At 37.2% G+C, this 72,089-nt stretch overlaps 1 protein-coding gene across 1 annotated transcript; it reads left to right on the forward strand.

Annotated features, from left to right (window-relative positions):
• Positions 1-34,733: 34,733 nt before the first annotated feature.
• LOC149838007 (cellulose synthase-like protein H1) lies at positions 34,734-45,696 on the forward strand. The gene is made up of 9 exons (XM_090006312.1): positions 34,734-35,133; positions 37,375-37,711; positions 38,727-38,840; positions 39,582-39,698; positions 39,781-39,993; positions 40,413-40,554; positions 41,046-41,254; positions 43,352-43,702; positions 44,887-45,696. The coding sequence occupies exons 1-9, from the start codon at positions 34,871-34,873 to the stop codon at positions 45,421-45,423; spliced, it is 2,283 nt and encodes a 760-aa protein (XP_089862438.1). The 5' UTR covers positions 34,734-34,870; the 3' UTR covers positions 45,424-45,696.
• Positions 45,697-72,089: the final 26,393 nt, after the last annotated feature.

Here is a 72,089-nt window from a genome sequence, read left to right on the forward strand (position 1 = left end):
AAGTGTTCCTTCAAATTTGGCTATTTGAATATGATTCTTTGAAGGCTGACTGTGCAAACACCCTTGCATGCAGGCGTCTCCACGTTCTCATGACCATGACGCCTTTTGTTTCTTGCTAGTCATATCAAGCCCCATATATATGATCAGGAAGAAACATCCCCAAGCAAACAATAGAAATTTACTTTTCCTTTTAGATAAAACTTGCAATACCTAAGATTCCACACATCACAGCAAAAGCTATTTGAGACCCGCCAAACTGCAGCGAAGCATTCCATGGAAAACTAGAATTCCCAAAAAAAGATGGAAAGTGGATTTCTCTTCAAATTTGCATCACACACATTTACTAGGGAAGCTGAAACCTCATTTCTTCATCACTTAACTAACCAAGCAGTGAAGAACTACGAATAAGAAAGTCAGGATCACAAAGTGCTTTTTTCCGGCAACCATTGAGCCAAGGAAGTGCCAACATTCTATAGCAAGAGCTAACCGAAATATCACCATTAAAAGAATGAAGCCAAAGCAAGGCACATGATGAGGGCCTCCAATGAAACATGGCACATGCTGAGGGCCTTATGTGTGCCCTGCCCTGCCTCACCAATGCTGTCAGTATTATTGCAAATCGGCCAAAATCGACCTACTCGTATTATATCAGCCCAAAATCGATACGAAACCAGGTTGATTCAGCTTATTTTTCAAAATTATTTAAAAATCATTAAAATGATTTTTAATATAATTTCAATATTTTACTGAAATGTGTCATCCCTTGGCTGAAAACTGTCCAATTTAGATGATTCAGTTCAGAATTCCCTGAATCTTTTTTAAAACCGATTCTGGGTTGATACCAACACCACATTGCACCACCAACCCCAATCCCCCAAGCAAATTCATACCAGGGATCCCAGATTGTGTGGTTCTCTGAAAATCTCAAATATAAAGATCAGAGATCTTATCTGGCATAGGATCCAAGCGTTTGTCCGCACGACTGCTAATCTGTGGATGAGATCTAAGACATTCAAAGACACCCTTGTGTTATGAGTGGTACTCATGACATGAAAGACATTGATGTAAGACGTGTCAATATGGTAGAAAGAGGCGGAGCTTGGCTGGAGTATTATGTTTAAATTCTTTCTTATCTTCGGGTCCAATTCAATTATATGGGAAACCACGTTTGTTTTCTAGAATAGTATTAAAAATATATTAAAATAATATCCGTAGGTGTCAATGTCTGCATCAGCATGGCTAATTGATAAAGAAGTTCTTACCGATTCATGCCTAATGAAAAAAAAAAACACAAAAAAACCCTAAATTCAATAAACATAAAAAAATATATTTATGTTAATTAAAAAAAAACTTTAATGTTATTAGCAAAATCAAATCACACAATATTCATCGATTCATGCTTAATGATAATTAAAAAATACACAAAAAAACCTTTAGAACCATAAGCTAACAATTTATGTCATTCTAAAAATACCACATCAAAACCCTAAATCCTAACATACATCATTCATAAATATACTAATTTAAAAAAATAAAACTCCAAATTAAATATTTATGTAACCAAAATAAAAACTTAAATTATAACATAAATCAAAGATTTAGGAGTTTGATAACCAAAACTAAGCATTCATTAATAGAATCATGCTTAATGATAATTAAAATTAAATAGCATAAAAAGACCCTAAAACCCTACTTACATGCATATTCATGTCATTTAGAAAAACCCAAATCAACACCCAAAGTCCTAAAAAAATCATAGATTTAAGCTAATTGAAAAAAAAATCTATTATTTTAACTAAAATCAAGCATTCATTACTCATGCCTAATGTTAATTGAAAAAAACACAAAAAGCTAAAACTCGGCACTTTTAATGAAAAAACTACATAAAAAACCTAAACTCCAACAACACATTAAGTTAATTTAAAAAAGAAAAAAGAAAACCATGAAATTAAAACCCTTTCAATCATTTTAAAAATAAAAGTTTGAAAAGAAGAAAGAGAACCAAAGCCTTAGCCACCAGGGCTAGGGCAGTGCAAAAAAAGCTCATCGAACAGTGGATGATCAAACCCAATCCAGCAAAGTTGAGAGAGAAAGAGAAGGGTGAGTCAAGGTTGGGAATATGAAGGGAGAGGAGCGTGAGTCTATGTAAACACCCCAAATTTTCCTCATATATTTTCAGACACCCCCTTTAGAATATGCCAACCCACTATAGGTCAGTGTAGGAGTTTAGCCCTAAGTCGATTCCAGTTTAGGTGTTATTTCATCCTTTTTTATTAGGAAAATTACCATTTTACCCCTAGGTCACCTTGAATTTATGTGAGTTAGAGTCAGCCAAGCTTATTTTAAGTTTAGAACAGTTAGAATCTCAGTCATTTCTAGCTCACCTGAGCTTACAATGAGTGAACCCTATTCATTTCTGACCATTTCAGCTAAAATTGGTTTATTTTCTAAGAAATGAGTTTATTTCTGAGAAATGGGTCTGTCAATTCTAGCTAGTCGACCTTATTCCCTTGAGTCTAACCTGAGCTCACAAGGAGTTCAAGTGACTCGGATCCAGTTCAATTCTATTTTCCACAGTCTAGGAGTCCATTTTAGCCCAATTCAGCACATTTCAGCTGAAATTGAGTTGAGCTCAGTTAGTTGAGCTAGTGTTTGAGCTTCAGAATTAGTTTATCTCAGTATTACTGATCTTTATTCCAGCTTAAACCTAGTGCGGTCTCATTACCCATTTCATTCTAGTGGTCATTTCTCACCATTTCTCTAAGAATTGTACAATTTCTCGATCAATCAGTCTAGGAATTTGTTTCAATCAATATCTTTTTAGTTCATCTGAGTTCAGAAACCCTAGAATTCAGTTTGAACCAGTCAAAACCAATTCAAACGTTAGTCCTGCTCTATGCCCTGCAGGGGCAAAATCATTTCTCGGATTAATTTGTCTGAAATATCATTTTGTCATTTTTCAAGCTGGTATAATTGCTAATATGGACTCAGATGAGTTCCTTTTTTGAAAATTTTAGATATATCCGAGACCCATTTCATATTTGGATCGGATTCAGTGTTGGATCTGAATCCAATTATCAATTTTCATCCTTGAACGAAAATGTTTAATTCTTTGTCTCTGCCAGGGGTCCAGGACTTCAAATCCTTCATCCAGGGTTTGTATTTTGTAATCATTTTGTAATATTTCATATCATTTTTTGTCATTTCGTATCATTTCATGGCATTTCATGGCATTTCATGTCATTGCATGTCATTCTCGAGATCCAGTACTCTGGTTTTTCAAAATATCAAATCAAGATTCGATTTTAAGACTTTTCTTTCAAAATCAATTTCAAAAACCTGTGTTTTAAATCAACATTTGTCATTTGTCAACCCTCAAGGTTTTATATTTCTGTATTTCAAAACATTTTCCTTAGAAAATGATCTAGATTCATTTTAAACCCAATTTTTAACTTGTCTCAATTCTCGGACGGGACCCATCTAGGTGGCATTGCTTCTGAATCACTTCTTGCATTTAGATTTCTCAAAATTTTAGTTATTTCAGAGTTTTTGTTGATCCAGAACTCTATCTTTTATTTCTACTTTTACCTGTTTTCAAGAAAACCTTACAAAATCTTTCAAAAGAAACCAAAATTTTAGAGTTTTAATCGGATTAGGACTCTGTTTCACAATTTAAGTTGGTTCAGGACTCTAACCCTGACTTCATTTTTGAGAAAATCTTTCAAAAACCTCTTCATTTGTCTTTAAAAAAACCAAATTTCAAAGTTTTAGGACTTTATCCCAGAGTTTCAGTCGGTTTAGGACTCTAGTCTAGAGTTTTAGTTAGTTTAGGACTCTATTTAAACTTTTGATTTTTATCTAGTGATTTTTAACCTTGTTTTAAAAAACCTTTTCAATCTTTATTTTAACCTTTTCAAAACTTGAATGTGGGGCCCACACAACTGGCGCCATATTTGAGAAAATTTCAATTGACTTAGGACTCTAGTTGATTTAAAACTTTGGTTCTTATCTTTTGTTTCAAACCCCTTTTGAAAACCTTATTTTTAAACCCTTTATTTTCAGGTTTTAAAATCATTTTCTGAAAAACCAAATGGGGCCCACAGTAGGTGGCACCACATTTGAGGATATTTAGGTTAGTTTAGGGTTTAATAGTGTCCAAGTTAGATTAGGAGTTTGAAAAAGCCAAAATTGATTTTAAAATTTTAACCTTTGTTTTGACATTTTAAAACTTCATTTTTAAATCATATAATTAGGGTTTTAAAAACCAAATGTGGGGCCCACGGGGGTGGCGCCACATTTGAGATTGTTTTAAGTGATTTAGGACTCAATTAGGTTTAATTAGTAAGGTTGAAAAGTCAAACCAAGCTAGAGAAATCCCCCCTCCCTCCCCCCCCCATTTGGTCTATCCTAATTAATTAAGAAGAATCTCAAAAAAATCAAACTCTTTAATTAAGTGTTGGAAAAAAGTATAAAAAGGGGCTATGGGGGTTGACCAAGGCATGCTCTCTCTCTCTCTCTCTCTCTCTCCTCTCTATCAACCCTCCTCCTCCTCCATTGGTGCAAGTAAGGGACATCCAAGATTGTATTTTCTTTTATTTCTGTGATGAGACCTGTCTTCGCATAATCAATCTAGTGCTTTGCTCTATTCAACTTGTCAAAATCGTGTTCTATCAATGTCAGCTCTATTTCATGTGAACCTAGGAGCCTAGAATCAAACCCAACTGACATAAAAGCATGTAGACTTAGGCATGGTTTGGTAGGACCGATTGAGGAGGCATTATTCATGTTCACATAGACTTAGGTCTCATACAATTCTCCTCAATCTAGGAATTGATTGAAAACATTGTTTTCTTCTCAAAAAATTTCAAAATTCTACTTCTTTAGGACATTAGAGCCTTTTGTTTTCTTGCATGTTGATTATATTTCAAAAACAACTCCACCTGCTTTTACCTGGCCACCACGTTGCTGGGCTTTATTCCAGAACCATAGTTCGGGACAAAGCCTCACAACTGGGCCACCTATTTGGATTGATCCCTCCCCCCCCCCCCATGCCACATACCGAGGGCCATAGTCTAAAGTATATCGGTAGGCGCTCAAGGATGTTGTAAAACATGAGCCTAGAATCAGAGAAATTCTTTTATGCCACATACATCGAGCCTTAGCTCGAGTATATCGATGTAGCATGATTGGACACAGATGATCTGAGTTTTAGAGTTAGGGTTAGGGTCCTACAGCTATTTCAAACTTATGCATTTAGAGTCAGCCTTTTAGGGAATGTTGTATGCACATACTTGTTTGTGCAGGATGTAATTGAATATATCTTAGTTATTTTCTTTTATTCCTTTTATTTATTTTATTCCTTCAATAACTTTTTTTGAAAATCCTGGATAATTTTTAAAACCCCTTATTTTTTATGTATTTTCTTACATTCCCTTTACAAGGATTTCACAAAACCGAGGATGATTTTTTTAAATCCTCTATTTTCTTCAAAACTCCAGGCAATTTTCATCCTTCCGTTCCTCTGGATCTCGAATTTCTAGCTTTATTTTGATCCTGCCTACTATTTTTCTCAAGAAAAATCATGTGTTTTTTTCATGGATTTCAATCCTGTTTTTAAAATCTCTTTACCTTATTTTCCAATGAATTCTATGATCATGGCAGTGGAAAATTATCTGTCCACCTTCCCTTTTGGTTTACCTTAGTTGTGTACTTCCTTCATCGAAGTAACAATGCAATTGTCCCAATTCCAGCGATGACTCAATCCCTAATAATGGGATATCCTCTCAAAATTGTCAACCTGATCTCGTTAGATTTTTCTCTTATCCTTTTTCATTCAAATTGCTGTCCTCAAGAATTTTTCCTTATTCTAATCATCCCCTTTGTCCTACAGAGAGTATCGATATTATTGAATGGTTTAGACCAAATCTAGCAAGAAGGTTGCACCATATCAGCACGTCAGCGATATTAGCAGTGAGCAAGAAATGATGAGTTTCCCAAGTTCGGCCAAAGGACAAGGTCAACAAGGTAATGATGACATCAATCCCGCCATGCATACCTTATACCAGAAAATGATGGCCAAGATACAATCAGAGCAAGCTGAGGCTAGCTCAGAAAATGTGTCATCCAGGAAGAAAACGAAGGGCAAAACCATCAGGAAACACATCAAAATTGCCCAAAAGAAGGTTCAGCAGGACAACGAGTTTGAAGGGGCAAATTCTCTGGAAGAAACCTCAGATAAAGAGAAAGAGGCAGAGCTTGAGTCTTCCAAACAAACCAATCAACGGTCAACAGTCAATGATTTGATCCAGCTTCAGTTGAAGGAGATGACCCGTATGGTCAAAGATTTGTAGTCTTATGACAAGGGTAAGAAGGTTTATGCAAGTGAAGACCTTTACGATGGCCTTGAAGGGGATGATAGTCCGGAAGGTCTCTCCCATAAATTTGTTAAATTTGATGGGACTGGCGATCCCAAGGCTCATCTGGCCATGTTCTTCGCAGAATGTGATTGATTCAAGAGGGACAATTATGCCTTATTCAGATATTTTCCACGCAGCTTAGAAGGCACCACAGCTAAGTGGTACTCTAAGCACATCAATCCAATCGAGATGCGAGAGTTCGATAAGGTGGTTAACCTGTTCATCGAACGATTCTTTTTCAATACAGAAGCCTTACCAACCCTCAACCATCTCTGCAACCTCAAGCAGAAGGAAGACAAAAAGGCCAGGGACTTCATCCATAGGTGGAGATCCACCTGCAACAAAATGAGGAGTCCAATATCAAAGGAGCATGCATTATCAATCATTCTCAATAATTTTTCTCAACCTCTGAGGGGCCTCATTTCTACCTCCCCATCACGATCTTTCATTGAATTAACAGAACAAGCAAAATGACTCAAAATGGGGATGGAGAAATGGTGTATATGAGAGCCTTGTATTCTCAAAGAGTTGTCAATACACCAAGAAAAAGGAATCTGTCACCATGAATACCACTAGAAGCGACAAGGAAAGCAGAATTTATGATATCTTTAAGCATAACGACGGGCCTCTCCAGCCAAGCTCTCATCAGAAATCAAAAACTCAAGGAAAGCTGAAGCATGACAATTGGAGTTTTAACCGTGACTTCACTCCCTTGGATCAACCACGTGAAGAAATCCTTGAGTATATGCTGGCCAAGGAGATGATCAAGCTCCCAAAAGTCGATGATCCTCTTGTTATTAGAGGAAGGTTTAAAGATCAATTCTACAAGTTTCATCGGGCAATAGGGCATGATATCGAGTACTATTTCGTTCTCAGGAATATTATTCAAGACTATATTAATAGAAATGTCCTTGTGGAAGGCAAAGAATAGGACAAAGTGGCCAGCTCATCAGCACCCTAAGAGCGACAAGGCCAATACTCTCTCATTCTTACATTTTGCTTTTGTCATTTTGTAGGGACGACGTGGTCCCATTTCTTTCAACAATAAAATTATCAATCTTTTGCATAGCTTGGCGCCATATTCTTTATTTTTTTCCTTCTTTACAAAATATCCTTTTTGCGAGGAGCGACCTCTTTCGAAGTGCCTCCCAAATCAACCAAGAAGTTTGTCGCCTTGTTATCTTTATAGAGCCTTCTTCAAATATCAATTATTTATCCTTTTATTCAATGTCTTACTCCCTAGTTATACTAGGGCATTTTTTTTAAAGATTTGTCTTTACTTTAAAACGTCTTGTATGCGGGTAGGATGAAACAAAATCTTTCATCATTCATTTGCATTTGTCTGCATTCATTTGCATCTATTTACATTCATTCACATTCATTTGCATCATTTTATATAAATTCATTACCCATTTAGGATAAGAGATAATCCTGAGACTCCCAGAAGTTGTCCAAGTCATCGTGAGGGTGAATGTTGAAAATCTCCCATCATGATCATCAAGTGCTTTCAAAAGACCAGTCTTTTTTAAATTGTACTTTCGGGTCGAGTCTTTTATCAAAACCATTTTTGCCGGTCATGTCAAAATTAACCTTCAGGTTAAGCCTATTCCTAAATCCAGATTTACACTGGTTGAACTTCCAAAATCCAGTATTCACTGGTCGAACCACCCAAATCCAGTTTTACTGGTCGAACCACCCAAATCCAGTTTTACTGGTCGAACCACCTAAATTCAGTTCTTGTCAAACGCTTGAGATCCTGTTTTCACTGGTCAAACTCACCAAATCCAGTTTTCACTGGTTGAACCACCTAAATCCAGTTTTACTTGTCGATGAACCACCTAAATCCAATTTTTACTGGTCGGACTCCCTAAATTCAATTTTCACTCGTCGAACCACCTAAATCCAATTTTCACTGGTCGAACCACCTAAATTCAGTTTTCACCGACCTTTTCCTAAATCTAGTTCTTACTAGTCAAACTCTCCAAATCCAGTTTTCACTGGTCAAACTCTTCAAATCCAGTTTTCACTGGTCGAACTCACCAAATCGAGTTTTCACTGGTCGAACCACCTAAATACAATTTTTATTGGTCAAACTCCCTAAATCTAGTTTTCACTGGTCGAACCACCTAAATTCAGTTTTCACTAGTCGAACCACCTGAATTCAGTTTTCACTGGTCGAATTCTCCGAATCCAGTTTTATTGGTCGAACTAACTAAATTTAGTTTTTCACTGGTCAAACCACCTGAATCTAGTTCTTACTAGTCGAACTCTCCAAATTCGGTTTCTTACTGGTCGAACTTCCTAAATCTAGTTCTTACTGGTCGAACTATTCCAAAATCCAATTCTTATTGGTCGAACTTTCTAAATTCAGTTTTCACTTGTCGAACTTCCTAAATCTAGTTTCACACTGGTCGAATTATTCAAAACAATCTAGCTTTACACTGGTCAAACTATTCTAAATACAGTTTCACACTGGGCGAACTTCTCCAAAATCCAGTTTCATACTAGTCAAACTATTCTAGAATTCATTCTTCGCACTGATCAAGCTTTCAAAATTCAGCTTTTAAGCCAACTTTCAAATCCAACTTCTAAGTTGGTTCAGTTTTCCTTCGACGATTCGAGCCCTGTCTTGAGTTTTTGTTCAAACCCAACTTCGTAATTCATTTTTTTTTTGTAGATTCGAGTTTCGACTCGAATTTTCTTTTCTTCAATTGGTCTATTTTCTTTTGAGATTTGAATTCTAACTCAAAATTTCTTTCCTTTAAATCCTAATTGGTTTAGTTTTTCTTTCGAAATTTAAGTTTTGACTCAAAATTTCTTACCTTTAAACCCTAATTGGTTTAGTTTTTTCTTCAGAATTCGAGTTCTGACTCGAATTTTCTTTTCTTTAAATCCTAATTGGTTTAGTTTTTTCTTCAGGATTCGAGTTCTGACTCAAATTTTCTTTCCTTTAAATCCTAATTGGTTTAGTTTTTCCTTCGGGATTCGAGTTTCGAATCAAATTTTCTTTCCTTTAAATCTTAATTGGTTTAGTTTTTCCTTTGAGATTCAAGTTTTGACTTGAACTTTCCTTCCAAACCCAGTATAGCATTGGTCCTTCCAAACCCAGTTTAGCATTGGTCCTTCCAAATCCAGTTTAGCACTGGTCCAGCCGAATCCAGTTTAGCACTGGTCCTGCCAAATCTAGTTTAGCACTGGTCTTTTTACAAAATTCAGTTTCGTGGTGGTCCTTTTACCAAATCCAGCTTCACATTGGTCCTTTTATAAAATCCAACTTTGCGTTGGTCCTTTTATAAAATCCAACCTCATGTTAGTTCTTTTACCAAATCCAATATTCGTACTGTCGCTTTTTTAAAATTCAATCCTCATACTGGTCTCACATCAGGATTCAGGCTCAATGCCAATTTTCAAACCCACGGGTCAATCAATCTTTATCAGTCAGACCTCTGAGTCGACCAATTTTATCAAACCGACCTTCGGGTCACCAATTTTATCAGTCAGACCTCTGGTCACCAATTTTATCAAGCAAACCTTTAGGTTACCAATTTTATCAAAATCAATTATTTTCTGACCCACGGGTCGCATTTGCCAATCATGGTCGTCCAAGATCTGACCTTCATGTTAAACTCCACTGCCAATTGGCTCAATATCAATTATCAATCATTTTTTTTCTTGTGAGGGACCCTTTTTTTAGGGAGAGTTTGAGGGAGCTCGTTCCTTTCTCATGCAATTATTTTTCATTCGCTAAACCCCTTTTTAGGGAGAGTTTGAAGGGACTCGTGTCTTTGCGAATAATTTGTAAAACAATTTTTCTATTATCACACAAGGAACCCTATTTCCAAGAAAAGCTTTGATGGAAGATCATTCTCCTTGTGACCCCTCAATATTTTTTGTTAGGTCATCCTGTCATCGAGGACCCTCTTTCGGGGAGAGTATGATGGACTCGCTCTTCTATGACAATTCATCGACCTTATCTAATCGGTTACCTTTCTATAAGAGAAGTCTAAAGTTAGGGAGTTTTGACAAAAACTTAATTTATCTTCAAAAGTTTGTTTTGCAAATACCTACTCTTCAAGGAAGAAATGAGTATTTTTTATTACCCGTTCAGGTAAGGGTCAAGTCTGAGTCTCTCCTTTGTGGAAAGGAGAGAAGAATTTAGTCACGGATATGTCAATCAGACATCAAGTACTTTCTTTCACCAATGATTTCAAGAACATTTTACCAATTTGTTATTAAAAATGGTTATTGATCTCAAAATTTTTATAGCACAAAGATTTACCTCAAATTATCTTCAGTATTCTTTTTAAAAGGATAAGACTTTTGTGAAGAAAGAAGAAAATTTGAACTTGTTTTGTTGGTAAACCAAAAGGATGACGAAAAATCCTCGATATGACTGGTAAAAGAAAATCCAATGATGTTGAAAAGCCATAAGTGAATTGATATTGATCATAGATATGACACATTTTTAAAGACCATTCTTCTGGCAATAAAGACAACGAAAATATCCTGGGTAATAAAAAGAATTCACTCAATCTCATATCTCTTCAATCATACAAGCTACAATTAACTATCTGCAAAAGAGATTTCTCAACTATCGTCAAGTTGAAGACTGGTGGATCAGTTAGACCCCCGGGGCAAAAGAAGACTCAGATCATCTCGAAGTTGAAGGAGCATGTGACGTGTCCTTCCAAAAAAAGTTTAAATCATCGCCAAGTTGAAGGCTGATGCGATGAACCTCCCGATAATCCCTAAAAGATATTCGATTTATCATAAAAAGATTAACAATTCAAGAGACAATATAATCAATATAATTTTTGGAACTAAAGAAGACTCAAATCATCTCTGAGTTGAAGAAGCATGTGATGTGTCCTTCCAGAAAAAATCAAAACATTGCCAAGTTGAAGGTTGATGTGATGAAATTCTCACCAAATCTCAAGAGAGTTCACTTTTCATATCTCAAAAGAGTAAAAAAGATCATCAAGAGATTTCAATTAAAGAGACAACATCCCTAATATAATTCTTGGGACCAAAGAAGACTCAGAACATCTCCAAGTTGAAGGAACATGTGATGTGTCTTTCTAGAGAAAATCAGAATATCGCCGAGTTAAAAATTAATGAGATGAAATTCTTGCAAAATCCCAGAAAAAGCTCAATCTTTGTCTCAAAAGAGTGCAAAAGATTATCATGGGTAAACCCTAGATATCAAACTGACAGATCTGCCAAGAATTATCTTTATTCATATGAAATTCTTTTATCAATATATTTTCATAAGTTGTTTTTACGATACTGAGAGTAAATTCCTTTCTTTTCATATCAAGAAAATGGATAGCTTCTTTAAAGAAAATCAACAACAATAAATTTGATTTTGATTGTGAACTCTACGGTGCTAACCCAGTTGGAGGTAATACTCTAGTTAGAAGAGGGAATATTTTTCATACAAATGTGCTTAGATTTTAATCACTTTGAATCAACTATAATTTATCATTTTGGCAACATTTTCTAGCTATCCCGACATGAAGTGAGAGCTTGATATCCATTTTTGACATATCTTGGCATTGTTGTTATCCCTCTTTAGGATTTGATGACAGGAGTTTTTAAGATCCTTCCCTTTTTTTTTATCTGAGTGCATGGGCTGTCAGATTCACACATTTCCCTATGTTTCACACTGTCCCACCATAGATCGTTCATTTTTTGTTTGTTTTCGGTTCGAGGTCGAGCCAACATGTATATTTTCCAGCAAAATGTTATTTTCAAAAGCTATTTAGTCCCAGCAATGAGACGCTCAAGATCAATCCCTTTTCGAAGCTTTAAGGAACCCCATTTTTCTTTCTTTTGCAAACTCCTCTCGGATTTATTATGTAAAATCTGAAGGTTCCATCATGGTTTCTTTTTTCGAGGATTTCGTCCTCATTCAGGTTTAGGGTCAAGCCTAAACCTCATTCTTCCACAAGGTATTTTTCCGTTCAGGTTAAAGAGCAAGCCTGAACCTCGTTCTTCCATGAGGTATTTTTTCTCCCTTCAGGATAAGGGTTAAACCTGAACGGAGAAAAGTTATTTAGTCTCACTCATGAGACGCCTAAGATCAACTCCCTTTTTCAAAGCTTTTAGGGAACCCCATTTTCATTGCCTTCTTTGTAGCCCCTCATTTTATGAGGTATTTTTTATTGTTTTCTCAATCTATTCTCTCGAGGACTCCATTCAAGCCTTCCCATTCAGGTAAGGGTCAAGCCTGACACTCATTTCGATAAGGTAAATTTTCTTCTCCATTCTCCATATCATATCTATCACTATCACCCGAGCCAATTCTTTCATACCGAGTCAGATTCTTCTAACTAGGGCATTTTATAGCCCAAATTTGGTGTATTTTTCTTTGCCACTAAGCTCAGCCTTCAACCGACTTACTAGCAAAGATGGGCATCTATGAACACCCCAAATTTTTCTCATACATTTTCAGACACCCCCTTAAGTAGATGTCAACCCCCTATAGGTCAATATAGGAGTCTAGCCCTAGGTTGATTCTAGTTTAGGTGTCATTTCACCCCCTTTTTATTAAGAAAATTATCATTTTACCCCTAGGCCACCTTGGATTTCAGTCAGTTAGAGTCAGCCTATGATCTGTTCGTAATAAGCTTGAGCTTGACCCAACACATGAGAAGCCTGAAGAGGGTTCATCCCTAACCAACTAAGCCCACACAGCCAGAGCTTGGTGTTAAGCTAGTTTGCATCATTTTTGACATCACGGTCATATATAATTCATGGATATAAGTGTGTTTGACATGCAATACAAAGCTTGTGTGTTGGCTAAAGACACAGAGAGGAAATTAAAGAACCCAAAATTTCGGAGTGATCCGGAAGGCAGGTCTATGGTGATAGAAGAAATGTAAGACGTGTCAATATGGTAGAAAGAGGCGGAGCTTGGCCGGAGTATTATGTTTAGATTCTTTCTTATCTTCGTGTCCAATTCAATTATATGGAAAACCATGTTTGTTTTCTAGAATAGTATTAAAAATATATTAAAATAATATCCGTAGGTGCCAATGTCTGCTTCAGCATGGCATTGATAAAGAAGTTCTTACTGATTCATGTCTAATGAAACTAAAAAAAAACACAAAAAACCCTAAATTCAATAAACATAAAAAATATATTTATGTTAATTAAAAAAATCTTTAATGTTCTTAGCAAAATTAAATCACACAATATTCATCGATTCAGGCTTAATGATAATTAAAAAATACGCAAAAAAAACCTTTAGAACAATACGCTAACAATTTATGTCATTCTAAGAATACCACATGAAAACCCTAAATCCTAACATACATCATTCAAAAATATACTAATTAAAAAAAATAAAACTCCAAATTAAATATTTATGTAACCAAAATAAAAACTTAAGTTATAACATAAATCAAAGATTTAGGAGTTTGATAACCAAAACTAAGCATTCATTAATAGAATCATGCTTAATGATAATTAAAATTAAATAGCATAAAAAGATCGTAAAACCCTACTTACATGCATATTCATGTCATTTAGAAAAACCCAAATCAACACCCAAAGTCCTAAAAAAAACATAGATTTAAGCTAATTAAAAAAAAATCTATTATTTTAACTAAAATCAAGCATTCATTACTCATGCCTAATGTTAATTGAAAAAAACACAAAAAGCTAAAACCCAACACTTTTAATGAAAAAATTACATAAAAAACCTAAACTCCAACAACACATTAAGTTAATTTGAAAAAGAAAAAAGAAAACCATGAAATTAAAACCCTTTTAAGCATTTTAAAAATAAAAGTTTGAAAAGAAGAAAGAGAATCAAAGCCTTAGCCACCAGGGCTAGGGCAGTGCGACAAAAAGCTCGTCGAACAGTGGATGATCAAACCCAATCTAGCAAAGTTAAGAGAGAAAGCGAAGGGTGAGTCAAGGTTGGGAATGTGAAGGGAGAGGAGCGTGAGTCTCTGTGAACACCCCAAATTTTCCTCATACATTTTCAGACACCCCCTTGCAAATGCCAACACCCTATAGGTTAGTGTAGGAGTCTAGCCCTAGGTTAATTCCAGTTTAGGTGTCATTTCATCCCTTTTTATTAGGAAAATTATCATTTTACACCTCGGTCACCTTATGATTTCAGTTAGTTAGAGTCAACCATGTTCATTTTAAGTTTAGAACAGTTAGAATGTTAGTCATTTCTAACTCATCTAAGCTTACGATAAGTGAACCCTATTCATTTTTTACCATTTTAGCTAAAATTGGTTCATTTCTTGAGAAATGAGCTATTTCTAGCCTGAATCCTAGCCAATTGTTCCTGAGTCTGTCAATTCTAGTTGACCTTATTCTCCTGAGTCTAACCTGAGCTCACCAAGAGTTCAAGTAACTCAGATCCAGTTCAATTCCATTTTCCACAGTCTAGGAGTCCATTTTAACCCATTTCAGTTGAAATTGAGCTGAGTCCAGTCAGTTGAGCTAGTGTTTGAGCTTCAAAATTAGTTCATCTCAGTATTACTGATCTTTATTCCAGATCAAACCCAGTGCAGTCTCGTTACCCATTTCATTCCAGTGATCATTTCTCACCATTTCTTTGAGAATTGTACCATTTATCGGTCAATTAGTTTAGGAATTTGTTTGAGTCAGTATCTTTTTAGTTCATTTGAGTTCAAAAACCCTAGAATCCAGTTTGAACCTGTCAAAACCAGTTCAAACCTTAGTTCTTAGTGTCACTCCATGCCCTACAGGGGCAAAATCATTTCTCAGATCATTTTATCCAAAATATCATTTTGTCATTTCTTAATCTGGTACAAATGCTAATATGGGCTCAGATCAGTTCCTTTCCTGAAAATTTTAGATATATCTGAGACCCATTTCACATTTGGATCGGATTCAGTGTCGGATCTGAATCCAATTATCAATTTTCATCCTCGAACGAAAATGTTCTTTTGTTTGTCTCTGTCAGGGGTCTAGGACTTCAAATTCCTCATCCAAGGTTTGCATTTTGCAATCATTTCTTGTTATTTTGTGTCATTTTCTTCCATTTTATGTCATTCTCGGGATCCAGTACTCAGGTTTTTTCAAAATATCAAATCCAGATTCGATTTTAAGACTTTTCCTTCGAAATCAATTTAAAAAACCTGGGTTTTAAATCAACATTTACCATTTGTCAACCCATAAGGTCTTATATTCCTGTATTTTAAAACATTTTCCTTAGAAAGTGATCTGAATTCATTTTAAACCCAATTTTTAACTGGTCTCAATTCTCAAACGGGACCCATCTAGGTGGCATCGCTTCTGGATCAATTCTTTCATTTAGATTTCTCAAAATTTTAGTTATTTTAGAGTTTTAGTTGATTCAGGACTCTATCTTTTATTTTTACTTTTACCTGTTTTCAAGAAAACCTTACAAAATCTTTGAAAAGAAATCAAAATTTTAGAGTTGTAGTCGGATTAGAACTTTGTTCCAGAGTTTTAGTTGGTTCAAGACTCTAACCTTGACTTCATTTTTTAGAAAATCTTTTAAAAACCTCTTCATTTGTCTTTCAAAAAACCAAATTTTAAAGTTTTAGCACTGTATCTCAGAGTTTCAGTCGGTTTAGGACTCTAGTCTGGAGTTTTAGTTAGTTTAGGACTCTGTTTAAACTTTTGTTTTTTATCTGGTGATTTTTAACCTTGTTTTAAAAACCCTTTCAATCTTAATTTTAACATTTTCAAAACTCGAATGTGAGGCCCACACAACTGGTGCTATATTTGAGAAATTTTCAATTCATTTAGGACTCTAGTTAATTTAAAACTTTGGTTTTTATCTTTTGTTTCAAACCCCTTTTGAAAATTTATTTTTAAAGCCTTTATTTTCAGGTTTTAAAATTATTTTCTGAAAAACCAAATGGGGCCCATAGTAGGTGGCACCACATTTGAGGATATTTAGGTTAGTTTAGTGTTTAGTTGTGTCCAAGTTAGATTAAGAGTTTGAAAAACCAAAATTGATTTTAAAAATTCAACCTTTATTTTGACATTTTAAAACTTCATTTTTAAATCTTGTAATTAGGGTTTTAAAAACCAAATGTGGGCCCACAAAGGGTGGCACCACATTTGAGATTGTTTTAACTGAATTAGGACTCAATTAGGTTTAATTAGGAAGGTTGAAAAGTCAAACCAAGCTAGAGAAATCTCCCCCCACCCCTCATTTGGTCTATCCTAATTAATTAAGAAGAATCTCAAAAAAACTAAACTCTTTAATTAAGAGTTGGAAAAAAAGTATAAAAAGGGGCTATGGGGGTCAACCAAGGCATGCTCTCTCACCCTCTCTCTCTCTCTCAAATTCGTGGTTGTCTCTCTCCTCTCTCTCAACCCTCCTCTTCCTCCATTGGTGCAAGCATGGGACATTCAAGATTGTATTTTCCTTTATTTCTCTTTTCTTTTCTTCAATTTATTATTGATGTAAATCAAATTATAAATTTGGAATAAGAATTTACTTTTTCTGCTTAGAATAGGACTACATTATATATAGTTTATTTTTAATAATATTATTCGTGTGATGGATGATGATTCATGCATATTCAAATTCACAACGGTCAACATGAATGACACGTGCACTCGCTTCTAAGAAGTTAATAAACTTGATTGAGTTCATATTTATGGACATAGTCGGAATACGAACAATATCCAGATTTATCATCTTCTTTTAAGCCACAAACGACCTACACTCTTAGGCTATTTTCAGAAATCATTGAATATTCTAAAAAAAATTCTAAGTCTTTCCCCCTTTTAGAATCAAATGAGATATATTCAATGCAAATTAGTGGCCATAGTCAGGAATATGTGCTGAATTTATTTCATCTAAATTCTATAAGGCACCAAGTCTTTTTATCAATGATTTTTCATAAATTCTTCAAAAAATATTTTCTCAAATTGCATCCATGCATCATCTAGGTTAGATTGCATCATGAAAATATTTTCACAGAGCTACATGCCCATTCTTTTGATCAATTCAAAAATCCTATTTAAAAAAAATGATTTTCTCAAAGTCACTTGAGTTTTTCTCAAGATCAATTTCCTCAAAACATCAGGATTGCTTCAGAAATCAATTTTCCTTCTCTTTAAAATACTTTCTCAATGTAATTCAAAATTTTCAAAGTGTCCTCTTTTTCAAAGAAATTTTTAAATATTCGAAGCATACATCATGTTTTCAATCTACATTTTTTCTAAGTCATAGCACATGCTTGACACTACAAGAAAATTGTAGATTAGCGATAGACGCTATCCATCGTTAATCTGTCGTTAATCTATCACTAGCATGTTTAATGACAGATTAATGATGAAAATCAGTTGTCGCATAATCTTGGTCGCTAAAATATGATAGAATTTATCTATCGCCAATCCATCGCTAATTAGCGATTGATAATGTCTGTCATTAATCCGTCATTAAATAAGGACTTATTTGGTTTTGTGAAGGAATGTATTCCATCGCTAAAATTTAATGACGAATATGTATCTGTCGCTAATGTCTATCGCCAATTGAGCAAGGGATTAGCAACAAATTAAATTTTATCGTAAAACATCGACTGGTTTAAATTGGTGATGGATATTATCCATCGCTAATCCATCACAATTTAATTTTTTTTTTTTTAAATATGAATATTGAGAAAAATTTCTTGTTATACAATTTATATAACCTGTGTATAAAAAACAAAGTACACATAAAAAATATATATATAAAGCAGGTGAAATAAATTTAACACAAGTTATAAGTTACAGTACAATCCTTGCCAAGTTCTAATTAGTTATAAGTACGTGAAACAAAATAAACAGATGAATCTTATCCTCGCCAAGATGCGGGGCATCATCCTCTTCATTGTCTCGATCTGCCCCTCCATCAGCTCCTCTACGGTGATCATCTACAACATCCTACAAGAGAACCAAAATATTAATATTGATAAACAAAATATAATGAAATAAATTATATGCAATGAACCTAGTCTAATGCAATCAAAGTAAATGGTTGAATGACACATAGACTAGCAATAAAGTGAAGGACAATAACAGAATTCAGATATATGTTCTAAGACTGACAAAAAAAAATCATCGTGATTCAATCATGCATATATGTGTTCTAAGGTTGTCAAAAAAATAACACAGTGGTTCACTTATGCATTTAATGTGTATAAGGCTGTCAAATAAATGTGTTATGTATCACAATCATGTATATATGTGTTATAAGGCAGTCAAAAAACTTTCATAGTGATGAAATCATGCTTATATGTGTTCTAAGGTTGTCAAAAAACTTTCATAGTGATTCAATCATGCATATATGTGCTTTAAGGCAGTAAAAAAGTTTCATAGTGATTCAATCATGCATATATGTGTTCTAAGGTAGTAAAACAATTTCATAGTTATGAAATCATGCTTATATGTGTTCTAAGGTTGTCAAAAAACTTTCATGGTGATTCAATCATGCATATATATGTTCTAAGGTTGTCAAAAAACCTTCATATTGATTCAATCATGCATATATGTGTTATAAAGCAGTAAAAAAACTTTCATATATGCTAATATCATGCTCATATGTGTTCTAAGGTTGTCAAAAAACTTTCATAGTGATTCAATCATGCTCATATATGTTCTAAGGCAGACAACAAACTTTCATAGTTATTCAATCATGTATATATGTGTTTTAAGGTTGTCAAAAAACTTTCATATTGATTCAATCATGCATATATGTGTTATAAGATGGTCAAAAAACTTTTATATATGCTAATATCATGCTCATATGTTCTAAAGTTGTCATAGTGATGAAAGAATGCTTGTATGTGTTCTGAGGTTGTCAAAAAACTTTCATAGTGATTCAATCTTGCATATATGTTTTATAAGGCAGTCAAAAAAAATTATAGTGATGAAATCATGCTTATATTTGTTTAATCATGTATATACTAGCTTAAAATCTAATGACATGAAACAAATTACATAAATCTTTATACCTGACGGGCACCAGAGCTCATGTTGAATTCAGACAAAGTTCTTCTGTCATGAAAAAAGTTGTACAACTCATTATGGACAAGGTTGAGAATGACTTCATATAAAAGGTCATGCATTTTGTCTTCAAGACGTTGACAGACAACATCCCAAGACATAGCAGGGTCAATCGAATGGTGGGAGTTGATGCTGGCGGGAGAACTCTGAGAGCCCTGGCTGTAGGAGGCAATGATTGGTGTGGTGTTCATGTTACTCCCAAACTCAAACACACGACTCTTTTTGGGTTCACCGGTTGCAATCACCCATGCTGCAGGATTAAAAAGCGGATGCTGAGTGGAGTCATCGCCATATCGCTCTATCATTTGTTGCTCATATGACTCTTACAAAGTAATGATTACAATATGACTTAATAATTAAGAATTACAATATTTATGATAATGTAATTCATAGTAGCTTGTATATTACAATGTTTATTAATACAATAAATACATACTGATGTCGCTCTTGCCTTCTCTGATACAAACTCTCCTGTGCTCTTACGTTTATGTGTTTCCATAAACACATCCTTATAAGACACAATGCCTCCTTTTTCTGCTTCATGCAAGGTTAAATGATAAAAAAATCAATTAAAAAGTATGCATAAATGCTTATAAATTTGGCAATATATATATATATATATATATATATATATATATATATATATATATATATATATATATATATTGATGAGTTATCATTTTCTTCTGGTGGCTCTCAAAAGTCCTAGATCCACCTGTGTGTAGATGATGGGCATTAGACATCTTCACTCGGTTTTGTACAGCCTTTGCTGAGCGGTTTTGAAATTCATTGCTCGCCCACTTGTTGCATATTCTCTCTCAATAATCTCTCATGATAATAGAAGGGCCATGACCCTTCCACTGCAGTGGATTATCTATCCCACCAGTTGCTTTTATTGCTGAAGTGTTCATATTATGCAGCATGTCGACAAATCAATTGGCAGTCACCTTCTGCTACACTACCCTCGCGTCCTTCTCCTCGTTCACAGTCGCGAAGCGATGCGAAGCCTACAAATACTTTCAGAAAGTTAACACACATGACTATAAAGAAAATTAAATATGAAACACATTAGTTATGATAAACGATTGCATACCATGAATGAAGATAATAATCTGTCCAACACCTCCTTTGGGTACTCTTTCCATTGAGCGATCAGTCCTAAAAGATGCTACAGTAGTGACTTTCTAATTTCTCGTATTATTTCTTATGGCTCAAACCTTGTGTTATACATGAATTAATACACATTAACAATCGACTGTCGATATACACTATTTATAAGATAAGTATTGAACAAGTGACAACGAAATACTTACGGTCGACTATCAATATACATTATTTGAATGATTCATCGTGTCAGACTGAGAAGACCCTGCATCTGACATTGTCTCGTGACGTGTATGAATAGATGGTGTAGGTGGGTCATGTGCAGGCAAAACATCATCTATAGAAAATTGAGTTAGAAATTTACACAATACACATTTAAACTAATCAAGTATACAATTAGTTAAATGATATACCTATCGAAGCAGCCCGTAAAGATGAAGGTTGAGACTGTCTACCACTGGGTGATCGACTACTATGACCTCCACGAACCATATTCTAACAAATAAAAATTTTATTTAGATCAGTTACACAACTCTTTATCTTCATGGATACATAATCAAATTGAAAATAACTTTATGCAATACATTCAAACATTGCAATACATTCAAATCATTGCAATACATTTCAATACATTCAAATCATTTAAATCATTCACATCAAACATAAGGTATGTATTACAAAATGTATTTCACTAGCTCGAGTATGCTTCTTCATCACTTGTTTGACTTTCATATTTTTCTTCTTCCTCCTCCTCCTCCTCCTCTTCTTCGTTCTCTTCTTCTTCATTGGGCACTCATCTACTTAGTATATCATTTGAATCACATTCTTCCATATGTGTGTAATTGGACAATGAAGATGTGACATGCAGACCATGTGTAACATCGTGACCATAAGAGAAGTCATACATATCATTTGATTGATAGTAATCACCCTCTTCAACAATCTTGTTTTCCTGTAACTGATCATACTCGGGGTATAGTTTAGACTTCACCTTGCAAACCGCCCACCATTCATTTCTATCTGACTTCTTTATATTCGAATATGAAGTATAGTAAACTTGTTGAGCTTGCGATGCTAATATGAATGGTTCATATGTTCCAAACCTTGATTAATGATTCACCTCGACTCTTGTTGATGTGGAATCAAACCAATAACACTTGAATAAATCTACTCTGTTATTTATGCCTAAGTCAACTTCATTATTTCTTCTATAACACCGTAGTAGTCAAGTTCATTTTCACCGTAACTGCTACCCTTGACACACATGCCACTATTCATCATTGACTTGCTTACACCATAGTCTTTTGTATGAAATCGATAACCATTTACGATGTATCCATTGTAAAATTACACAACTTTGGTCGGACCATTTTGTAAATCGCATATTCCTTGGTCATTAACATCACTATGATGGACCTACAAGCATAAATAATGACTGTAAACATGACCAATTAAGTAACATATTGTTGTTTACATGGAAAGAATGTATGTCATTGTCCTTACCAACTCTTTCAGCCATGTCACAAACATAATTTTACGTTCTTTTTATAATTTTGAATCAGTGAGATTGGAAAGTTCTCTTCGCAACTCTAGATCAAATCGTCTGCACTTAACAAATAATTATATTACCGAACCATGTACGTAGAGAACTTAGTGTAACATATTATGTATACTTACTCGATGTAGGGGTCGATCTTCGAGCAATTAAAAAGTATATAGATTTGTGTTGCGTCTTGCTCTTAATCTTCCAAGAGTCTTGACCAGCAACTGCCAAAGGCATTCCCAAGTGGTTTAAATATCGATAGTTTGCCAGCCACAATAACTTGTTTTCCATCATCATTACGAGGTGGGCAAGTGTAACATGTTGGAATGTGAGGCTCAAAGTACATAGATGAGAAATTTGAAATCTCTTCTAAAGTGTACGCCTAACAAATTGAACCTTCCACTCTTGCTTTATTCTGAACCTTTTTTTTGAGGTCAAACATGCATCTGTCAATAATATACATCTCGTAATACAATAAATTTTTAATATCATTAGATAGAAAAATATAAAAAAAAATACCTTTCAAATTGGTACATCCACCGATATTGCACAGGACCACCAACTCTAAGTTCATATGACAAGTGTATGATCACATGTTTCATAACGTTAAAAAATGTTGGAAGAAATATCTTTTCTAGCTGACAAATAGTAGTGACGATAGAATCCTTTAGATTTTTTACCTCAATTACTACAACTTTTGATGCACACAATGTTCTAAAAAATTGACTCAACTCGGATAATACCCCCCATATAGGTTTGTCTAACATATCATGGAATGCTAGGAGAATCAACCGTTGCATGATAACATAACAATCATGGCTCTTCAACCCATATAATTGTCTCTCGTCTATCTTCACAGCTCGAGCAATGTTAGAGACGTATCCATCTGGAAATCTCAACTATCTCAACCACTAGCATACCTGCTTTACTTGATCTGGTCCAAGCACATACCTTGCCTTTGGTTTCAGTACTTTGCCATTATACTCTTTAAGTTCCAATTCTGGTCTTTTACATATTATTTTTAAATTCATACGGGCCTTCAGATTATCCTTTGTTTTTCCTTTGACATTCATTACCGTATTGAACATATTATCAAATACATTTTTCTCTACGTGCATCACATCCAAATTATGTTGTATCAATAAGGTTGGCCAATATGGTAGTTCCCAAAATATAGATTTCTTTGTCCAATTATGATCCTTCCCAAATCTAAAGAAGAGCCTCGCACTACGAGCATCTGTCAGTCCATATGAAAAGTATCACAATCGTCTTAAAATCTCTATGTCAGACAATCGTGTAGGTGAACCTTCTATTTCAGTTGTGTCTGCTTTGAATGCATTCCATTGTCGTCGGAACAGATGGTCACTGGGTAGAAATTGACAGTGACAATTAAACCAACACGGCTTCCTTCCATGCGTCAATCTAAAATATTTTGTATCCTCCATGCAGTACGGACATGTCAACCTCACATGTGTGCTCCAACCAGATAACATACCATATGCAGGGAAGTCATTAATTGTTCATAGAACAACAACCTTCATATTAAAGTTTTATTTTTTGTGGGCATCGTACGTAAGAACACTATTATCCCACAGTATTTCCAGTTCATCAATCAATGACCTTAAATATACATCAAGATTTTGGCCCGGAAACATCGGGCCAGGGATCAATAGAGAAAAGAAAATATTTTGACGCTTCATACATAAGCTTGGAGGAAGGTTGTATGGGGTGAAAAATGCTGGCCAACATGAGTATGGGGTTGATCTACCCCCAAATGGATTAAATTCATCTGTACATAAACCGAGCCTAACATTTCTCACTTTCATTATGAAGGTCTGATGAGTACTATCAAAGTACTTCCAAGCTTCCGCGTCAACAGGATGCGTGATTTTGTCTTCATCATGTCGAACTTTATTTGCATGTCATCTCATGTGTGCAGCTGTTCTCGAAGATATATACAATCGTTGCAATCAAGGGGTGAGAGGGAAGCAGCAGAGCGACTTGTATGACACTTCTTTTGACCTCGTGCTACCATTGTCTCTTGTCTTTAGCTTGAACCAAGGATGCCCACATGACAGACATGATCTGCTATTTTCTTGATCTTTGAAATACAAAATGCAGTGATTTGGATAAGCATATATCTTTTGATACCTCATACCTAAAGCGTTGACCATAACCTTCACACGATAGAAATTTTGTGGTAATTTCTTATCTTTGGGTAACATACTCTTCACAATAGAGCACAGACGGTCAAAACATGATTAGCTCAAATTATACTCGGACTTCAAATTTATTAGTTAAAGAATTGCAGACAAGACAGTGTGACTCTCGCAACCATTCCAAAGTGGTTCATCAACATCTCTAAGTAAATCATAAAATCTACTAGCTGCATCGTTTGTTGCTTCTTCCTCTACCCTAGTTGGTACATCACTAGGACCCATAGTAGAACCCAGTTCTGGTCCTGCGACATCAAATATCAAATCCACGTATGAATTATCGTGCACTACATCCACCCGTGCATTAAAATTGTTCCAAAAATTTTCACCATGAAGAGTTCAATTCTGATAATCACTCACAAAACCCTTCTTGTATATGTGATATCTAACACTATGAGGTTCTACAAATTGATTGTTCTTACACATCATGCAGAGGCACCTGATCCGACCTGTGGGATCCACTGTACTGACACTTGCCATTACAAATTCAATAAAATTGTCAACACCATCCATTTATTCAAGTGATACGTCATTGTCAACTATCCTATGATACATTCATTCACGGTTTGCAGTCATTTTGTCCTATGATGGTACAAATATTATCCTAACAAGTTAAAAGAGAATCATAAGATTGCTATGATGAAGAAAATATCTAATTTATCATGCATTCATGGTGAATGTAATGATTTGATATATATATATATATATATATATAATGTTATTCAATCACAAGAACTATGATGCATGCATTGATAACTTAATATTTTCATATGCAAAACCATTCATTTGAAGCATGTTTGAAGCATTGATAACTTACCATTCATTTTCATGTGCAAACTCATTCATAACACAATACATTCATTTGAAACATGTTTTCATGATACAATTTCACATGGAAGGTATAATCAAATTGAAAATAACTTCATGAAAGCATTGATACGGTGACATCAAATATTGCAATATATTCAAATCATTTATATCAAAATAATATCAAACATGTACCTACAACAAATACACTTCAATATCCCGCTAACTACTACCATGACTAGCATGGAATCCGAACTCCAAAAATAAAAATACTTCTATTCTCATACATTAAAATCATGCTCAACATGATCTCCAAACTCCATCAAAGCGGTCCTAGCTATCTACAACTAAGTGAGTATCTGAATAGAAAAGTGTTGCATCCAAGAAATTAAATAACCTGTGAAGCGCTTGCATCACTTACTCACCACGGGTATTTACCCGATTTACATTTTGCTTATTTCTTTTCGCATAACATTTTAATTCTGTTATGCACCTGCAATGCATGTTACTCTTGCTGGCCAAAGACAAAGACACAGAAAGAAGCAAAACAAAACAGGTTGAGCCCCCAACCAGAAAGTACCAGCGACAGAGGGGCAGAGCCCCCTGCCGGCCGAGCAAACACAATGGCATGGGGGGCGGATCCCACTGCCGTTGTTGCTTAAACAAGGGCAGGGGGGCGGAGACCCCTGCTGGAAAGTACCAGCGGCAGGAGTGCGAGCCCCCCAGTCGACCGAGCAAACACAATGGTAGCGGGCGGATCCCCCTACCGGAAAGTACCAGCGGCATGGGTGCGGCCCCCCCTGCCGATCGAGCAAACACAACGACAGAGAGGGCGGATCCCTCTGTCGTTGTTGCTTAAACAAGGGCAGGAGGGCTTTGCCCCCTTCCAAAAAATACCAGTGGCAGGGGGGCTCCGCTCCCTGTCAGTCGATCAAACACAATGGTAGGGGGGCGGATCCCCCTGCCATTGTTGCTTAAACAAGGGCAGGGGGGCTCCTTCCCCCCGTCGGAAAATACCAGTGGCAGAGGGGCTTCGCCCCCTGCCAGCCGATCAAACACAATGGCAGAGGGGGTGGATCCCCCTCCCGTTGTTGCTTGAACAAGGGTAGGGGGGGCCGCCCCCCTGTCAAAAAATACCAAGGGCAGGGGGGCTTTGCCGCCCTATCGAAAAATACCAACGGCAGGGGGGTGGGTTCCATGCCGACAGGTTGGAAAGAGGGACAGGGGGGAGGCGCGAGGGTATGGGAGGCGAGGTCACCAAGTTGGTCGCTGGTGGACTTTGATCGAGTTGCTAGAGCTGGAGGAACAGGTGGTGGGTCACTGGCGGGGTCGCTGAGGGAAGAAGGGGAGATGGCGTCACTCAGTGTGGCCGGAGAGGGATGGGCGTTGGTCGGTGTGGCCAAAGAGGGAGGCGATCGGCTGAAGGGGGAGAAAGGAAGGGCGGAGGTCACCAGAGAGGGAGGCAGTCGCCGAAAGGGGGAGAAGGGAAGGGAGGCGATCACCGAAAGGGGGAGAAGGGAGGGCGAGCAACGGGGCGAGAGAAAGAAAAAGAAAGGGGGCTTTCATTAGAGATTTACGGGAAATTTAGCGATGAATTCGCGACGGTAAAATTTTGTCGCAAACTCCGTCGCAAATTTGCAACGGAGTAGCGACGGAAAGTTTCTGCCGCTGATCCATCGTGAAGTTGCGGCGGACTTTGAAATGAAATTTTTCTGTCACAAATTTTTCGTCGCTAATTAGAGTTTTTCTTCTAGTGTGATTCTTTGTGCATCTAGCAAATAGAATATTTATTTAAACAGTTGAGCAAAGCAAATCATATGATTGATCATTGATTCGCTTACTTCTGGTTATGGTGCCAGGAATGGTTTGACCTCGTACTGGCAGACGAGTCTCATTCTTCAAAATTTTCCCGTATTTTAAAATAGAGGCGAGTTATTTTCAAAATCTTTGTCAAAAAGGTCAGTTTAACTTGCAAAAATAAAATTTTGTGATGGTAACAGTCGGGTATAAGTAGGATCACTCTTAGCCGACCTTACATAGAGTTCGGGTGGGAACTAGGTGTGCAGTGCCCACCCTGATTCATAACCCTCAATTGAGAAACTTCGGATTAGGGTGGGCATGTGACAAGCCTGGACCCAACGTGGCTCGGCCTGTACAAGCCAAATATTATGTGTTTTGTGTGGTTCAAGTACCAACAGAGTCACGATCAAGATGACGTAGCCATGCTTGTCCACACATTTCCGTGATCCCTGGCCCCACCCATTTCGCTGACAGAAAATGAGAGGCCACGCTTTTTAATAAATTATTAAAAGAACACTTAACTTATCAACTGTTTATTGAAAACCACATAACATTTAGGTATCATATTAAAAATGAGGACCCAGTTTTTTAGTATGGTATCAAGTCTGGACTCGGTTTTAACCGGGTCCACTATAAGAAAAACCATATCCGGATCCGATAAAAACTACATGAACCAGACCCGACCATTCCCGGTAAAACTACCAACGGCAGGGGGGTGGGTTCCATGCCGACAGGTTGGAAAGAGGGACAGGGGGGAGGCGCGAGGGTATGGGAGGCGAGGTCACCAAGTTGGTCGCTGGTGGACTTCGATCGAGTTGCTAGAGCTGGAGGAACAGGTGGTTGGTCACTGGCGGGGTCGCTGAGGGAAGAAGGGGAGATGGCGTCACTCAGTGTGGCCGGAGAGGGATGGGCGTTGGTCGGTGTGGCCAAAGAGGGAGGCGATCGACTGAAGAGGGAGAAAGGAAGGGAGGAGGTCACCAGAGAGGGAGGTGGTCGTCGAAAGGGGGAGAAGGGAAGGGAGGCGATCACCGAAAGGGGGAGAAGGGAGGGCGAGCAACAGAGCGAGAGAAAGAAAAAGAAAGGGGGCTTTCATTAGAGATTTACGATAAATTTAGCGATGAATTCGCGACGGTAAAATTTTGTCGCAAACTCCGTCGCAAATTTGCAACGGAGTAGCGACGGAAAGTTTCTGCCACTGATCCATCGTGAAGTTGCGGCGGACTTTGAAATGAAATTTTTCTGTCACAATTTTTTGGTCGTTAATTAGAGTTTTTCTTCTAGTGTGATTCTTTGTGCATCTAGCAAATAGAATATTTATTTAGACAGTTGAGCAAAGCAAATCATATGATTGATCATTCATTCGTTTACTTCTGGTTATGGTGCCAGGAATGGTTTGACCTCGTACTGGCAGACGAGTCTCATTCTTCAAAATTTTCCCGTATTTTAAAATAGAGGCGAGTTATTTTCAAAATCTTTGTCAAAAAGGTCAGTTTAACTTGCAAAAATAAAATTTTGTGATGATAACAGTCGGGTATAAGTAGGATCACTCTTAGCCGACCTTACATAGAGTTCGGGTGGGAACTAGGTGTGCAGTGCCCACCCTGATTCATAACCCTCAATTGAGAAACTTCAGATTAGGGTGGGCATGTGACAATCCTGGACCCAACGTGGCTCGGCCTGTACAAGCCAAATATTATGTGTTTTGTGTGGTTCAAGTACCAACAGAGTCACGATCAAGATGACGTAGCCATGCTTGTCCACACATTTCCGTGATCCCTGGCCCCACCCATTTCGCTGACAGAAAATGAGAGCCCACGCTTTTTAATAAATTATTAAAAGAACACTTAACTTATCAACTGTTTATTGAAAACCACATAACATTTAGGTATCATATTAAAAATGAGGACCCGGTTTTTTAGTATTGTATCAAGTCTGGACCCGGTTTTAACCGGGTCCACTATAAGAAAAACCATATCCGGATCCGATAAAAACTACATGAACCAGACCCGACCATTCCCGGTAAAACTACCAACGGCAGGGGGGTGGGTTCCATGCCGACAGGTTGGAAAGAGGGATAGGGGGGAGGCGAGGTCACCAAGTTGGTCGCTGGTGGACTTCGATCGAGTTGCTAGAGCTAGAGGAACAGGTGGTGGGTCACTGGCGGGGTCGCTGAGGGAAGAAGGGGAGATGGCGTCACTCAGTGTGGCCGGAGAGGGATGGGCGTTGGTCGGTGTGGCCAAAGAGGGAGGCGATCGGCTGAAGGGGGAGAAAGGAAGGGAGGAGGTCACCAGAGAGGGAGGCGGTCGCCGAAAGGGGGAGAAGGGAAGGGAGGCGATCACCAAAAGGGGGAGAAGGGAGGGCGAGCAACGGGGCGAGAGAAAGAAAAAGAAAGGGGGCTTTCATTAGAGATTTACAGGAAATTTAGCGATGAATTCGCGACGGTAAAATTTTGTCGCAAACTCCGTCGCAAATTTGCAACGGAGTAGCGACGGAAATTTTCTGCTGCTGATCCATCGTGAAGTTGCGGCGGACTTTGAAATGAAATTTTTCTGTCACAAATTTTTCATCGCTAATTAGAGTTTTTCTTCTAGTGTGATTCTTTGTGCATCTAGCAAATAGAATATTTATTTAGACAGTTGAGCAAAGCAAATCATATGATTGATCATTGATTGGCTTACTTCTGGTTATGGTGCCAGGAATGGTTTGACCTAGTACTGGCAGACGAGTCTCATTCTTCAAAATTTTCGCATATTTTAAAATAGAGGCAAGTTATTTTCAAAATCTTTGTCAAAAAGGTCAGTTTAACTTGCAAAAATAAAATTTTGTGATGATAACTGTCGGGTATAAGTAGGATCACTCTTAGCCGACCTTACATAGAGTTCGGGTGGGAACTAGGTGTGCAGTGCCCACCCTGATTCATAACCCTCAATTGAGAAACTTCGGATTAGGGTGGGCATGTGACAAGCCTGGACCCAACGTGGCTCGGCCTGTACAAGCCAAATATTATGTGTTTTGTGTGGTTCAAGTACCAACAGAGTCACGATCAAGATGACGTAGCCATGCTTGTCCACACATTTCCGTGATCCCTGGCCCCACCCATTTCGCTGACAGAAAATGAGAGCCCACGCTTTTTAATAAATTATTAAAAGAACACTTAACTTATCAACTGTTTATTGAAAACCACATAACATTTAGGTATCATATTAAAAATGAGGACCCGGTTTTTTAGTATGGTATCAAGTCTGGACCCGGTTTTAACCGGGTCCACTATAAGAAAAACCATATCCGGATCCGATAAAAACTACATGAACCAGCCCCGACCATTCCCGGTAAAACTACCAACGGCAGGGGGGTGGGTTCCATGCCGACAGGTTGGAAAGAGGGACAGGGGGGAGGCGCGAGGGTATGGGAGGCGAGGTCACCAAGTTGGTCGCTGGTGGACTTCGATCGAGTTGCTAGAGCTGGAGGAACAGGTGGTGGGTCACTGGCGGGGTCGCTGAGGGAAGAAGGGGAGATGGCGTCACTCAGTGTGGCCGGAGAGGGATGGGCGTTGGTCGGTGTGGCCAAAGAGGGAGGCGATCGGCTGAAGGGGGAGAAAGGAAGGGAGGAGGTCACCAGAGAGGGAGGCGGTTGCCGAAAGGGGGAGAAGGGAAGGGAGGCGATCACCGAAAGGGGGAGAAGGGAGGGCGAGCAACGGGGCGAGAGAAAGAAAAAGAAAGGGGGCTTTCATTAGAGATTTATGGGAAATTTAGCGATGAATTCGCGACGGTAAAATTTTGTCGCAAACTCCGTCGCAAATTTGCAACGGAGTAGCGACGGAAAGTTTCTGCCCTGATCCATCGTGAAGTTGCGGCGGACTTTGAAATGAAATTTTTCTGTCACAAATTTTTCGTCGCTAATTAGAGTTTTTCTTCTAGTGTGATTCTTTGTGCATCTAGCAAATAGAATATTTATTTAGACAGTTGAGCAAAGCAAATCATATGATTGATCATTGATTCGCTTACTTCTGGTTATGGTGCCATGAATGGTTTGACCTCGTACTGACAGACGAATCTCATTCTTCAAAATTTTCCCGTATTTTAAAATAGAGGTGAGTTATTTTCAAAATCTTTGTCAAAAAGGTCAGTTTAACTTGCAAAAATAAAATTTTGTGATGATAACTGTCGGGTATAAGTAAGATCACTCTTAGCCGACCTTACATAGAGTTCGGGTGGGAACTAGGTGTGCAGTGCCCACCCTGATTCATAACCCTCAATTGAGAAACTTCGGATTAGGGTGGGCATGTGACAAGCCTGGACCCAACGTGGCTCGGCCTGTACATGCCAAATATTATGTGTTTTGTGTGGTTCAAGTACCAACAGAGTCACGATCAAGATGACGTAGCCATGCTTGTCCACACATTTCCGTGATCCCTGGCCCCACCCATTTCGCTGACAGAAAATGAGAGCCCACGCTTTTTAATAAATTATTAAAAGAACACTTAACTTATCAACTATTTATTGAAAACCACATAACATTTAGGTATCATATTAAAAATGAGGACCCGGTTTTTTAGTATGGTATCAAGTCTGGACCCGGTTTTAACCGGGTCCACTATAAGAAAAACCATATCCGGATCCGATAAAAACTACATGAACCAGACCCGACCATTCTCGGTAAAACTACCAACGGCAGGGGGGTGGGTTCCATGCCGACAGGTTGGAAAGAGGGACAAGGGGGAGGCGCGAGGGTATGGGAGGCGAGGTCACCAAGTTGGTCGCTGGTGGACTTCGATCGAGTTGCTAGAGCTGGAGGAACAGGTGGTGGGTCACTGGCGGGGTCGCTGAGGGAAGAAGGGGAGATGGCGTCACTCAGTGTGGCCGGAGAGGGATGGGCGTTGGTCGGTGTGGCCAAAGAGGGAGGCGATCGGCTGAAGGGGGAGAAAGGAAGGGAAGAGGTCACCAGAGAGGGAGGCGGTCGCCGAAAGGGGGAGAAGGGAAGGGAGGTGATCACCGAAAGGGGGAGAAGGGAGGGCGAGAGAAAGAAAAAGAAAGGGGGCTTTCATTAGAGATTTACGGGAAATTTTGCGATGAATTCGCGACGGTAAAATTTTGTCGCAAACTCCGTCGCAAATTTGCAACGGAGTAGCGACGGAAAGTTTCTGCCGTTGATCCATCGTGAAGTTGCGGCGGACTTTAAATGAAATTTTTCTGTTACAAATTTTTCGTCGCTAATTAGAGTTTTTCTTCTAGTGTGATTCTTTGTGCATCTAGCAAATAAAATATTTATTTAGACAGTTGAGCAAAGCAAATCATATGATTGATCATTGATTCGCTTACTTCTGGTTATGGTGCCAGGAATGGTTTGACCTCGTACTGGCAGACGAGTCTCATTCTTCAAAATTTTCCCGTATTTTAAAATAGAGGCGAGTTATTTTCAAAATCTTTGTCAAAAAGGTCAGTTTAACTTGCAAAAATAAAATTTTGTGATGGTAACAGTCGGGTATAAGTAGGATCACTCTTAGCCGACCTTACATAGAGTTCGGGTGGGAACTAGGTGTGCAGTGCCCACCCTGATTCATAACCCTCAATTGAGAAACTTCGGATTAGGGTGGGCATGTGACAAGCCTGGACCCAACGTGGCTCGGCCTGTACATGCCAAATATTATGTGTTTTGTGTGGTTCAAGTACCAACAGAGTCACGATCAAGATGACGTAGCCATGCTTGTCCACACATTTCCGTGATCCCTGGCCCCACCCATTTCGCTGACAGAAAATGAGAGCCCACGCTTTTTAATAAATTATTAAAAGAACACTTAACTTATCAACTGTTTATTGAAAACCACATAACATTTAGGTATCATATTAAAAATGAGGACCCGGTTTTTTAGTATGGTATCAAGTCTGGACCCGGTTTTAACCGGGTCCACTATAAGAAAAACCATATCCGGATCCGATAAAAACTACATGAACCAGACCCGACCATTCTCGGTAAAACTATATTTTTTTATCATTTTTACATTGAAAATTTTCGGGTCTTAATTGAAACTTGGGTCAGGTCTGGGTTTAGTATAAAATTTCACTAACTATACTCAGGTCCATGTATTAATCAGACCTTCGGGTCCAGACCCGAGACTTAATCGGGTCTTATTATTTATGACCATACCTGAACCCTATAGGGTTTGGTTCGGTTCGGGTCCAGGTAATCCAGGCCCGTTGACACCCCTATATACAAACCTTACATTCAAACCTTACATTCATGTAATTGAAATTTGAAAGTTAGATGGCTTATCATTATTGAAGGTCAGTTTTCATGCAGTGTTGCTGCGTGCCTCTCATGCAGCTTCACTTCTCCTGACCATCCATTGCGCATCCAATACATCTCGAGAAATGTCGAGATGGATGGCTGTCAGACAAGTTGCTGCAAACTGCATATAATATAAAGCCTTTTAATTGTGTGGGTCATGAACCTTTTGTTGTCCCCCACTACCTGTGTTCTTTTCCTTCCCTTCTTGTTTTAAACTTTGTCAAACCATGAAATACTTTCCCCGACTAGCAATAATCATGAAATACCAGTCTTTGGACGTTTAGGACGTGTTTGCATCGTTGGACGTGCGAGTCACACCCTCAGGGGGTGCGACTGGTGGGACCCATAAAAAACAACATTACAGAGCAAAGCGGTCCTTGCAGGGACCACCTTGTTCTTGCACTTCTAATGTTGTCAGTATAGGAATCGGACATGTATCGTTTGGCCAACGATTCAGGTGAATCAGCAGATACCGATTCTCAAGTGAATTGTTCTTAATAGGCCAAAAAATAATTAAAAATATTACGTATCAATCAGAATGTGACGAGTGTTAAAGCCATTAAAATAATATTAAAAAACAATTTTAAGATTTTTTACATTTATTAAAAAAATAGCAGAGTGGATCACCTATCTAGCCATTAAAAGGTTTTCTAAATTTCCTGTTTGAAAAGCACAATATAGTATCTTCAGAAAACAAAGTTCCTAATGACTGACAATAACCATAGTTTCTTAAGAAAAATATCATAAAATTTAAGGGCAACATTTACACGATTGCATCAGAAAACTGAACACCAATTCAATAAATTTAAGGAATTTTCTCTCCTTTGGAATCTACATTCCTCACGAAGGCTGAGAAGCACATTCTTGCAAACATATCAAAAAAATTATCAGCAGTGAGAGAGAGAGAGAGAGAGAGAGAGAGAGAGAGAGGCCTCACAGTGTGCAGTCTCGCTAGGAACGATAGCGGGTGGAAACACCAAATTTTGGTACGTAGAGCTGATTTAAAAAGAGGCGGGTGTTGGCATTATTTTTCAAACTCAAGCGCTTATTTATAAACTTTCAAACTTTTGGTAGTTTTTGTAAATATATCAGAAGTTAGGCGGGTATTTATAAATTTTTCAACAAAGAAATGTCCAAAGATAGGCGTCCCGTGAGGTTGATTGCTAAAATGATCATTAGTCATGGCACCCCACTTCTCTCTCTCTCTCTCTCTCAATCATCATTAGTCAATACAATACAAATTTAAAATACAATCTCACGTGCAACTATAACAAATTTAAAAAATATATTTTTATTAAAATTACATTAACAAGATTAAAATAATATCCATAGAGTGACAATGCCTACTAAAATAACATTAACAAAGATTAAAATAATATCCATAGAGTGAATGCCTACATCAGCAAGTTTGATCGTTTCTGCCCTTGTTAATGAATTCAAAATAAAAAGATCAGATGCAATGTAATTTCACACTTTACTGGGCTGTTGCATCATGCATGAGGTCACACACCATCTTTAAAATACAGATGGTGGACGAGCAGGTGCACCAGATCTTCCCTACTAAACAGGGGCCTCAGTGTACTGACCCTTCTGTTAAAAGGGCGCAACACAGAACCACTCGAGAGAGAGAGAGAGAAAGCCGAGAGAGAGAGAGAGAGAGAGAGAGAGAGAGAGAGAGAGAGATGTCTAGTTCTCTACCATTGCAGGAGAGGGTAAGTCACCCCAATCGATTGGAGAGGGTGTTGCTCTCCATCCTCTCAGTCCTCATCTTCTCTCTGCTATTGTATCGCCTCACCGTCCTCCCCAGCCTCACTGGTCTCCCCTTCAGCCTGTGGCTCATGGCCTTCTTCTGTGAGTCTTGGTTCGCCTTCGTCTGGGTCTTGAACGTGAACATCAAGTGGCATTTCATCGAGAACAAGACCTTCACAGATCATCTGCTGCAGAGGTAACAAGCCAATCAATCCATATACATGCATACATAGAAAGAGTGAGAGCAAAATTAAGGTTGTGATAGAATTGAAAGTCCACTTGTTTTCATGGCTATAACTGGCAGAAGCCACGACTCTACTGATTGGGTCCACGGACTCTCTCTCTCACTAAGCAAAATCTAACCTTTGAATAATGTTTAGCATGATCTATTGATTATTTTCATGTATTAAAGTTGGCCCAAAATAGTATTTCTAAACCAACATTTTCTTCATGAATTGTGAGCGCTTAGTTTTTCACCCATCTTAAAATGGCATCTTAGGGATAAAATCTTTTAACATATTAAATAAACCATGCTAAACACATTTCTACGGCCAGATCTATGGTGGGTAGATCCATTCAAACAACAGTGTGTACCACCATATGCTCTCTCTCTCTCTCATATATATATATATATATATATATATATATATATATATATATATATATAGTGAGAGAAATGGGTAGGTGCGAAATTGATACGTGCTAAATGGTTTTTTTGCCCTTTTGGTATTTTTTTTCGTAGTTTTCACTCCATAAATGTGTTGGACATGGTCCATTTACGAGTAATCCACACCTGGGTCATGTGTTTTTGATGAAAAACAAATGATATTTAGAGCCTCAAAAAATTACAAAGATTTTGGACCGTCGACTTTTTTAACCTTATAAAAACCCACCTATGTGTTGAAATCAAACACTTCAAGAGCTGATCCCTATAAAATCAACTACATAGATCACATCTGTACAGTCAGAATTTAAAAATTAAATGAAAAAAAGCTAAAAAACTCATTTAGCACCTATCCGTTAGTCTCTCTCTCTCTATAGAGAGAGAGAGAGAGATTGTAAACTATGTGTTTCCTTGACCATCGGGACCTTTTTTGCCTAATTCAAAGCTGTAGATGGGTTTATCATTGCTTATTTACTAAGAACTATGTTTTGGATCTATATATATATATATATATATACTCTAAACTATGTGTTTCCTTGACCATCGGGACCTTTTTTGCCTAATTCAAAGCTGTAGATGGATTTATTATTGCTTATTTACTAAGAACTATGTTTTGGATCTAATCATTTTAACAAAAAAAAAATTCTCAAAAAAATAGTTTAACAAAAATTCCTTATTTCTAGATAATCAAGTTTTTAGTGCAGTATATATCATTGATTTTTTCATTGTGATTAAACAAAAAACACGCGTATGTTTTCTAAAGGGCTTGAGAGATGAATGGTATGGAAGATACACATATAATTGAGAGAGGTCAATTTTTTATGCAGCATCCATGCGTGCGTAGCGTGTGCAGCTTCACTGCTGCAGACCATCCATCTCAGAGGCATGATTAGGTGATCGAACGAAGAAATCTACAAAGGACTGCGACCCCCCCCCCCAACACACACACACACAAAACACAAAATCACTGTGTGATGTAGAAAATCGTTGCACACGCACAACAATTTTCTTTAAGTAGTTTGATTTTAGTGGAATTTACTTGATTCCTATTTTCTAAATAAATATATTTTATTATTTAAATTTATTCATGCATACTTTTAATACATTACAAAAACATAATATAATAGGTAGAAAGAGAGAAATACATTGACCAAAAACTGAAAAAGAAAAAGGCAATTATAGAAGGATAGGCAGGTGACCCTCAGGGCGTGGTTGTGTGTTCGTGGCCGAACACTGTTTGCTCTTTATGGGGGAGGTATAGGTGTCAACGGATCTGGTTTGGTTCGGACCTAGGTGGGACCAAAGCCAGATTTGAGTTAAGATGCGGGTACTGGGTCCGGACTTGGGTCCAATCGAATCTATCATAGGAGAAATCATACCTAGACCCCATAAGGATTACATGAAACAGACACACTATATATACCCCGTAAAATAATATTTTTTTAAATCTTTTTTACAATGAAAAAGTTGTATATCATAACCGGAACTCAGGTCGAACCTGGGTCTGGTATGAAATTTCATAAACCATACCTGACTCCATATGTTAGTCGGATCTTTTGAATCTAACCCGGATTCTAATCAAACCCCCTTGTTTATCACCAAACTCTAACCCTACAAGGTTTGATACGGGTCTAGTTAGGGTCAAACCTAAGCCACTCTACGTGGCTGATCACCCCAGTTGGGCAGAACACTCATAATCCTGTCAAATGTTTAAGTGCTATAATCAAGCTTCTAAATTATGTTTTATGTCCTTTAATATCCCTGTATTTACAGATTTAAGGGGTTTTCAGAGTTCCCTGCTGTTGATGTGTTCGTCACCACAGCAGACCCCATCATGGAGCCCCCTATCATCACCGTGAATACTGTACTTTCGATCCTGGCCGTTGATTATCCGGTGGACAAGCTGGCGTGTTATGTATCGGATGATGGTTGCTCTCCCATCACCTTCTACTCACTAATGGAGGCTTCAAAGTTTGCCAAGTTATGGGTTCCCTTTTGCAAGAAGTATGGGGTGGAGGTTAGAGCTCCCTTCAAGTACTTCTCTCAAACGTCATTCAATGGTGTTCACAACCTCACATTCAACTTTCATCAAGAATGGAAGGAGATGAAGGTACAGACTGACCACCAACCAGTACTAGCACTGCCGTCATCATAACACATGACTACGCCTCTCATGCATCTCATCATAGTTATAACAACAATTGATCACAGGTTACTGTAGCTGTAAAAGCTTTGTACTTGTGAAAGTGATTTATGTGATTCACTTTGTCAAGCTTTTAAGTAATGAATTTGACTTGTTTAAAAATCTATCTCGTAAGAATGTGTCAATGTCATGACTTCAACACATTCACACGTAAGCATTAATGATTGTGAAACTTGTGTAAACCTTTCACAACTTTTGAGCCTTCAACATTTACATATGGGAATCACATACACAGGTTGACCCACTTTCATATGAAATTGGGCATTTTCTTACCATTGGTGTAAAAAGCAGTTACAAGGTAAGGCCAATGTCACAGGGACACGTCATTTCAGTGTGTCTCAGTGACACGATGGGACATGCTCGGACACGGACGGTGAATATTGTAATATTATTTTCATGATTTTCTATTTTATTTCAATAAAAATGTATTTGTAATGATAAAATATCAAAAAATTAGTTTTTTATTGATTACAAAGTTTAAAAAAATTGTGTCCTCGTGTCTTATTTTCCAAAAAAAAAAATTGAACTTTCGAGTCGAATTTGGGTCGTGTCTTTGTGACATGGGGTAGGGCACATAGATTTTCTCACCAAAATTCATTTTGTAGGAGAATGAATTCATAACCCCTCCTATGGAATCATTTTCACACACAACCTTTTAATGCCCTCATCTTGTGAAAATTAAATTTTGGTATTGCTATTCTCTATTCTTTATACACCATTGGCCATAATAACTTTAATATTGAAACACACATATATATACTCTCTCTCTCTCTCTCTCTCTCTCTCTCTCTATATATATATATATATATATATATATATATATATATATATATATATATATATATATATATATATATATATATATATATATATATATATATGAAAGGCAGTTAATTAACTACCCCATTTTCTCTGCAAGTAGAAAGCATACGAAGAGCTTAGCAAGAAGATATCAGAGGTGGCGCAGAAATCAATTCCAGATGAATTTTCAGCTTTTTCCCAAATTGAAAGGGGGAATCATCCAACTGTGCTCAAGGTAGGCCACAATATTCTCTCCTGAAGGTTACTGTTAACCATACCCCATGTTGAGAAGTAATAAAGGTTTGTAAAACAGATTTATGGATCGGTTTAGTCCTTCCGAGTCAATTTGATTTCTTGACTTGCTTAGGTGGCGATGCAAGTTAATTAACTCAGGGCATTTACCTCAGATTGTGCCAGCCTGTTTTGATATTATATTACTCCCATTTAGATCAAATGCGATTCATGCTTGCTAGATCCAGCACATATATTACTAGACACCTAAAGTTTGGGCTCATATATGGGCTGTGAATCTTCCTACCGGATCCAGTAATTACTTAACAAGCTCTAATCATCAGCGTTAACAGCATTGAACTTTTTTTTTCGAAGCCGAGTAAGACCCAGCCCAAATGATAAAACTAGCTGGGCTCAGGCCTGGATAAGAAAGTTTTCAATAGGGCCTGTCCAAACCTGCACAGAACCTGATAAGGCTAGAACTCAGCCCAACCCAACATGGGGCATGTCTGGCTGTTGGCAATTCAAGGTTGGGCCTATCAGGCTCTAATGAGCATCAGGCCTGCCTGGGTCTGGTCCATTCCTAATGAAAATGCTAGGGTCTAGGGATGTACATGGGCTGGCTCAGCTCTTACCCATCAGGGTAAGACCTTTTGTTGTTCATTTTAATTAACAAAACAAAATACATATATGCAAACTACATCCTTATACAACTACGTAAACTCATTTGGTTACCAATACTCAGGTCATAAATGAGCACAAGGGAACACATGAGGATGAGATACCACATTTGATCTATGTGTCCAGAGAGAAGCGACCCTCACAACCACACCACTTCAAAGCAGGAGCCATGAACGTTCTGGTATTGACCTACCTGTGCCTCACTGGACTAAGATAGTTCTGACCGAGCAGTGGCTGTGTCTGACTTTTCTTGACTTGTTCAGACAAGGGTTTCTGGGGTGATGACCAATGCACCCTTCATGCTCAACGTGGATTGTGACATGTTTGTGAACAACCCAAAGGTGATGCACCATGCTATGTGCCTCTTGCTCGGCTTCGAGTCCGAGTCCCACAGCGGGTTTGTGCAGTTCCCCCAGATGTTCCATGATGGGCTCAAGGATGATCCATATGGGAATCAATACAAAGTGTTAATCAAGGTGAGCCAGTCTAAAGCCTCAATTGTTCTCTGTCTCAAGATTGTACCACTTGTTTCAAGCTGTGTCCTGGCCAAGCTATAACTAGGAGTGCAAACAAATTGGATCTGAATCCGCATTCTGAGCAACTGAACTCAATCTGGACCTGGTTTCACATAATATCCGATGAATTAGAGTTGAATACAGATCCAAATTCTGAATATATTGGTAGTTTTACACAAAGCACAATTTTATCTAAATAAAAATGCAACAGTATAGAAGATCTTGAGTCCTGGATTGATCATTCTCTCATCCTACTTATCCATATGATGAGATGCATATGTCACAAAACCCGGATCTTTGCCAGATCCAAACACAATATCACCTGCCTATTAGCTTAATTTCAAGGGTTTTAATATTCTGTTGGTGTTGAGTGAGTGCAGCATTATATTCATGGAATCGATGCATATCAAGGAAGCACGTATTCCGGCACAGGTTGTTTCCATAGAAGGAAAGCAATTTATGGTCAGCCACCATCAGAGCATGGAGAAACCAAGAATGGACCCAAGTTGAAGTTAACCAATGGTACTGACCAATATTCATTTTCTTTTCTTGCAATTTCTATATTAGTTCAAACAGATAAAGACGTAGATGGTGTTTTGACTGTGATTGAGAAAATATGACAAACATGACCAATTTATTTTTTTCTTCATGGTTTTGCTGTTTTGTCGCCTGAAAAATTAGTGGTCAAAACTATTTTTCTAAGTTGTTTGAAAAAAAAAATCAGGCGCCATGTTGGTTGTTTGATTGAAAAAATCAAGTGTCATGATTTCGACCAAAGTGCCTCATTTTTCAGGCGACAAAAGGGAAAAATTGTTAAACGAAAATTAAATTAGCTAGATTTGTTATATTTTGCAAAATTGTTAAACTAAATATTTTTTGTTTAGAGATTTTCAAAATTTTGCTAATTCACAACCAATATTGCAATTATTTGGAAAATTCACAAGTATGAAATATATAATGGGGAATGTGGTTTGAAAGGAGTGTTTTGTGATGGACCTTGTGTTGGTTTGTAGGATGGAAAAGTGGGAGCTGCAGGGAAGCAATATTGCCATCCATCTTTGGGGGCAACGAGCCCTTCATTGAGTCAACACTCAAGTCAATCTTAGAAGGAAATGACTACATTGGTCCTCCTCTGAAATCAAAGAGCCTTTCAAGTTGTTTGGAGGCAGCCATTCATGTGTCTGCTTGTGATTACGAACTGAACACCTACTGGGGGGCTCAGGTCATGCCTTTCTCTTTCTCTTATTTTCTTTCTCTTTCTCTCGCAACTAAAAATGAATCAGATATGCTCAAAGGCATGCGTTACATGCACTTTCTTTAAAGCGATAATTGTTCCACTTATGATCAAGTCTTTGTTGTAGTGGGTACTCGTATAATTCTATTTTCTCTTAGGATACAAAAGAGCCTTCACCTACTCAAGAAGATTGACTCATAACTTACAGTGAGTTAGACAGAACAACTGGACACAGACAACTTAAATAACCTATTGACTCAAACCTGGACTGGGCTCACCCAAGGATCTACTGGGCAGGTTTCTTGACTAAGTCAAGGCTAGTGTGAAAATGAGCATTAGGGAGAAGAAAAAAAAGACGGCTCGAGAGCTCGAAAGAACTATAGACCACAAGAGCACAAGAGGGAGAAAGAGCTAGCCGGAGAAAGCAAAAAGCTTGATAAAGAGAATGGAAGAGGGTCAGGGTATATATAGGCTCCACACCAACAACTATGCATAAAGGCCCATAAAGGTCATGAAGAGGGTTTAAACGGTTAGTAGATGCAGGCTTATGGTTTGGGCGTAATGGTTAGAACAAAATGACAATCAACAGGTTAGAAATAACCATGCTAGGTCTAAAAAAGTCCAAACAATGGGTTGCAATCAACGGTCAACCCAACGGGGTGGGCAATCAAAAACTCTATGTTAAAACCATCTCAAAGTCCAAAAAGAATGGTCAAAGTCCAAGCAAGACCAAAAGTTGAATCAAGCTAAAACCCAAACCCAAAGCCAAAGTCTAAAATTCAATTGGCTTTGCCCATGAAAACAACCTACACTATCTAAATCATGGGAAGCTTCCTCAAGTCTTCAATCTTGAATTAAACTTTTAAAAAGAAATGAAAACCCACTAACGTAGGCAAATGATAGGAACAATATAGTTTAAGCTAGGTTACCCAATAATTTTGAGACAAAACCCTACCAGCAGCTGCCTACACCCCCATATATGGCAAACAAAAATATATGTGTGCGTGATCAATGGTGTTTTTGTTTTTTTTTAGTGCTGGTCATGATCAGTGTCTTAGTGGCCACACCCATTTTCATTGACCCGTATTCTCTCTCTCTCTCTCTCTCTCTCTCTCTCTATATATATATATATATATATATATATATATATATATATAAAGAAAAACCATCTAACCAAAGAAAAGTTCAAAATCTACAATCAATGATGATAAGATGATGTTTCTTTGATAATTGAGTTTTTCATGAATCAGATTGTATATATTGGATTTTTGTTATTTATTTATAACATGTTTTGGTTTTTTAGGAAGTAAGCAATTTGTTTTACATTATGATTTTTCGATATTTAGACGTGTCTTTTAAAGTGCTCAAAATTAATGGCTCGCAATATTTTATATCATAAGGTTTTAAATGCACTGTGATTCATATTGCAAAATCATTACGATAAACATATTTCTTATTAAATAAATTATAAATAACAAATGTATAAGACCCATTTGATGAAATAATCAAACAGAGGAGAAGTTGTCTGGTTGTAGATTTTTGACCTTTTTGTATTGGACGGTCTTCTTTCCCTATGCTTGCACACATACACACGTGTGTATGGTTCAAGGGATTGAAAGCGCCTGGAATAGGGATTTATAATGCAAGTTTTGAGGTAATAAAAACTACACCACAATCTGTGTTAGTTCATGTTAAACTATGAAAAGCCTAAAAATCCACTGAAATAAAATAAAAAGTTGGGAAGCTTAAAAGAATAAATAACAAAACTCCAATCTTGTCAAATTTGTTTGAACAACGAAAAAAAAATGCAAAAGTTCAAACTCTAATCTGAATCCCAGATAAACCCAATGCCTAATCAAAACCTAAAATCCAATTTGAAATTTCAAATAATTGAAATAGTTGGAAACGGATCCTGCAAGTCTTGGACATGTCTGGCTCCAATCTGCATAATCATTCTTAGGCAATACAAGCAAATTTGAATTTCATTCACTATGACAAATCTTGATAGTTTGTGAGAGCTTATTTATGTTCCACTTAATGCACAAACATATACTAAGATCAAGGTTAAATGGACAACAATTTCAGGTTGGTTGGGCCTATGGAACTACTACTGAGGACATATTAACCGGGATGAGGATCCATTCGGCCGGCTGGAATTCGGTTGGCTGCTTTCCTGATCCACCGGCTTTTCTTGGCAGCGCACCATCCAGTGGACCAGACACCATGGTCCAGCAGAAGAGATGGTCCACAGGTTTGCTGGAAGTGCTTGTTCATTGCCGAAACCCGTTGCGGGCCGTGGTGAGGGAGAAGCTCCATTTGAGGCAGTGCATGGGCTACATGACTGTGTTGGTGTGGGCAGCTCGGTCTGTGCCTGAGTTTTGCTATGCTACTCTCCCTGGACTCTGCATCATCACAAACACTTCCATCTTCCCCAAGGTATATCATCAGCCTTTGCCTTTCCATTCAAGTAGTTTTTTGGATCGTGTCTGTAAACAGGCTGGATTCAGGTTGGGTAGGATCGGATCTGGATCTCTGGATCCAAACCACAATGCATTGAATTTGAGGGGAAATTATTGGTGACACTCGTGGTTTCCGAACCCCTTAGTTGAAACTTACACGGGCAAGTGATCTTGACCAAATGTGATCCGATAGATGTGGTGAACATTGATCGTGTTTTTTTTTATGTAAAAACTTGTTTGAGGGTTAAAATTTAGACTGTTGATTTTTTCAAAAAATCATCATCCAAGGGCTGGTCCTTAAGAACACGGATCGGTTCCATCATACATTCAATCCTAGCCATCCAATCAACAATTAGATGGTTATATGCAACATGTCGGACCCGACATGAAGTCCTTAGAATGAATTAGTTTGAGATCTTGATCCTGTGAATCTGGTCCAGCTCTAAGAATAATATGGATTCAACCCATCCTTGTGAATCCGGTTTCAACGGTTCAGGTGTGGATTCAAATCTAAGCTTATTCGTACTCGTTGACAGCCCAATATCTGGGTCTGGTCTTATCAGATAGGGTTCATACTCGATCTGTTCTCTCTAAGGTCCTGGTTTGCTTCAGACCCTGTAAGAGTCTCTCTTTTTCTTTTTTACAAACTCCAGCCCATTAGCTTGTGCCGGATTCTGATTTTCAACCAACCAGATGGACCCAATGTTGGTCCTTGTGAGTCTGGCTTGGGTCAGATTCGAGTTCCCAACATGATCCAGATAGGAGTACAGAAGTAGGTGTGCAAGCGGATTTGATAAGGGTTGGATCATGCAGATCCTAATCTGAATCCAAAATACAAATGACAGATCCATATCTGGGTCAAAATTGGAATCATGTCTGAATTCAGATCTAAAATGTATGCGCTAGCAAAAAAAGATTCGAAACAAGCTCTTTAGGTAAAAATGCGATGGAATCACATCTTGATCTGAATCTGAATTAGAGACAAGCTAAATTATTGATCAGAATCTGATCTGAATGAACATTTGGATCTTACTTTAGGAATCCAAATCCAGTAATAGCATGATGGATTGAGATCATTTATCCAACTATTTCTGATCAATTTGCACCCCTATTTCACAGCTTATTTCAATATGGTTGTTAATGGCATCCTCTGCCTTGCAGATAAGTGATCCGGCATTCTGGCTACCCGCTGGAATTTTGGTAGTCTTCAATCTCTACATACTCATGGAGTACCTTGTTGGCGGACTCTCGGTGCGAGAATGGTGGAACAATCAGAGAATGACAAGGATTAATTGTGCAACTGCCTGGTTATTTGGGCTGCTAGCTGTGTTCATGAAGGTTTTGGGGATCTCGGAGACGGTGTTTGAGCTGACCAGGAAAGATGATATGGTAGGCGTACCGACCGGCAAGGAAGCGGGGAAGTTCGTTTTTGACTCGTCGGCGATCTATGTTCCTGCAACTTCCCTGCTCTTGGTGAACTTGGCAGCTCTGGTGTTGGGCCTAGCCAAGGTGATAGTTGAAGCAGATGATGCTGATGTGGGGGAGTTGGTCTGTTGTGCTTGGGTGGTCATGAGCTTTCTACCCTTCTTAAAGGGACTCTATAGGCATAGGCCCTATGGACTCCCTTGGTCAACCCTTTTCAAGTCTGGAGTGCTTGCTTCTCTCTTCTTGTGTTTTTCCAAGAGGCTTCAAGGTTAGCTTCCTATGGGTTAAGGTGAGCGCCCATGGAGCTTTACACCACCGAGTCAGTGGCTGAAAATTCAGAAAGTTAAGACCGAGTCTGGTTCAGGTGCAATCACATGGCACAAACTTTATACATTAAGCACAGCACCTGATTACCCTCCAACCAAGATGGTGGGTGATCAAGTGTTTAGCAATCATATTGCACCTGATCTTTTCAGGACTGGCATGAATTAATCTCTGATCCCAACTATGGTTTCTCTGTGCAATAAATATTGACTTTTGGGTTAATGTGCCATGATCTTATTATTAAAGAGGTCATTTTTTTATATACAGCAGTGCCGCTTAGCATGCAACTCTACTACTGCTGACCATTCATTTTCACATATCTCAAGACAAACACTAGAGAAATGCCAAGATGAATGGCAGTCAGTCAAGCATGCAGAGCATATAATGTGAAATCCTAATTAAATATTTGCTCCAACTTTCTTAACAAAAGAGGACTACAAATCTAGGTGGGTTCTAAATACTAGAAAATTTTGTATTAATTACTATGGATGTTGTCGGTAGTTAAGGCTATAAAAATTGTAGTAAATAGTCTTTAAACCACTATCTTGGGTTAATGTGCCATGATCATCGAACTTAGTTGATAATATTATGCTTATTACCATGAACTATAGCTGAGCCAAATATGGTTGCAGTAAATGAGCATAGCATCAACTATGATAGTTAATGCAAGTTATTAACTAGAGTCAACCAGAAGCTGTAGGTAATGATGCCCTTAGTCATTGATGACTATTTACTATGACCCATGACCATAGTTAATGATATTATTTTAAAAATAAAAAATAACAAAATTAAATAAATAAATAATTAATTATTTATGCATAGCCCTAGGGATGGCAGTGGATCAGGGTAGAGGCCGAGGACAAGGTCACCACCCCTGCTCCGATTTTAACCACTATCTTTGTTTTATGTCCTCCATCCCCGGTCCAAATGGGATGAGGCGGGATTGGACTCTGTTTTTTCTCGATCTATTGCCATCTCTAAAGATATTTTAATTATTTTACTAAAAGGGATCGTGGACCGGGTGGGGGCAAGGAAAAGTGTAAGTCCATCCTTGCACGAGTTTTGATTTTAATCTTCATCCCCGCTTCCATCCCTATTGCATGTTCTCCATCCTTGATCTAAATGGGGCAAGGCAGGGCGGGGCCATGTTTTTCCCTAGTCCACTGCCATTCCTACATGGCCTCAAAAGTAAAGCATGCAATTAAATAACGGTTACTGAAATTTGGTAAAACCAAGTTTAATCTTGCAATAACAACATTCCCTGACAGTGCATAACCAAACAACAAAGCTAACTTTTCAATAGGCAGCAGAAAATAATGTGGATGGAACATTTAAACAAACAATAGCATCCGTAACCAACATGCCCTTACCAAAGAATGGTGTTATATTTTCATTTATATGAATAATAATCCCCTAAAAAATATTCTATTGCAAATGTCACTTTTTCTATCAAATCCTTTTTCGGAAGTGGATAGCTCTTTGGAAGATGCATTATTCTCTCAATCATTTGTATATTTTGGAAGCTCATCCACCTTTGATGCCATCAAGTGAGACACCATATTCTGATAGAAAGCATATGAGCTGCCATCATGCAACATTGACTATACTTTCAGCAATACTAACTCCAAATTAACCCAACTAATTAACTTAAAATGGAAAAAAGTAATTTTTTCTTCCAGCACAACATCAACATGCTAAAAGTTTATGATGGCCTAAAAGAGTAAAGCAAACAATTCTAAAGCAGTCATTATATAAATAAGTAAATTTAAAAGAAACAAATAAAAAATGGAGTCAAAACATTATTAATATTGAATGGATCTTCCATTTTCACCCCTCTCTAGTAGTACAGTCATTAATATTGAGAATTAATTTGTGAAACCGCAAGGCATTTTAAAATTTGTTAGTGACAAAGTAAATGCAATAAACTTGTTAACATCTATGCATGGCCCTGGAAGTTAACATTTCTAAAATATTATAGAAGTCACCATTGCCTTGCATTGAGTATTGTGCCAACAATGGCTTACTTGGATTGGAGCTAGTTGATGGCAGATTATCATAAAAAAAAACTTAAGACAAAATGCACCCTTAGAAACTAGAGGAGTTGACAATTCAATTAAAAGAAGATGATTAATAAAACATGCTTCATCTATATAATCATCTAAAGAAAGTTGTATCCAATACCAAAACCAATTGAAAGAGATACAAAACATTGTGCAGAAAGTGCAAATTATATGAAAAAAATATACAAAAAAAAAGAATCAAGTTGAAGTAGAAGAAAATAAAATTCCAAATCCAAGGGATGAAGCAATTCAACCCTATAATTGGTTTCCAACACCATAGCAAAGGAAGTGTTGATTTCCAAAAGCGTCTTCCTTATATATAATACATGGATGAAAAAATGAATTTTTGAGAGCAATGCAACTTATTATATGTGCCCATAAAAGCAATACAAACCCCCAACAATTGACAAAGCCTTCCCCTCACCTGTATTGGTTTTTTCTTGTTTTTGTTTGTAATTGGAATAAAAAGCCTAATGCCCCGCACCTGTTAACCTATTAATATTCTTTTAATACATCAAAAGCAATACTCAATAATTGAACAACCCGCGAAGGCTTTGCTCATCTGGTAGGGGCAACCTATAAACATGTGTCGTCAGTGATAGGCGGGTTTTCCCTTGGCCTAGCCAAGAAAAATACTCAACAATGACAATATGTAAATTATATAAACATGCATAAATTTAAATGTCTATATGCAGATATACTAGATATTTTTCAATTAGAAAACCCCAAAACTAAATTCTTAAAAAAAAATGCATACACATTAATTGTTTAAACTTCCCGATAAGAAATGAAACATAGTCCACTAAAAATGTTCATCTTAGCTGCAATAGTAGTTAATTCTTCTAAACACACCCTGAGACCGACATATCATTGACTTCTCTCTATTCCATTAAGCAAGAAAAAACCTATAATCTATATATGATGTTCAAATCCCACATTTACAAGCAATGATCTTCATAGTTACTTTTTTTTTATTTGTTGGAAAGTGTGAGAAAATAAAACAAAAACAGAAGAAAACAAAAAGTATATGGTATCTAAAGAGAAGAAATGGAAGGTTAGTATCCAAGATTCACGTAACATTGTAAGACAATATGTTTTTGAGAAACATTTAGAACACTAACAAAAGAGTAGAAATGCAAGAAAAACTAAATACAACAGAAATAGAAGAATTAGGAATAGTTACAACTCAAAATTAGTCACCTGCTCAAGCAGATCCAACTAAATGCAACACCACCTCTTCACCAACATGTGTGCAAAATATTAGGTCCTAAATTCAAATTATATTTTACTTGTCACCCCAATTAACCAGACACTCAACCAATGTCATTCAAAGTATATATGCATGCAAAACTTCTCTTCTATAGAAGGACATTAAAAGGAATAACAGCTCCCAAGACATGACACAAATAATAGCTAAATCAAAGAACAATATATTGCCCTGACCAGGCAAACATATATATGAAATAGCACATAAATATCGAAAAAATACATTCTGTTTAAAAAGTTGAAGTTTTTCACCATTTTACAAAAAAATAGAAAACAAATTTAAGAACAATTGCTAACCCACAATTTAGATAAATGAACAGGTCAAAGTATTAACCGTTCGTTATCCCGTGGTCCCCTAGAACAAGAAGCCAAAACCTCATCACTAACCATTTGAGTGCATTTATTGTAACCAATTGACTATAAAAGAGAAAAAGTTCCAGTGAAATCCCAATCACAAACAAAAACACGAAAAAACCAACAAGCAACCAAATCAAACCAATAGAAACATGAAATCTCAATCATAAACAAAAACAAGAAAAAACCAAAAAACACCTAAATCAGACCAATACAAACCTAAAATCCCAAACAAAGAAAAACTAACAAACACACAATAAAAGCTTGAAATCCCAATCACAAACAAAACCGAGAAAAAACATCTACAGTCAACTACATTTACATATATGCTCGTGGTTCATTTTTTGCCATGAAATCTTGCATCTTATATGTGGCAATGATTTTTTTTTTTGCTTGTGTTTTATTTTATTTTCAGTGTATCCTCAAATTGTCTTATTCTCTTTACTATTTTCATTTGTTTTTTCCTTCTTAATTTTATTATTTATTTTTTGCAGGGAATATATAGCTTTTCTCCACCTTAGAAACTACCCTTTTTTTAACTAGTCTAGATGGAGACGGTTGCTTATTATATTATGCATCTATTGATCTTGGAGGCAATGCACTTGAAAACAAATGCAAAAGTCCACAGTTGAAGAGAAGCTTAAGCCATGAGGATTCTTGGTCTTCCAAAAGTCGCATACAGAGATCCCAATGAAAGGGTGAACACAATTGGTACTGGGTTCCTTAGCCCTCAAAACTGATTGTTGATCAACTAAGTTAGGTTGGTTGTCTTGTGCTTATGATGCATACATGTGTTTTTCTAAGCTGAATAATTATGGTAATAACACAATTAACTAGGCTAATACACTTCTGGTTATATTTTGGGGTTAACATGAAAAGAATTCTAAATTCTTTTCTCACTTTTTTCTTTCAATTCGACATTCCCTCATTTAAGCTTTTCTACTGTCAACCTTGTTGCTGATGCAAAAGCAAACTCATATGGCAACTCTGTATTTTTTTTTGTTCACCGATCAAGAATGAATGATTGGTTTGTGCTCATGGTCCATGCATGTAATTTTGTTTCAGGCCTGCTATTCTTACATTTATCGTGCTATCTTAACACCAATTTTTACATCTATTATATGGCATGCCAAATTAATGCTTATGGCTAGACATGGTTATAATCAGTACTAAGTCAGGATTCTCCAACAATTATTATTACTAAAACACCAAAAGGTAAAGGTGCTAGTGCTGAGTTGTTTCCTTATTGGCACACATACACACACATCATATGCACTCATCATAAGGCACACTACATGTACATCTTGGCATTCATGACACACGAATAAAAAAAAGAAAAAAGAGGAAAAATGAAAAAAAAGAAGAAACAAAAAAAAGGAAGAAACAAAAAGAAATATGTGTTAGTGCAGGGTAATGACATAGAGAAGAGGGATCCCTATGCAAAAACCTTGTGGATGCTGGTGGCAACGGCCATGGTATTCAGGTGTTGGTGCAGGGTAGCGGCGTAGATAAGAGAAATTTCCAAGCCCAAACCCTAATGTCGAGAGAGGGGGGGACCTCACCTCTTGTCGTTAATGGCAGGCGGGAGAGAGAGAGAGTGTGTTCATGGTGAGAGACGAGAGAGGGAACCTCCCTCTTGTCGTTAATGGTGGGCGACGATAAGGTTGAGGGCAAAACTGATGATGGGTTAATACTTTGTACAATGGGGGGGGGGGGGGGGGGGGACGAAGTCGGGGTAGAGGTGGAGGAGACGATGAAGGAGAAAAAAAAAGGAGAGGAAAAATTTTTGTAGAGTGGGTAAATATGAGGCCATAATTAAAAGTTTCGCATGATTTTTAACTATGGCTTTCAGAAGCCGTAGTTAATACTTAATTTTTACCCACTCCGCCAAAAATTTGAAGGGAGTATTAACTATGACTTGAAGTCATAATTAAAAGTCTCATAACTCATTATTAGTTGTGGCTCTTCGAATGAACCATAGTTAATAACTACTTTTAACTACAGCTTTTGAAAGTCATAGTTAAAAGTACGTATGTAATACTTCTTATTTTATAGTGAAAATTCTAAGATTGTAATTTCTATCTTGTGGCCTCTGTATATTGTTGTTATTATCTTTTTTTTAATTGTAAAATGTTTTCCTTGCAAAAAAAGTGGCATAAGTCTAACTTAAGTAATACTTGCTTCCCTTTTTTGTTATAATCCTTTTAAAATAAGGTCGTTGAATCCATAGATTCGATGGGGTAGCGTAGTTGAAACAGACCTAAGCTATTAGAAAAGCAATCAAGGTTCAATTCTTGTGGGCGTTATTCCTCTTGCATAAGCCAAAGTCGGTCGCTCCCAAGGGTCAAGGGGTGCACCTTGGTGTACACCCCTTTCGGGTGGTTTTTCGGTTCCAATATGGAATAAAAAGTTCATGGCCATAGTCACAAATCTCGCCTATATTTTGAAAAAGTGAGATTTTTGCTTGATTTTTTCAAAAACTGTTATTGTGGAAAAATAATAATTTCCAAAATATTGTTTATTTTGAAAATATCATGTTTTAAACCGATAATAATAAAATAGAAATATTTTCAAAATTTTATTTTATATTGTATTAGTGTGCATATATATGTCTACAATTTCCCAAGATTTTTTGATAAAAACTAAATTCTTCAAAGTATTTCAAGATTTTTCTGTGTCAATATCTTCCTGAGAATCAACATTTGTAACTATTATTTTTTTTTAAGACAAGATGGGGTTAGTCAGACCCCCACTAGCTATTCAACATGCCACTGAGGTTTGAACCTGCAACATCCCACCACAAAGAGACATGCACTGACAGCTCCTACCAACCACATGGCTCGTTGGTATTTATGACTATTATTGAAGCAATAAAAATTGTTGGAATCAAAACTTGATTTCAGAATGAGAGTGAACAAGACCACAGATATTACCAAAAGGATAATTTTTATTTATCAAGTATAAAAATAAAGAATAGAAAAGAGTTGTCATAGCAGAGGACACATAAAACCCAGTAATACAAATGAAGCCCTGCAAACTCAACCAAGTCTTTAGCTAGACCATGATAAGGTTCTAGCAAATAAACAACCTACATATGAAATATAGGAAAAGTGGATATTTTGTGAGACTAAAATATTTTCCTTTCGAAATAAAAACAAAAAACTTTCTTGTGTCCCAACATAGGAAAAGTGGATCCTGAGTGGGCCCATATATGCCAATATAAAATCTAGAGATCATTTGTACTACTCCTACATATGAAATATATGATAATATCTAGGGATAACCTAAGAGATCACAGGCCTAACACTTAGTCATCTTGAATGAAAATATAGGATTTTGTGAGTAAAATGTTTTCCTTTACAAAAAAAAAAAACTAAAAACTTTCTTGTGTCCCATACATAGGAAACATGGATCCTAAGTGAGCCCAAATATGCCAATATAAAATGTAGAGATCATTTGTCATACTTCTACATATGAAATATATGATAATATCTAGGGATAACCTAAGAGAACAGGTCTAACACAGACCAGTGAGTGTGCAATTATTGATGACAAACGTGCCAAGGGGAGGTCAAGTCAACCAAAGGAAGCTCCCTCTCTAAGCAAAGTTGCTAATTGAATATAGGGATGTTTGTGGACCGGAGTAGAGGCGAGGGACAAGGTCTCCACCCTCATTCCGTCTCAAAATTCTGCCCTCCATCCTTGCCTTCATCCCCGCACAGATTTTGATTTTAACCTTCATTCCTGCCTCCATCTCCGTTTCATGTCCTTCATCCCTAGTCTAAACGGAGCGAGCTGGGTTGGGGCCCTGTTTCTCTCTGGTCCACTACCATCCCTAAAGGTATTTTAGTCATTTTACTAAAGGTATTAAAAAATAAAGAGAACGAAACATCGAGGGGTTAAGCGCTAATGATTTGTACTAAGGAAAACGAAATACTAAATGCGATGATTACTTGAGGATGCTAAACATTACAACGATTTACTGTAATGAAAGTTAGATGCAAATGCGATAACGATTTGTACTAAGGAAGATAAAATGCTGAATGCGATGATTACTTGAGAATGCTAAACATTACAACGATTTACGGTAATAAAAATTAGATGCAAAGGCGATGACGATTTATACTAAGGAAGACAAAATCCTAAAGCGATGATTACTTAAGAATGCTAAACATTACAATGATTTGCGCTAATGAAAGTTATGCAAATGCGATGATGATTTTTAATAAGGAAGACCAAATCCTAAAGTGGTGATTACTTAAAAATGCTAGACCATATAACGATTTATGCTAATGAAAGTTAGATGCATAGGAGATAACGATTTGTACTAAGGAAGACAAAATCATAAAGCGATGATTACTTAAGAATGCTAAACATTACAATGATTTTAAACCATTTACCTCATTTAATTGCAGCCCGTCTAAAATGAATTGAGCATTTTTGCACTTGACATTTATTGAAGCACACACGCCGATCATGGGAAAACCACAAACCGCAGAGCCACATTGAGGACGCAAGACGACAATATGCTCCCAAGTTCAGGCCTACAAAAACAATATATTAGTAAGACTACAACCTTCAACGAGCTTAGTCCACAAGCACTAAATATGTAATAAACAAATACCTGAATAAATGGCCAAAACCCCCTGACGGTTTTTGTACCCCTAGTTGCACGGTAAAGTTGACTGTACAAGTGTGCGAGCATAGCAGCACCCCATGCCCAGTTGTCGACTTCATCTAAGTCTTCCAGGAACTGCAACCACAAGTAACTTATTCTTGATCCAGAACAATAAAAAAAAAAGTAAGTCCAAAAAAATAAAGAAGGAGGTCATGCAACTCTTGGTCAGCTGCTTCAGATGCACATGAGTTGGACTGGCCTTCCCATTTATAACGAAAAAAATGAATTTTCATCGATGAGGAATTGCCTCCACCAGAAAAACACTCACTGCGACGCCCCCAGAATTCCCGACTTGTAAAATCCTTTAAAAATCCTTTGGATTTAGGGTAAACTTTTTTTTTTTGAAAACAAGTGCGCAAGTGTGGAAGAACCAAAAAGGAAACAAGTGGCGAACTCCGGGGCGGGTCGCAAGGGTGAAACAACAGTGAAGTGAAACAACTTTTATTTAATACATTTACAAATAGTACAACCAAATCCCTTTTACAAAACAACAACTGCCAAGATCCTTGATGGTTCAGAAGTGTAGGTTCACGTCTGCTGCAGCACATCAAGCTCCATCGCACGCCTAAGCAAGCACCTATATCCCCATAAAACGGGGTCAATACTCTTTCGAGCTGGTGAGACAAGCCAATCACAATATACCATGTGTGGAAAACGAAAGAAAGTTATTCAAGACATACATAGCATGCTTATTTACAATAATTGAACAGTTAAACATGAGCAAGTATGAAACAGTGATAAAACTACACATGGAGCAATAAGTGACAATTACTAGCAATAACATGGTATGCATCAAGGAACATAATCTAATACAATTCGTAACATTTGTAACATGGTATGCATCACAAAACAAAATCAACTAATATAATAGCACGAGAGAGCATGTGATACAGAACAAGTAAGTATCATGAATTGTGAATAAATGCAAGTAGACATACATGTGCATCGCGCTATAAGTATGAGAACTAGCCAAGTGACGATACAAATCATTGCACATTATGATGAGATAGTTAGAAACATTTTGCCACGGAAGGGCAGCTCTAGAAACCAATTAAGAGGCAAGCAAAAGCATATAAATCTTATATCTTTAACATAAGCGAGCTCATCTCGCGAAGTGGGGCCATCAACTATGCCCAAACTCGCCAAGGAGTTCCAAAGATCACTTAAGTCTCGTAAGATTATGTTCCCAACATGTATCTTGCTAATCCCTTCATACTTGTGGAAAATACATTCAATTGCCAACGTGACTTGTACATTCAAGTATCACAAACAAGAGCATGTGAATACATTCATTATTCCAATAGCTTTCGTGCTAGGGTGAGTGGCAGTGCACGTAATACTACGTTGCGAAACACATAAGGATATGCTAAAAGAGATGATTTGTGACGTGCCATGGTGCCAAATACGTACGACAAGGGAATTGCCACCGTTGTATTTATTTCATTTGACATGCGCCATTGGTTCCTTAATTACGCAAAAACCCTTATTTTACTTAAAAGCATTTGATAGGGTGTCATTAGCACGAAAATCGCGTTCCATTGCAAAGCGAGCATACGTACATAAGTGTGAGTCCATCACATCACAACGATGAATTTATCATTTCTTTCTGCATTCATAATCAAATTTATATATAAGTTTGCTTTGGTCTATGAGTACAATTCATTGCGACACAACGAGTCAAATTACATAAAGTTATTGGGGTATTGAACCCCGTGCTACGTAGGCACTCATGCAGCCCCATAGGCTGCAGTCCGAAGCTCGCTAATGAAAAAAAAGTGTGGCGAAATAAGGCAAAGAAAATAACAGCAGCTAGACTGGAGCTGCCCCAAAAAGACCGGCAACCATACCAGCCACAACGGTGCCATGGGCACCAAGCACACACATGTAGGCCCGATCTGGGCTGTGCTGCCAAACTGTGGAAGCACCCACAATGAGGTGACAACACGTTACTTGCTGCTGGTGCTGCACCACCGGGACCAAAAGAGTTGGTCGAGGGAAGACCACACAGCGCGGGTTGCGGGCAATCGCGAAAACCCATGTCTGGACCAATTGGTCCAGACCCACAAACTCCTGTACTTAGACTTGACAAGGTCTGAACCATGTGTCCAGACCCCACGTGGCTCAGCTATCAACACACAAAGGGGCGCAGGCCTACCAGCCTGCACCCGGTTGCAGCCCATCTGCTGCAACGGTTGCAGCAGGACCGAGAGCCCAAGCTGGAGGGCGAGAAGGGCTGATGCCCATCCACTTCTTGGCTACAGCAAAACCCAACCCATAACAGGAGGCATGAAGGCCCAACGCCCCAGCCAAACAGCTGGGAACCAAACTTGACAGGTCTAGACCATATTCGGTCCAGACCATGTCAGGTTGGAGGAAAAACCCAAACCGAAAGTCTGAAGGGAAAGTCGCCCAACTGAGCAAGCATGGAATGGCCTTTGACAGGTCTGGACCATATCCGGTCCAGACCATGTCAGGCCTAGGGCAAAAATCTAGAACCCATAGCCATCGAAATGGGGCTCGGCTCATGGGTTCCACCAGCTAAACAGGGAAAAGAAAAGGCACCCAGGCTGACCCGTTTATGGTCGGCCTGTAGGTCACCCATGCACAGAAAATGCGTCCATAATTTCTGGACGCCCAACAGGAAAAATAAGGAGCTGAAGAGGAGAAAAGGACTCAGCCCGACCAGCCCAGGCCGGACCCAAGAGGGTCGACCTAGCTGGGCATGGCTGCTGGACATAGGGTCTGTCTAAGGCTTCCTAGCCAGCCAAAAATGCCTTGGTAGAAAAACCCTGGCTGACACGAAACAATCCAAACAAACAAGCTGGAAAATGCATAATTATAAAATGGCTTCTGGCCATTGTGCAACCGAAAACATATCCATAATGCATGCTAGTGTACTTGATATATCCAACAATAGAAAATAAAACTCGAAACGCTCTCAAGCCAACAACGACTATATGGCACAATGGGGCAAAAGCAAATGCATGAAGGCATGCTTTGTAAGATCCACAATTTCACTTTTGATGTATATTGCATAATTCTGTGGAAAACGATGAATTTTTATGTTTTGGCAATTTCTGAAGATTTGCTTATTTTGAGAATCGGGTAAAATCCCATAATTTATGTAAAAAGAGTAATTTTGGGAAATCTAGAGCGAGTTAACCTCCGAAACTTTTAGGGTAAGTTTGGATTAGGGTTGTAGTGATACACCTTGAATTTGAGATCCGAACGACAAAAAAACCTCGTCAGTGCATGTGAATTACGAGTTTTACTTCAAGTTTGGATCCGAATCTTAAAACGCTTAATTCTAGCTAACAAAAGGTAATTTTCTCAAGAGGCATTGACCAATCTACGTTAATTAAGGTTATGAAGAGAACATAATGATTTGTTGGAATTAAATTGGTATTTTAATGCATTAAATAGGCGTTATTTTAAGAGGTACACAATATGCGGTTTTAGGATTTGGATTCAGGGCTACTAGAGGATCCAAACCCCTTGGACGACCCTATAGTGGACACCCATGTCCATGGTTGACTAGCTGGTCAAGGATTGACCAGCTGGATGGCGTTTTTGAAATACTTTTGCATGGCTTTTAAAAGAAGGCCTTCATTGGCCACTCATCTTTTGAAGAAACCTCATGATGAAGCCTAGGCTCCATCATGAGGGGCGTCTTTTCCAAAAGAAAGGCATGGGGCTGGCGCCCCATGGTAGTGGTGTAATATTTTCAAAAAAATTCAAATCCTTAAAACCGATAGGTGGAGTTGGGTGGCAGCCAAGGGCGCCCCCTTGTAATTGTTTAAAGTTTTAAAGGCTTTTAATAGTGGCATTTTAGAAAGTTTTCTAAAACTTTTTGAAAGAATAGCATGCATTGGTTGTTGGGGGGCGTGGAGCTCCCCAGCCCTTCATCTTGGAGGAAATAATCCCAGCCGTCCATCCCTAAAGCACTTTCTATAAAACCCATTTTAATATTCCCTTTTTGCCCTTTATCTTCATTTTCGGGTAATTGAGTCACTTTTAAATATAAATCCCATTTTATTTCTCAAGTTTTCTGAAATTAAATTCATTTTGTATATCTGACTCAATTTCGGATCCAGATCCAGATAAAAGATCCAAATCTGAGCTTCGTTGTCCAATGTTTAAAATTAAATTCTCGAAATTTCCAAACTAACTTTTTGAAAAGCTCAGACACTTCGTCTGGTATCCATTTGGATCCATCGTGCTACATTCCTCGATTCGAGGCTTAAAGCTCGAATATTTTCTCAAAACCTGGGTCAAAACCCATTTTCTGAGGAAATTTCCTCAAAAATAGCCTTGGAAGCCTTCTTTTGTAAATATTTCCCAAAAACACAAAAAAATTAGTTCAAATCTTCGTTTTTCTTGTAAATTTTAAAAGTTTTATTCCAAAAAAATACCAAAAAATAGGAAATGTAAAGGACAAGAATAAAAAAAATTCAAAAATAGAAAGAAAAGAATGAAAAAAATATATATATAGCTTTTAAACACCTTTTTTTTGGAAAAGAGGCCGAGAAAACCCCTGTTTTGAAATTTTGAAAAACATGAAGGGACAGTTTTTTTGAAAAAAATCGAATTTAAGGAGGGCCCTGTAAACTTTCCTTTTAGGGTTTTGAAGAGGAAACTTCGTAAGGAAGGAAAAGGGGGAAATATCGCTCTTCGACCTCAGCCATTACAAACCCTCTCTCTTCTCTCGCCTCTCTCACCAAAAACCCGCCAGAACCTTACTCCTCCATCTCCTCCTCCCTGAACCCTCCATCAGCCACCAAACCGCCATGGTTTTTCTCCTTCGTTCATCACCAACGATCCTTCTTCACGAACCCTCTTCTCCATCTTTAAAAGAAGCACGCAAGGCTTCTTTTACACCATCTGTTTCCACCCTTTCCCCCTTGCTCTTTCCTTCAATCCATGATCGCTTTTCACCCCTCCATGTTCACGCATCAGCACCTCTTCTGAACCCCAATCTTCTTCCCTCATTACCCCTCTTTCTTTTTCTTCTTCCCTTTCCCTCAACAATCCATCTTCTGCCTCTCCACCTTCTTCTCCTTCACGATCCACCGCGTTTCACCCCCGCACCCCTCTTCTTCCAGCAGCAGATTCGTTCTCACCCCGCCACTTGCATTCTTCACTGCTTCTCTTTTCTCCTTTTCCTTCTAATCTCTTCTTTTTGATATTCTCCTTTTCCTCTCTGGTCCCCTTCTTCATGATCGGAAGGAAGCCGATCGATCACCCCCACGCCCTTTCTCTGAGTTTTAACACATCTGCCATATATCGGAGGCTTTTTCGCTCTTTCCTCAAATCGAAGCTCCATTAAATCGGGAATCGCTCAAGAAGTCGATCTGCAGGATACCTCTTTCGTTTCAGCTGAGCCGAGTTTCTGATATTGACAACGATAGCAGGCCAGAACACCACTCTTCTCCTTCTTCCTCCATAATCCCTGCAAACAAGGTAAGCATCTCCTCTTAGTCCCTTCTTGTTATCGGTACTTTCTCCTTAGAGTTTCTTGCAGTATCCCATTGAAGCAATCGTGATAAGGATGATCTGCTTATAGCAGATCATCCCACCTCAATGCAACATCAACGAGAATGGTCATATTCTTACATTCAATTTTTTTATTTTTTTTATTTTTTATTTTTTTTTGTTTTATCCAGCATTGCAAATAATAAAATATTAAGAATTAGGTCGTCGTGAAACCAATTTTCGGCTGGATCTGATTTGAAATTCGGTGAGCAATTTTTTCCTCTCCTTTCCAGTTTTAGATCATATATGTTTTTCTTTCCGCATAACTCGGTTTGCGTTCAACGAATTTCAACATTCTCTCAGAAAATTAATCGATCACCTAGATCGACTCTCATTTTTTTTTTTGGGTCTTCCCGTTAATAATAATTATCTGTACATAATGCGTTTCTTTTTTTATATATATATACTGGACTTATCGTTGTTATTTCTCTCGTTGAATCCTTGTTGGCACAACATTTAAGCATTTTATTGATGTTTTCCCTTAGATTTCTGAGGCTTTGTTCCCGTCATCGGCATTACAACATTATCTATGGGGTTATTTTCGTTTGTTTGCTTCTTTCACTGAGATGTTGATCGTTTGTGGTACTCTCCATGGTTTGGTTTACTCGATGTTATTTTCAGTTTTATGGTTATAACCTTATTTCTGTTTCTCTTCTGTTAAAAATATAATTCCATCAAGTTTATCCTGTGTGCTATCATGTATCCCATTTCACCATGCATATCATCTTGCTGTGTTATCACGACAGGTCTGTCTCACTTGACAAGAGTAATAATCAGGTATTGGTAAAAAAAAAATGAAAGAACAAGGCAGCCAAGAAGATCGCTCTGTCTATTACTCCAGAGATAACGTTTTATGTTAGTGCAGAAAGTTTGTGTTGCAGGACAGAGGGAAAGGGTGTGGCTCTAAGGACACCGTGTGGAGCATTGTCCTAAAATGAGGAATTTATAGAGCAAGAAGCTCCAATTGAAGGGCTTCAGCTGGTGACTCTGGTCATGATGAATATTACAAGAGATGGATGACCCAGATCTTCGTGACTGGGTGTGCCTATGATGGTGCTTTCTTTCAAACTCCTGTTATCGCCTTCTTTCATTATTCTGTTAGCTACCTCAAGATTCATCTACATTTCATTTTGCCTCTTTCTGAAGTTATAGAAACTAAGATTAATTGCCTCATTACTGTTATGTTGTATATATGTCTTCTACATTTGCTGGTTACCTACGATTCCCAGTTTGCACATAACTACTGGTGTCCCTTTGCTGGACATTATACATTTCCTGTTCAAATTAAGTTTGTAGCATTTCTACAGCCACATCATACCTTGGAAAAGGGTTGTAAGTAGTGCTGGAAACCCAACTAACAGAGACTTATCTATGGTAGATACTCAAGGTCGGTTTGCTGTTGAGAATGATTCACCGACTCACTGTGTAAAGATAAAACCAGGTGAAGAATTTGATATTTTGTATAAAGTCTGACCTGTTCATAAATATATGGTTAAATTTGCATGTCATGGCATTGCTCCTACGAGTTTTCTTAACATCTTGTGTTATACGCTCATTGTTTTGCTCTGCTAGCAGATAGTAGGAATGGGGAAGGCCATTTATTGTGACTACACAGCCCAGGGAAATGATCAGATTACCCCTTTCTTGGGACTCCCTATCACTTTTGAAAGTCCTTTTGGGTCTTTCTCAATTTCGGTTGGGATAGGTCTGGTGTCCATGTTTATTGCCTCTTGTATACTGGGACAAATGGGGCTAGAAATAGGTGGTTCAGTGTTGGCTCTCCCTATAGCTCGTATGTATAGATTCACATAAACCTCTTGGCTGTATCATTAGTTTCCACTGTATTTTCCCTTTTGATTGATCTGGAATCAAATATAATTGCAGCATCCCCATCCTCAAGGATGCACAATGATCCTCTTGAACATATCAGTGCCTTCACAGTTTACAACTTTACTGCCCATTTTTATAGATGCATTTGTTTCTGTGAATAACATGACCAACCAAAAGACATTTGTTTGTCCATAAGTCATTATGTTGTCGAAAAGATCTCTCTGATAATAAAGGACTTGATTCATATGACCGTCTAGACACTGAAGAATGTCTTCATGTGCTTTATCCTGAAATTTTCTAGATATATCATGTTGTTTGGTCATAATTGAATTTTTTTTTCTTTCCTTCCAGCTTCACTCTAGATATATTACGTCGGTTTCCAAATCCTTGTTTTGCGGCAGCTTGTCAATCCAGAAAAGGGTTAATAGCGTGATTAAGCTGATCATCTGAAGATATATGCTGCTAAAAGAAAATTAATGGGCCACACTCCTGTTGGTGATAAATCACATTTCTGGATAAAAACTCATGCTACAAGGTCGTTGGCTTCAGCAGTTGATAACAGGTGTTATGCATTGTCCGGAATCAATTCCTTATGATACATCAATCCAGGTTGTCTGTTCACAAGGACAAAAGCTGCCAACTCTGTTACTACAACTAGGTGCGGGTCATTCATCCATTTCTCTTTCATTTACTATTTAAAGTTCATACATTTCGTGATATTTTTCTGTATATTGGTAACCCTTGGCATGCATGTACTTCACTAATACATAGCTGCCCCCACCACTTTCTTGCCATAAATCATTTTCACACCAGTGAACTCCATTATCTGCAGAAAATTTTATCTTACTTATGACTATCCTATCAGAAGGTTACTTGTTACTGTAGAAAAAAGAGAAATAAGCTGGGATCAGTTGTTCTAAATGAAGGATCGGCTGAGTGAGCCTTTTTCTGAAATCCATTTCTCAATCCTTGCGGCTAAATTACCTAAAAATTTTACATAATCTGCCGAGATGACTGACATTAGTCAGTACTCTGAAGAGGAGTTTTTCTTTTGAAGATAAGCTTCTTTTGTCATAAAATGTGATGCTGCCATTAGAGGATTCTTTAGAGAATTCATAAGCCATGCAAACTACATTCCAAATATATATTCAGATCCCTAAATGACAGCAAAGATCAGTGTTGATCGCGAGCAAGCCTATTGCTCTGATGTTTCTAAAGAAAATCAAAGTAAATTTAAGCCTGGATAGATACCTTCAAGCTATTTATCATACATACTCTTCCTTTTCTTTTTAGCATCCATAACTCATTGCATCTTCATCTTATGTATGAAGTGTTATCCTTCTTTTTCATGTGTAGCCCCTATCATATACTAACACTTGATTTTTTGCAGGAAATGTATAAAGGGGATGGCTTTCCTTTGAGATCAAGAAATTTTATAATTTCGAATTCATTCAAAATCCGTAATAGTTAGACACTACTAAGAATTTACATCTCTAGTTTTAGATTTAGAATAAATGAGCATTATACATATCATGAACTGCTTATTTTTATATCACTTTATATTTTATTAAAAAAAAAAACTTCACAATGGTGAAACACGAATGGCACGTGCACCATTTCATAAGAGGTAATTAATCCTAAGTCGATGATTTACATCAATGGCCATAGTCAGGATGTAAACAAAACTTAGGATTCTTATCTTTTATAAAATAACATTGGATCCACACTAGATCGTCTTCAAAAGTCATCATATTTTCAAATATTTCCTTTTTTTATTAGAGTTTAACTTAAAATTAGCTCAAAGTATATACCAATGGCCATAGTCAGGGTATATTGAGAGTTAATTTCATTTTAAACTCTATAAAAGCACAAAAATATGTTTTATTTTTCACTTGAATTTAAATATAGATTATTATATAATACATTCAATGACCATAGTCAAGGATGTATTATGTTTCAATCTTATTTCAATTCACATAAAGAATGAAATATGACTTTCAAAATCCAATTTCAAAAATTTAAATTCATTCATCATTTAGGATAGAATTGCATCATATTTTCAAAATTCTTTTTCAGAAATCCAAGTGATTTCCTTCATATATCTTCTTCACTTCTCAAATCAATTTTCAAACTCTTGTAAATTCAAATATCATTTTCAAATTCTAACTTTAAATTCGAAGTCCAATTTAGCTTTGAAATTCATTTGTATATCCAAAATTCAAATTCTGATTCAAATCAAAATTTCAAAGTTCGATTTAACTTTGAAATTTCTGATTCACTTTCTAAATTCCAAATTCAAGCTTTAAATTCAAAGTCCAATTTGACTTTGAAATTCATTTATATATTCAAAGTTCAAATTCTCAAATCAATTTTGAAATTCCAAATCCAAAGTTAGATCCAAACTACATCTTGGATTCTAGATTTCAGATCCCATTCCCATTTAGGATTCTAAATCCAGAACCCAATTCTATCTTGGATCTCAGACTTCAGACCCAAATCCATTTTAGGATCTAGAATCCAATTTCATCTTTGGATCTCAGACTTCAGATCCAATTCCATTTTTAGGATTCAGAATCCATCTCCACTTTTGGATCTCAGACTTTAGATCCAATTTCATTTTAGGATCCAGAGTCCAACTTCCTCTTGGATCTCAGATTATAGATCCAAATTGCATTTAGGATCCAGAATCCAATTCCACTTTAGATCTCAAACTTCAGATCCAAATCCATTTTAGGATCCAGAACCCAATTCTACTTTGGATCTCAGACTTCAGATCCAATTCCATTTTAGGATCCAGAATCCAATTCCATCTTAGATCTCAGATTATAGATCCAAATCCATTTTAGGATCCAGAACCCAATTCTACTTTGGATCTCAGACTTCAGATCCAATTCCATTTTAGGATCCAGAATCCAATTCCATCTTTGATCTCAGATTTCAGATTCAAATCTATTTTAGGATCCAGAACCCAGTTTCACTTTGGATCTCAGACTTCAAATCCAAAATCCATCTTAGGATCCAGAGTCCAACTCTATCTTGGATCTCAGATTTCAGATCCTAAACCCATTTTTAGATCCAAAATCCATTTTAGGATTCAGAATCCAATCCCATCTTGGATTCCAGATCTTGGATCCAATTCTATCTAGGATACAGAATCCAATTCCATTCCCAATTCTAGCTTTCAAATCCAATTCCATTTTTAGATCTCACCCGAACTTCCTAAATCCATTTCTATTTTTAAATACCATTTGGATTTCTCAGATCCATCCTGATTTCAAATTTTAAATTCAATTCCATTTAAAAATTTATCTCTTCTCCTAAATCTAAGTTCAAAGTCCATTTTTCTGACTTTGAAAATTTTCTTCCTTTTTGTGAACACCCCAAATTTTTCAAAATCTTTTAAATATTCCTTTCTTACCCCTAAATTCATTTTTTTAGCAAATGAGTCATTTTTAAATCTAAATTTCAATTCATTTCTCAAGTTTTACTGAAATTAAATTCATTTTATATGTTTAAATTGATTTCGGATCTGGATCCATTGTCCAGATCCAAATCTGAGTCTCATTGTTCAAATTCTAAATTAAAATTATAGAAAATACCAAAAAAATAGTTTTTAAATAGCTCGGACAGTCCATCCGACATCCGTTTGGATCCATCACATTGTATTTCTCGATTCGAGTGTCAAAACTCGAACATTTCCTCAATACTTGGGTCCAAACCCATTCTTCTGATGAAATTTCTCCAAAATAACCCTGATTTTCAGAAAAACCTTTCTGTTATGAATATTTTGAAATTTTGTAAAATTAGTATTAATTTTCTTAGTTTTAGAGTTTTGTTTTCAAAAATACAAAAATATGTTTAAAATTTCAAGAAAAAGAACAAAAAAATAAGAAAATCGAAGAAAAAATTCAAAAATTTCAGAAAATATGCAGTTAATCTCTTTTGAAAATTATTTAGAAACCTTTTTTTTGAGAACCCTCTCTCTTAAAGCCATCTTTCCAGAAAATTCTTAACAGAGAACCCCTTTTCAAAGTTTTTAAAAGATTTTTTGGACCTCCCTTGTAAAAAATGTAACGGCCTCCTGTTATAAAACAGGAGGCGCAGAGGGTCTTCGGCATCCGTCTTCACCCCTTTACTGCCTCATACTTCTCCTTCCTCCTTCTTCCTTCAGCATCTCTGCAAGAACCTAGTAAGAAACCTTTCCTCTTTACTTTTTTTTTTTCTTTCTGTCTTCTTTTCCTTCCTTCATTTTTCTTTTCTAGGTTTTCTTTCCTTGGACGCAGCATCGGTTGTGTCGAATTGCTTATGCAATCTCAACTCATCACTGTGCAACAACAACGGAATGGGTATTCTGATATTTCCTGTTATGTTTATTAATTTTTTTTTTTTTTAGAGATTTGTTTATACCCAATTTTTCTGCTTTCGTTCTCGTTATCCTATTTCTTACTTTTTCTTTTACATGATTGATTTCCTTGCATCAGAAAGCATTTGAATCGTTCTAAGCGGTTGTATTTGTACATTTTCTTCTTTCCTCTAGTTCAATAAGTCTCTTTGGTTATATCCTGTTGCTAGCATATAGAGGAGGCATGTTCAGGCATTAAGTATCCATCTGCTGGTAAAACATAGGATGCACAACAGCATTCCGTAGAATCCCTCAGATCCCTTCTCATCCCTCTTGTATTTTCATTACTTGGTTTAACTTCATCATTAGGTTCATGTCATAACTATTCATCGCTTTGTTTTCTTGTTCATCCCTGTCTCCATTTTTCGTTGCCCAGCTATATATGATTTCCTATATGCATTTCTCGTTGGTTCCCCTTGTTTATTCTAATTTTCAATTTACAATGAGTTCTCTGTTTATTCTGTGCATCAGCATCATGACATTCCTCTTTTATTCGCTTCTTTTGTTGTTTTTTTTCTTCTGATTTTTGTTACACATTAAGCCTCACGCGTGGTGCTGACCTGCATGTAGCAGTGTCAGCCCACACAAAGCAATATCAATGATTCCAATACCTTCTTTTCTCTTGACACCGTCCTTTTGTTTTCTTTAGTTTGTTTAAGTCTTCAACATTTCTTTTTCTTTTTTTTTTATTTCTTCTCTGGTGGCTATTTAGCAGTTTCTTCCCCCATTGTATTTCGTTTACCTTAGGATTCATGATAATGCTTTCGTATTTAGGCTACTTGTAAGCAATCAATGATCTGTTCCCTCCCATTTCTGAAGGAGCAGACAAGGCCAGGAAGAGTGTTCATGTATAACACTCACTTCTAATATGATTAAGCGTGTCTTAAGCCTCTAGAGAAAGGAGACATGGGCATATATAGAAAGGAGATATCTAAGAGGGGGGATTAATTTTGAGAAGGTGACATCTTAGGAATTCCTGAATGTGACACATTACTTGATGAAAGTTCTTTTGCAAATCCTAGAAATCACAACGTTACCTAGAGTTATGAAGAAATCGGTTGAAAAGAACTTGTGTACTGGGTTATGGAGGGAAATTTTCTAAAAAAAAAAAGGTTTGTAGTTGTATCAAGTGAGTGCGCATGTTCACTCTCAACAATGATAGTATAATTACACTTAGATTCTGCGGATATTGTCCCACCCATCAGTTGTGCTCTTAATAATGTCATCTGACGTTATAATTTTTCAGGTGACTAATCCATTTGCAACTACAGATGCGCAGGTGTGGTTGGTACATTCGTTTGATCTCTTGTGTTCACCATTTTCATGAGACTATGCAGTGCTCATTCGGGGGACAGAACTCTTGAATGTTAGATATTCTTTTTTTTTACATCAGTTTGATCAAATCCACAGCATCTCTCTATGGATTCAAGTAGACGTTGCCCCTAAGTCATTAGAATTTGGGATTTCACTATGCTGCAAGAGACATCTTGACAAAAAAAACAGGGGGGATCGTTAAGTAAAGGCAAAAGCATCAAAAGACTGCGAATACACTTTTGGAAAACCTCTTGGTTCACCAGCGAAGGCCTCCGCAACAGGTTCATTCTAATCTTGTCTCTATTGGTTTCATATATATATATATATTTTTTAGCTGCAACATAATTAGTTCACCAGCTAATTTTGCCTCTGCAACAGGTGTTTATAAGCATGCGTCATGGTTGCAGGCCTCCTTGTTTTATCACGTATATCTTAGATGCCAATGATATATCCATTAGTTCATGTCTACGTTTGTGTTTTTCCTTTCAAAATCCTCAAAATGTCTGTTATACATCCCTGGAACTGCTATGATTTAGGGTTTTAAGTTTGTGATGGATTTGAAACAAAAGGACTGAGAAATCAGCATTTCCCTGTATGTGTCTTCCTGCTAATCAATGCATTTCAGACAAGGAAGCTTATCCAGGTAAGATTTTCAAATTAACGGCCCATGGCATATCTTATTTAGTAGCAATAGCCGCTATTGCTGTAACTGTTGCTTCAACATGGTGGATTTCTCAAGTCCTCTTTACTACTTAGCCTTTTTGGCTGTTATATGATTAACATCCCTTCAATAGATAGACCTCTTTTGTCTAAATGTCAATCCCAAGAAAGAAAGGGAAAAACAGATTCTTCCTGAACTTGAGTTATCATTGAGAATATGTATCTCCATTCACTTATAGTCGTCAATCCCTGTAGTAAAACTCCAGCTTCACACCCATGTACCATTCCCTCACCCAACACTTGTTATAAACCCCCATAGCAATATCACCCTTTCCACCTGTAATTGCTATATCACATGCCCATCATTTACTACACTTAGCATATATCATAACCATCTTCCCACCTCCAGCTTGTTGTACCTTTTTACGACAGTCACAACAAATAAATTACAACATTTTCATTTTGTTATAACTCCCACCATCATCATCATATTAATGACCTATAACATCACTAATTTCTTCATTACACTTGCATCCAGGCCTGCATCATACACAGCACCCCTGCTGTGGCTTCATACAATCACCATGTCATCTAGGTTATGCTGCATTCTCACTGCTACAACACAGTTACCCATCACCACCTCCTTTATTTGTTGCAACTCACAACAACATTTCTGCCATCGCAGCAACATAACCACCCACCATCACCTCTAAATCATGTAGTGTATCATCACTTTCTGTGCCTTCACAACTTCCAAGTCCCAGCAACACTCGTGTATTGCTATAAATTTTTCCTATAGCAGCATTAAATATTGCTGTAGCTTTTAATGTATCCCTAGCAGAGCCAAAGCATTACTATGGCTTTTCGTTTGATATTGACTGCAGCACCAAAAATATTGCTATGCTTCTCCCAGCCAACGCACAGTTCCCGGTACACCAAGGCTTTAACCCCCGACATGCCACAACTCTGCAGGCATTAGTAGCTGCACTTCAGCACCTTGTCGACATCAAGCATTCCTCTACCGCTAGCCACCACTTGCATCCTTCATTCCCTGGCTGTATATCCATTCCCCTGTATCTTTACCCTCATCACCCTGTATTGTTACCTACAGTAATGTCATCACTTCTACCTCCCTTACCTGCTCCTGCTATACAGCACCGCAACACATCTTCAACATATCTCCTGCCAAGCCTCCCAACCTCCATCCTCCTCATTGCCCCAATTGTGCTCATTTGCCATACTCATACATCCAGCCTGTTGCATCTCTTTGTAGTAGCTGCAGCAATGATTCCTCATACACCATCAGCCAGCCATATTACTCCTCTTTATTGTGCTTCATATCATCCCCTGTTAGTCTCTGTTTTACCTACCTTGTAGCTTCATCCAATACTTACCTCACCAATATCTCTGAGTTTCCTGTAATATCCACTAAATTCCAGCTGCAGTACATTACCATGGTCATGACATTTGGTGCATTCACTTCATTAGTTCACCTTGACACCACTTCATCCACTCACTGTCATCTTCCACCTGCAAACTGCACTTACACAGTCCCTTCACATTCAGCATAGTGAATATCATTCATTTATGTCACACATATTGAATGTGAGCATATATATATATAAATATCATGCTTGAATATATATATGTACGTATATCTCTCTCTCTATATATATACATATATATATATATATATATATATATATATATATATATATATATGTATATACATATATATATATGTGTATATAGATATATGTATTTTTCACGTATGTACATTGCCTACATAGATATATATCAAAATTCTTAAATACAACGTCTGTTTATTAATATTCAATATCCTGTGCTAACTCACTTTTCCAGGAGAATATAAAAAGTTTGAATTTCTCTCTTGGACTAGAAATTTCTGATATTTGCAATTCAAAGTTATAATAAATTAGGTATGAATAAGAAATTTTACATTTTCCCAGCTTTTAGATAGAATGAATGAGCATGGTTAATATCATAAATTGTTTATTTTCATGCTTTTTACTTTTATCTTCTAAAAATCTTACACTGGTGAAACACGAATGGCACGTGCACCATTTCGTAAAAGGTAATTAATCATAAGTTGATGATTTACATCAATGGCCATAGTCAGGATGTAAACAAAACTTAGGATTTTTATCTTTTATAAAATAACACTGGATCCACATTGGATCTGTTTTCAAAATTCATCATATTTTCCTTAAATATTTTCTTCTTTTATCAGAATTTAACTTAAAATTAATTCAAAATATATACCAATGGTCATAGTCAGGGTATATTGAGAGTTAATTTCATTTTGAATTCTATAAAAGCACAAAAATATGTTTCATTCTTCACCTGAATTTAAATATAGATTATTATATAATACATTCAATGACCATAGTCAAGGATGTATTATATCTTCAATCTTATTTTAATTCATTTAAAGAATGGAATAGCTTTTCAAAATCCCATTTCAAAAATTTAAATTCACTTATCATTTAGGATAGAATTGCATCATATTTCCAAAAATTCCTTTTTCAAAAACTCCAAATAATGTAAATATCTTCCTCAACCTATCTTCAAACCTTATCAAATCCAATTCATTCTCTTATTTTTCAAAATTCTATTTCATTTTCAATCTCAAAGTTCAATTTAACTTTGAGATTTCAAATTCATTTTATTATATTCAGATTCAAATCAGATTTTGAAATTCCAAACGCAATCTAACTTTGAGATTCTTAATTCCAAATTCAAAGCTCTAAAATCAAAGTCCAATTTGACTTTGAAATTCATTTATTCTCAAATCAAGTCTGGAACTCCAAAACTCTAAAGTTAGATTCAAATCGCATCTCGGATTTCAGATTTTGGATCCAATTTCCATTTAGGATTCTAGAATCCATAAATCCAACTCTGCTTTGGATCTTAGACTTCAGATCCAAATCCATCTTAGGATCCAGAGTCCAAACCCTACATTGGATCTCAGACTTCAGATCCAAATCCCTTTTAGGATCCGGAATCCAATTTTACTTTTGGATCTCAGATTTCAGATCCAATTCCACTTTAGGATCCAGCATCCCACTTCACTTTGGATCTCAGACTACAGATCCAAAATCCATTCTAGGATCCAGAACCCAATTCTACATTGGATCTCAGATTACAGATCCAGAATCCATTCTAGGATCCAGAACCCAATTCACATTTGGATCTCATACTTCAGATCCACTCCATTTTAGGATCCAGAACCCAAATCCATCTTTATTCCTAAATCTCGGATCCCGTTCTAGGATCCGGAATCCAATTCCAATTCTAGATTTCAAATTCATTTTCGGATCTAATCTGAATCTCCTAAATCCATGTCTATTCTTAAATACCATACGGATTTCTCAGATCCATTCCAAATTTCCAACTTCAGAAATCGAAATTCAATTCCATCTCAAGTATTCATTTCCTTTCCTAAATTTAACTTCAAAATTCAAAGTCCATCTCCGACTTTGAAACTTCATTTCAAAATTTTCAAATCATTCTTTATTCTTTCAACTCAGGTTTACTTCAAAGACTTAGAATTTCTCTGATCTATCTCAAGTTCTAAATTAGATTCTACCATTCAAAAACCATTTCTTCACTCCATTATCAAGTTCTTCTCAGAAAACTTGGAAAATTTTAAAACATCTTTCAAAAGGAGCATACATCCTTGCATTGCACAAGTATGATTCTTTGTGCATTTAGAGTTAGAATAAATTCTTAGCTTATATTTAGGCAAAGCAAAAGGCATAGATTCGGTCCTTGGTTCGATTACCCCTGGTAAAGGCGCCAGGAACGGTCGAACCTCGTACTGACGAGCGAATCCCGTCTCTCCATTTTTCCGCAAATTTTCAAAACGGAGGTGAGTTAAATTTCTAAATATTTTCAAATCAAGGTCAAGTGAAAACCCGCAAAAGAATTCCTCTCTCTTCTCTCTTCTTTCTTTTCTCTTCTCTCTTTTATTTTACTCCCTTCAAAAAGGAGGAGAATGGAGGTTAGAAAAGGGAAAGAGAAGGAAGAGAGAGAAACCAACAAAGAGAATAGAAAAAAAAAATTTGCGATGATCACAGGTTTGGCGACCGAGATGGGACTCGTCTTCGTCCGGTTGAATCTATGCCTTTGCTTTGCTTTTATATAATCTAAGTCTTTATTCTAACATATGTCAGCTACATTTCCATGCAAACCTTAGTAGCCTAGACTCTGTCCTAAAGCTGACATCATTGCATATAGGATCTAAGTATGGTTTGGTAGGACTATATTGAGGAGATTATTCCATGTTCACATTAGACTTAGGTCTTAAATACAACTCTCCTCAATTTTAGGAATTGAATGCAAACAATGTATGCAAATGTATGCTTCTCTTCATTTAAATTCTATCTCTTTAGGACTTGCATTAGAGCCTTCTGATTTTATTGCATGTTGATCATATTTTGAAAACATCCCTACCTATATTGTCCCGGTCTTCACGTTGCTGGGTTGTCTCACTGAA

The sequence above is a fragment of the Nuphar pumila genome, chromosome 5, assembly GCF_984573655.1.
Source record: "Nuphar pumila chromosome 5, dmNupPumi1.hap1.1, whole genome shotgun sequence".
Taxonomy (NCBI): Eukaryota; Viridiplantae; Streptophyta; class Magnoliopsida; order Nymphaeales; family Nymphaeaceae; genus Nuphar; species Nuphar pumila.

What these genes read in the sequence shown, in the direction of transcription:
- LOC149838007 (XM_090006312.1), top strand. Translation starts at nt 34,871, where the DNA reads ATGTCTAGTTCTCTACCATTGCAGGAGAGGGTAAGTCACCCCAATCGA. An exon ending in ATCATCCAACTGTGCTCAAG is followed by an intron (nt 38,841 to 39,581) that starts GTAGGCCACAAT and finishes ACCAATACTCAG; the next exon opens with GTCATAAATGAGCACAAGGG. An exon ending in ACACTTCCATCTTCCCCAAG is followed by an intron (nt 43,703 to 44,886) that starts GTATATCATCAG and finishes TCTGCCTTGCAG; the next exon opens with ATAAGTGATCCGGCATTCTG.